At 46.2% G+C, this 72,089-nt stretch overlaps 1 long non-coding RNA gene across 3 annotated transcripts; it reads right to left on the bottom strand.

Moving 5' to 3' along the window:
- Positions 1 to 41,550: 41,550 nt before the first annotated feature.
- On the bottom strand, positions 41,551 to 49,694 carry LOC103225415 (uncharacterized). Of its 3 annotated transcripts, none has more exons than XR_494459.3 (3): positions 49,451 to 49,694; positions 48,837 to 49,068; positions 41,551 to 47,607 (listed from the first exon to the last, which is right to left on the bottom strand). It is a non-coding gene; the product is annotated as an uncharacterized lncRNA (long non-coding RNA). The 3 variants fall into 3 exon arrangements; XR_494460.3 differs by having other exon boundaries at positions 41,551 to 47,596; XR_494461.3 differs by having other exon boundaries at positions 41,551 to 47,472; positions 49,451 to 49,693.
- Positions 49,695 to 72,089: the final 22,395 nt, after the last annotated feature.

The following is a 72,089-nucleotide window of genomic DNA, read 5'->3' as shown; positions in this document are numbered from 1 at the left end:
TCCCATCTCTTCACTCCTTGGCCTGCCCTCTGGCCTGCAAAGAGCACCAATTTCACTCTACTTAATCCCTGTCCAGGTTTGTCACCCAGAGGCCAGTGTTTAAGTTCTGACACAGGCCACAGCCCCACTGCTGGACCTGATTCCTGTCTGTCTCTCCAGCTCAGCCTTTCCTCACCCCCTACCCCCACCAGGAGCCATTTCCCTAAGTGCCTGGCTGCTTCTTGCTGCCCCCTTAGTCTGGAATGCTCCTGCCTTACCTACTTGCTCTTCTTTCAATGATTGAAGCAAGCAGTTGTGTTTTCACAGAAGCAAAAAGCTGGGAACTTCTTAAATGTCCAGTAATAGGGATTTATTGAGCAAATGAGGGAAATTCATACATTGGAATAGTATGCAGCCATCAACAAAGATACTGTAGAAAAGTAAGCTCCTGAGATGTGCCGGTCATTGTGCTAGGTACCCTGTCTATATACATCACCATGTTCATTTAATCCTCAAGGTTGTTCTGATTATTGAAAGAAGAGTAAGTGCCCTCCAAGTAGGTGGGGGCAGCGGCATTCCAGGCTAAGGGAGAAGCTGCCCAGTACTTAGGAAAATGGCCCCTGGTTGGGGTGGAGTGAGGCAAGGCTGATCTGGAGAGCTGGTCCTGCAGGGGCGACTCTGGCCTGCACTTTTATCTCCTCATACAGATGCAGGAAGTGAGGCTCAGAGAAGATGGTAATTACCTGTTCCAAGTGGCGGGACCGATTTTGACCCAGGACTTCACTGCTCATGCTTGGAGCCGCCAAGCTATGCTTACGACATGGAAAATGTTCATGGCACATTGTATTGCATGAACATCAAAGCAAGTTGCCAAATAATACAGCTGCGTGATCCCAATTTGATTCACAAAAATGCACGCTCCCCCTGCCACACAGAAAATATATCACCATTTCAACTCTGTTTCTGAATGGCGGTGGGATTGGAGTTCAGTTTTACTCTTCTCCTTCTGTTCATCTGCTTTTCTTCATTTTGCACAGTGAGCAGGCATCACTAATAGGAGACAGTCCTTACCACCCACCACTACCTGCTCTAAACAGACTCCAGGCCCAAGTTCATGCAACTTTTCTGCCCTCACTGCCTGCCTAGGTAGCCCTGTCCCATGTGCCCCACCCACCTGTGCCTGCCGCAGGCCTGGGTTCTCATGTCCATCAGAGCCCCATGAAGTTTCAGGACACTCACTGCTGGTGGCCTCTTTCCATGGCATTGGACTGTGGCTTCTCTCAAAGAGGCCCCTTTCCCCATGCCTGCCTTGCCCGTCTGACGTGGTTTGGCTGTGTCCCCACCCAAATCTCATCTTGAACTGTCACATCATCCCCACATGTCATGGGAGGGATCCCCTGGGAGGTAACTGAATTATGGGGGCGGTGACCTCCATGCTGTTCTCGTGGCAGTGAGTAAGTTCTCACGAGATTTGATGGTTTTATAAGTGGCTTTCCCCAGCTTCGCTCTGCACAGCTCCTTGCTGCCACCATGTGAGGGATGTGTTTGCTTCCCTTTCCACCATGATTGTAAGTTTCCTGAGGCCTCCCCAGCCCTGAGGAACTGTGATTCAATGAAACCTTTCCTCTATAAATTACCCAGTCTCAGATATATCCTTATAGCAGCATAACAACAGACTAATACACCTGTCTCAGTCTCTCCAGCGCCCCAGCATGAAGGGTGGCCTGTGGTAGGCACCCCATGTGTGTTTTTGAAGTGACTCACGGAGTGATTGCCTGGCTGAAGTAAGAGAGAACGGGTGGTTCTAAGGCCAGCTCCAAGCGGGAGTCCCTGTTCGTTCATTGCTGAGGGTTGTCCAAGCAGCATTCCCAGAGCAGGAGACGCCTTGTCCACATGAAAATGTCTGATTTGGCTGACGCTGAAGGATGACCTGATACCCCATGTGTTCAAAGGAAGCATTTACTGGAACCCCAAGCAGTCAGGAGGCTCCCCATGCAGAGGGGAAAACCAAGGCCAGAGCTTGCCTTGGAGTCAACATCTCACCCTGCACAAGACTTTCACAAATACACATGTACACAGAGATGTATACACATCCTCACCAACAGAGGCACACACACAGCATGGGCATAAACACAGTGATGTGCATACATACAAATATACACATAAAGGCCATGTACACACTCAGGCATGTACATACACACTGGCATGTGTATACAATAGACATGCGTACACACAGAAAATGTGCACACATAAATGTATACATGCAGAAAATGTGTATGCACAGACATACACACAAACACATACATGTGCGCAAAGACATATATGTGTGCAGAGAACTGTGTGTAGGCAGATACGTGAGCACTCATGGAAATGGGCACCCACAGACAGGTGTACATGCACAGACATGTGACTACACACGCACAAACACATCCCTCCAGAGAGATGTGTGCACACTCCCGTCATCATCCATGTTGCAGAAAGGAAGCTGCAAGGCCTGGGAAACCAGACACCTGGGCTTTAAGCCTGATGCTGCTGCTCATTTGCAGCATGACTTCAAGCAAGATACTTTCCAGGATGGGCCTCAAGTTCCCAAATGTTTAAATACAAGTTAATTTCCAATTAACTTAGTGAGTAAACACCTGAAAATCAAGGGGCTGGATGAACCTTCACATTTTAGATCTGAAAGATTCCTCCGTGGTCTTATTCAAACCCCTCATTTTTTTTTTTTTTTTTTTGAGATGGAGTCTGTCTCTTGTCACCCAGGCTGGAGTGCAGTGGCACGATCCTGGCTCACTGCAGTCTCTACCTCCCAGGTTCAAGCAATTCTCCTGCCTCAGCCTCCCGAGTAGCTGGGATCACAGGTGCCTGCCACCACGCCCGACTAATTTTTGTATTTTTAGTAGAAACAAAGTTTCACCACGTTGGCCAGGCTAGTCTGGAACTCCTGACCTCAAATGATCCACCCACCTCAGCCTCCCAAAGTGCTGGGATTATAGGTGTGAGCCACTGCGCCGGGGCCAAACCCCTTATTTTGAAAAGTAGGCAACAGGTGAAGGTCCCTCAGAGTGTCCGTGGCAGATTAGAATTAGAATTCAAGTCTCCTGCCCCGGGCAGAACTTGATCTCATTCACTCAGCTGTTTAGGGAGTGATCGAGTGTTACTCACGCTGAGTTCTTTACGCCTATTAATACCACAACTCCCCTTAATGAATTCAATACTGTAGACAAAATATCCACATTCTGCTGGGGTTGTGGAGAAAAGGACCTCAGGAGAGTTGCTTGAGCCAAACACTGCTGGGATTGTACTTCTAACTCCGAATGCCAGGCTGCTGCGTCCACTGAAGCGGGCAGAGTTGAGAGGCTTGGGTCAAGCACATCTGAACGCACAGCTGCCCTCCTAACCTATCCCGGCAATAGGCACAAAGTGCTTAGTATTTTGCACACTTTTTGACAAAGCAATTCATCTCTAAGCAATTTTTTGGGAAATAACTGAGGATGTGAGAAAAGATTTATCTACGAGAATGTTCATCCCAGTGTAATTGACAACAGCTAAAATATAGATCCAATTTAAATATCCCAAACTGGGGAAAAATCTGTCTGTTGGAGATAAATGATCCCCACAGTCATGCAATTTTTTACAATTATTCCCCTCCACCAAAAGAATACTTAATTGCATGCAGAAATGGCTATGGCATCTCATCAAGTGAAAAGAACCTGTCAGGAAGCACTTCTAGAAGAGGTACTCTAGCATGGAGATGAGAGGCATTAGAATTAAATGGAACTGGAGTGAAAAAATTTATCAGCATTCTAGCTGATTATTTTTGGATGGGGGTGGGTTCAGAGGTCATTTTTAGTCTCTTCTGTTGATCTGCTCTTCTTCAATTTGTACAGTGTGCATACATTATTTATTTAAGACAATGCTCACCTGAGTACCTCTCTGCGTGCTTTAAAAATTGCTCCTCTTTGCAACTTTTCCTGCCTTCTCTGCCCAGCCAAGTAACTGTGCCCCACCTGCCCCCTGCCATCTGCGGGGACTTCTACCACTTAGCAGCTGTGTGACCCCAGGCAAGCTCTTAACCACTTTGAGCCATGATTTCCCCATCTAGAAAAAAGGCATGATCATAGTACATACATAATAAAGCTATCGGAAGGATTAAAGGATATTATGCATTTAATTTGCTTAGTGCAAAGCCCAGCATAGTGTTAAGAGCTGTAATGCACTGTTACATATATATGTGATATGTATACACACACATCTGTAAACTGATAGGAGATACAAAGTATTAGAAGTGCATCTCTAGAGGTTTTTGTTTTCTTATTTATTTGGAAATCAGGGGAAACAAAAATTATTTAGAAAGGAAGCTGCTGACCTCCAATACCACTGTGTGGGATACAGCAGGATGCTGGCAGCACAGGAGCCAGTCCCCATGTGCCTCGTCCAGGGCTCCTTCCTCTGGGCCATGTGTGCGATGGTGGATGCTAAGGGAACTGGCATCCAAGGATGATCACTGTGGATCATCAGAAGAGCCCAGAGGTTGGCTGGGCACAGTGGCTCATGCCTATAATCCCAGCACTGTGGGAGGACGAGGTGAGTGGATCGTTTCAGGTCAGGAGTTCAAGACTAGCCTGGCCAACATGGTGAAACCTCATCTCTACTAAAAATAAAAAAAAACAAAAACAAAAAATAGCTGGGCGTGGCACATGCCTCTAATCCCAGCTACTGGGGAGGCTGAGGCAGGAGAATCACTTGATCCTAGGAGATGGAGGTTGCAGTGAACCGAGATCGCACCACTACACTCCAGCCTGGGCAACAGAGTGAGACTCCATCTCAGACAAACAAACAAACAAACAAACACACACACAAACAAAAAACAACAACAAAAAAGAAGAGCCCAGAGGTGGGAGGATTGCATGAAGCCAGGAGTTTGAGACCAGCCTGTGCAACATACAAGAACTCATCTCTAAAAGAAAAAGAAAAGGAGCCCAGAATGGTAAGTGTAGAAGGAGTGAATGCATGAATGAACACACAAATGAACAGATGAATCAATGAGTCTGACTGACTGCAGGAAGAATAGGAGGGAGAAAGTGAGTCAGGTGTGATTGCTCCTTTTTATAGGAGACCGAGGCTCTGAGTGGTGAAGCAACTTGCCTGAGGTTCAGCAGCCACTGTCTGAATCAGGATTTGAACCAAGCCCTGTTGATTCCAAAGGGTATCCTCTTGACACCATTTCTCTTTAAATGGCGAGGTCTTTGCAGGTAAAGGGAAGGCACAAAGCCTCCCAGGTTGGTCCAGCCTGGTCCTCGGGAATTCAAAGGTCTGATGAATGAGACCATCCTTGACTTCCGGAGTCCTTCGGCCCCCGGGACTGTTGGCTTGATTGCAGATAAAAAAGACATGGAAACTTCTGTCCCAGTGTGACCTGGTTCCCTGTTGTCCTTCTAGTGCAGCAAAGCCAAGTTCTCACAGCCCCTGCGGCTCCCAACTGCTTCCAATGGATTCATTGTCTGCCTTGTTTTGTTTGTCCCAAGTTCAGGCCACCCTGTTTTTGCCTGGTGAGTGGCCTCTTTCAAAGGTGAGCTGGCCTTTCTCTGCCTTTGACAATTGGTCCATTCAAAGGCGGCATGCATCTCCACAAGCAGGCCAATGTTGTCACACAGGCAGATCTCCAACACAGCCACCAAGCGAGTGTGCAGGTAGGTGTCCATGTGCCTCAATGCCTGGTTGTGCACTCTGTGCAGGAGGCAGGGCAGGAGTGAGAAGGGAGAGCCTGAGAGCACAGGCGAGTGTAGAACATGCCTGGGGACAGTCAGGTTAATGGCAGCTCTACCAAGAAGTGCTCTGCCATCCAGTAAGTGTGAGGAATGATCAAAGCTGTCATAAATTATGTAGAATATTTATGTACAGTAATATATGTGTACAGTATAAATAAAATATATGTGTACAGTATAAATAAAATGTACAGTATATATGTGAGCATGATGAAGGCTCTGAGAAGTTTTGCTGTAAGAAAAATTGGGGGACTTTTGAGAATTTCCATTTCCTTCCTTCCTTTTTTCCTCTCTTCCTCCCTCCCTCCTTCCTCCCTCCCTCCCTCTCATCCTTCCTTCCTTTTTTCCTTCCTTCCTTCCCTTCCTTCCTTCCTTCCTGTCTCCCTCCCTCCCTCCTTCCCTTCCTTCCTCCTTCCTTTCCTTCTTTCCTTCCTTCCTTCTTCCTTCCCTCCTTTGTTCATTCCTTCCTTTCTTCCTCTCTCCCTCCCTCTTTTCCTCCCTCCCTCCTTCACTTCCTTCCTCCTTCCCTCCCTTCCTTTCTTCCTTCCTTCCCTCCTTCCTTCTTCTTTCCCTCCTTCCCTCCCTCACTCCTTCCCTTCCTTCCTCCTTCCCTCCCTTCCATCCTTCTTTCCTTACTTCTTGCCTCCCTTCCTTTCTTCTTCCCTCCCTTCCTTCCTTCCTCCCTCCCTCCCTCCCTTCTTTCTTCCTTTCCTTTCCTATCCTTTCCTTTCCTTTCTTCCTTACCCTCTCCCTTCTTTCCTCAACAAATGCTCCAGGAGTTCCTGATATCCACCAGGAACTGTCCCAGGTGTTAGGGATGCAGCCATGAACAGAGTAGGTCACGGCTTCCTGTCCCCATGGGGCTGACATTCCAGTGGAAAGAGACAGACAAACATAGAAAGTAAAGCATGCAGGGGTATCTGATCTTTTGACTTTCCTGGGCCACATTGGAAGGAGAAGAATTGTCTTGGTCGCACATAAAATACACTAATGATAGTTGATGAGCTTTAAAAATTGCAAAAAAACACATTTTAACATTTTAAGGAAGTTTATACATTTGTGTTGGGCTGCATTCAAAGCTGTCCTGGGCTGAATGTGGCCCATGTGCTGTGGCTTGGACAAGCTTGGCATAGAGTGTGTCAGATGACGGCAATGCTGTGGAGGAGAATGAAGCAGGTGAGGAGGATAGAGGACACTAGAGTGGGGGGTGCTTTGCAGTTGTATGGAGGTGACAGCATTGTAATTGAAAAGATGATGTTTGATCCGAGACCTACAGGAGGTTGGGAAGCCCAGTCTGCAGACACCCACTTGGGAGAAGAGCATTCCAGGCAGAGGAGACCACAAGTGCAAAGGCTCTGAGGTCCGAGCAAGCCTAATGGGATTTAGGAGCAGCAGGGAAGCCAGCATGGCCCCCAAACCCATTTCCCTCCCACAGGACAAGTTTTAAGCATCTACCAAAAGGGTCTGGGACTCTTTAGTCAAAAAGACCTAGGTTTATCCCAGCTTTGCCTCTTTTCCTTGCCTATGCAAATTGAGGCAAGTGATGACACCTCTCAGAGCCTCAGTTTCCTTATCTGTAAAACAGGGATAACAACATGCACCCACTTCATAGAGGCCTGGTGAGGTGCAAATGAAGTAATGCGCGCTGTGCCTCCACTCTGCCTGGCCCATGTAAGCTCCAGAAATGGCAGTTCCGGTTGTCATCATCAATATTATTACAAGCTGGGCATGGTGGCTCATGCCTGTAATCCCAGCACTTTGGGAGGCCAAAGCAGGAGGATCGCTTGAACCCAGGAGTTCAAGACCAGCCTGGGCAACATAGCGAGATCCTATCCCTACAACAAATAAAGAAATTGGCCGGGTGTGGTGGTGTGCAACTGTAGTCCTAGGTACTCAGGAGGCTGAGGCAGGAGGATTGTTTGAGCCCAGGCGTTTGAGGCTGCAGTGAGCTATGATCTTGCCACTGTACTCTAGCCTGGGTGACAGAAAAAGACCTTGTCTCAAAAAAACACAAAACACAAAAAACGAAAAACAAAAACAAAGAAAATAGAATTCTAGGCCAGCTGCAATGAGTCATGCCTGTACCAGCACTCTGGGAGGCTGAGGTGGGAGGATCGCTTGAGCTCAGGAATTCAAGGCTGCAGTAAGCTATGATTGCACCACTGCACTCCAGTCTTCGTGACAGAGCGAGACCTTGTCTCTGAAAAAAACAAAAATGATTACAGCCATATGAGGTTGTCTCAGCCCCAGCAGACCCACTACCTTCCCAGGAGACTCTAGACTGAAAACATGCTGGCTGTGGCAGCACCCTCTGCCGAATCCCCAGCCCTGAGGCAGCAAAGAACAGAGGGAGGTTCTGAAATGCGCAGGGCCCCAGAGGGAGGGGTACTCCTCATAGTGAACCTGCTGTCAGCTCTCCTGACAGCAAATAACCCCTTGATGACAAGGAGAAATGGATTAGAGAGAATCACAGGAGAAATCCAAGATGCAGGGCCAAACCAAGACGCCCACCAAGGTCAAAGCTAAATGAAATGTGAACTTGCAGAGCGTCTTCTGAAATCCTGCTGGGCTTCCCGGCACCTGCTCTGGGCACTGAGGGTAGGCCTTCTAAGACAGCAGGTCCACTAGGAGTTTAAGTATTCTTTCTCACAGCTCCTGCCCAGCATGCCAAAATTGCTCCTTCCCTGCCAGTTAATGTTCACTGAGGCTCAGGAACGGCCTCCTTACTGCTGAGATTTTAAGATGTATTAAATCTTAAAAAGTATTTATGAGCGCCAACTATGCACAGCCACTATTCTAGGCATTAGGGTACAGGATACACGATCTCTCTTCTGTGGAGCTTTCAAACCAGTAGTTCTCAAAGTGCGGTCCCTGGACCAGCAGCATCAGCATCACCTGGGACTCGTAGAAATGCAAATTCATGGTCCCACCCCAGACCCGCTGAATCAGAAACTCTAGGGTGGAGCCCAGCAGCCTGGGCTTTAACAAGTCTTCCAGGTGATCCTGATGCATGCAAAAGTATGAGAACCAGGCTGAACACCGTGGCTTATGTCTGTAAGCCCAGCACTTTGGGAGTGGATCACTTGAGGCCAGGAGTTCGAGACCAGCCTGGCCAACATGACAAAACCCCTGTCTCTACTAAAAATGCAAACATTATGGCATGGTGGCTCATGCCTGTAATCCCAGCACTTTAGGAGGCTGAGACAGGTTAATCTCATGAAGTCAGGAGTTTGAGACCAACCTGGCCAACATAGTGAAACCCCATCTCTACAAAAATTAGCCAGGTGTGATGGTGTGCACCTCTCATATCAGCTAGTCAGAAAGCAGAGGCACAAGAATTGCTTGAACCTGGGAGGTGGAGGTTGCAGTGAGCCGAGATCTTGCCACTGAAATCAGGCCTGCATGACAGAGCGAGACTCTGTCTCAAAAACAAAACAAAACGAAACAAAAAAACAAATAAACAAAAAAACAGTATTAGAACCAATGGTCTAAAATAGTGGTTCTCAACCAGGCCAAATTTTGCAGGGCATGAACATGCACATCCCAGGCTTGCACATGTGGCAATGTCCAGAGATACGTTTGGTTATCATGATATGGCAGAGGATGCTACTGACATCCAGTGAGTAGAGACAAGAGATGTTGCTAATCATTCTACAATCATAGAATGCACTTCACTCTCCCACAACAAAGAATTATCCAGTCCAGAATGTCAATAGTCTGAGGTTGAGAAACCTGGCCTAAGAGGGACACAGGGAGCTAGATAATGAATAATTACATAAATAAATGCATAAGATAATGCATTGTCAGGTGGTAGTAAGTGCTCTGAAGTAAATAACTCAGATCACAAGAGAATAGCTAGTGGTGGTGGTAAGACTGGGTGGCCAGAGAGGGCCTCTCTGAAGAGGTGACTTTTGAGCTGAGACCTGGTGATATGGTTGGGCTATGTCCCCACCCAAATCTCATCTTGAATTGTAGTTCCCTTAATCCCCACATGTCATGGGAGGGACCCAGTGGGAAGTAATTGAACCATGGGAGCAGTTACCTCCATGTTGTTCTTGTGATAAAGAGTGAGTTCTCGGCCGGGCGCGGTGGCTCAAGCCTGTAATCCCAGCACTTTGGGAGGCCGAGACGGGCAGATCACGAGGTCAGAAGATCGAGACCATCCTGGCTTACACGGTGAAACCCCGTCTCTACTAAAACTACAAAAAAACTAGCCGGGCGAGGTGGCGGGCGCCTGTAGTCCCAGCTACTCGGGAGGCTGAGGCAGGAGAATGGCATGAATCCGGGAGGCGGAGCTTGCAGTGAGCTGAGATCCGGCCACTGCACTCCAGCCTGGGCGACAGAGCGAGACTCCGTCTCAAAAAAAAAAAAAAAAAAAAGAGTGAGTTCTCATGAGATCTGGTGGTTTTATAAGGGGCTTTTCCCCACCTTTGCTCAATTTCTCCATGCTGCCGCCATGTGAAGAAGGACGTTTGCTTCCCTTCTATCATGATTGTAACTTTCCTGAGTCCTCCCCAGTCATGCTGAACCGTAAGTCAATTAAACCTCTTTCCTTTATAAACTACTCAGTCTCAGGTATGTCCTTATAGCAGCATGATAACAGACTAATACACCTGGATTACAAGAGGGACCTTGCCAAGGAAAACTTTGGAGGAAGATGACCCTAGGCAAAGGGAACAGCAAGACAAAGGCCTAAAGTGGGCAGGGGCTGGATGTGTTGCTGATTCAGGGAAAAGGCTGGATTATGACCCCAACTATTGTAGGAAAACTTTCCTTCCTTCCTTCCTTCCTTCCTTCCTTCCTTCCTTCCTTCCTTCCTTCCTTCCTTCCTTCCTTCCTTCATTTCTTCTTTTCTTCTTCCTTCCTTTTCTTCCTTCCTCCCTTCAGCAAATATTTATTACGTACTCACTATATGTCAGGCACTGTACTAGACTAGTGCCCTGAAAAACACCTGGATGAGCTGGACCAAATCACTGGTGAACAGAGAGTAAACTGAATAGAGTTCCTGAAACTAGGATGGAGGTGGGGTATGGTGGTTCATACCTGTAATACCAGCAACTCAGGAGGGTAAAGCAGGAGAATTGCTTAAGGCTAGCAGGTTGAGACCAGCCTGGGAAACACAGCGATACCCTATCTCTACAAGAATTGTTAAAATTGGCCCAGTGTGGTAATGCTCACCTGTGGTCCCAGCTAGTAGGGAGGCTGATGTGGGAGAATCGCTTGAGCTCAGGAATTTGAGGCTGTAGTGAGCTGTAATTATGCCACTGTGCTACAGCCTGGGTATGACCCTGTCGAATAAAGGAAGCAAGAGAAAGGAATGGAATGGAATGGAATGGAATGGAATGGAATGGAATGGAATGGAATGGAAGAAGGGAGGGATGGAAAGAAAGAAACTAGGATGGAGAAGTGAATAAAATGTCTGGGAGGATAATGCAGTAACTGGCCTCCAAATATGGACTATCCTTCCCAGTGTCCACACCTAGTATAGTCCTCTCCCCTTGAATCTGGATTGGCTTGTGACCTCTTTTTGACCAAAAAATGCTGTAGAGGTGATGCTGTATAAAACCTGAGACTAGGTCAGAAAAGGCCTTGCAGCTTTCACCTGAATCTTTTAGAATATTCACTCTTGGGGTGCCCTGTCTTGGAACCCAACTGCCATACTATGAGCAGCCCATGCCATATGGGCAGGGCACATATGGTTCCCGGCCTTCTGCCAGCATCAATCACTGGCCATGTGAACATGCCATCTTGGATATTCCAGCCCCGTTGAGTTCCCCACAGATGACTGCAGCCCCTAGAGGGTGCTATGTGGAACAGAAGAACCACCAGCTGAGCCCAGTCAATTGCAGACTCACAAGAGATCATATAACTGTTATTATTTTAACCAACTCAGTTTTGGGAGGATAATGCAGGATGAAGCAATAGAGAGGTGAGACAGATAGGATTCTGACACTTGTGGGTTCCACCCTGAGGAAATCCCATGCATGGAAATTCAAGCATACCTGGCCATCGTGTGAGCAAAGCTAGGGGTGAAGAGAGCAGCAGGAAAAGCAGGTGGGAGATCAGATACTTGGGATCTGGTCCTGATTCTCCCACCAAGTTGCTGTGTGGCCTTCAGCCTAAACCTTTCAGAACATCCTCTTGACACTTAGGGGCTTGGGTCCCATGGTCTCAGCACTGGCCCAGCTCTGACATCTTTAGCCAGCTGGATTCTTCACTGATCATCAATCAACCGGCAGATTCCTACCTCCAAGCATTTGCTCATGCTGAGCCACCTTCCTAGGGGGTCCCTATGCATCCTCCCTGCTGGTGCCAGCCAAATGCCCACTTCCTAGTAATATTTACAGAGCATAGGGTTTCTGGATCCAGACCATTTGGGTTCAAATTCCAGCTGTATTAACTCCTGTGTATGACGTTGATGAGTCTCTTAACCTCTGTGCCTTAGTTTTCCTTAGTAAAATAATAGTACCTCTCTCATGGGGGTAGTTGGGCAGACTTAATGTGATAATTCATGTAAAGCATTTAGCCCTGGACCTTACCCAAGTCAGCTACTGCCATGATTTCCTGCTCATTGCCTGTGTCACACATTTGCACTCCACTGAGTATATTTCATTTGAGTCTTGTCTCTTACCCCTACATATCATCTCTCTCCTGATAAGCTGCAGGCTTCTGGAAGGCCTGACTCAGGCTAAAACTCAGACCACAAGACTGAACACCAAACAGGAGAGCAGACACTGCAGGGGGAAGCAGGTGTCTACAGTCCTTTAACTAGCAGTGGGATCTGGGCACCATTCAGGGCTCTTCTGAGCTTCTGCTTCCTTATCTATAAAATGGAGGTGACTTCCCCGACCCTGCCTCCTCCTGGGGTTGAGATGAAAACTAACCGAGATCCTGGGCACAGAAGTGCTGTGTGAACTGCCCCATGCTGGAACACGCAAGCGGCCCAGTGGCCCAGGGTCAGGATCATAGTCCTAGAAGGCAAAGGATCTGGTTCTTGCTCTGGCTGTGGGCACATTGCGCCCCCTCTCTGGCCCTCAGTATCCCCAGTGGTAAAGCAAGGTGAGGTCACTAAACCTGCAGACATGTTAGTTGAGCCTACATAGTGTCCTTCTGTAATTCAAATTTGTTTTTATTTTTATTTATTTATTTATTTAGACAAGTTCTTGCTCTGTTGCCCAGGCTGCAGAGCAGTGGCAAAAATGTGGCTCTCTGCAGCCTCAACCTCCTGTGCTCAAGCAATCCTCCTGCCTCAGCCTCTGAAGTAGCTGGGACTACAGGTGCTGGCCACCAAGCCCAGCTAATTTTTGTACTTTTTGTAGAGATAGGGTCTCACCATGTTGCCCAAGCTGGTCTCAAATTCCTGGGCTCAAGTGATCCTCCCACCTTGGCCTCCCAAAGTGCTGGGATTATAGGTGTTAGCCACCACGCGTAGCCCAAATGTTTCTATTTTTTATTTTTTGAGATGGAGTTTTCACTCTTGTCACCCAGGCTAGAGTGCAATGGTGTGATCTTGGCTCACTGCAACCTCCACCTCTGGGTTCAAGTGATTCTCCTGCCTCAGCCTCCTGAGTAGCTGGGATTACAAGCGTGCGCCACCACACCTGGCTAATTTTTGCATTTTTAGTAGAGACAGGGTTTCAACACGTTGGCCAGGGTGGTCTCGAACTCCTGACCTCAGGTGATCTGCCCGCCTCAGCCTCCCAAAGTGCTGGGATTACAAGCATGAGCCACCGTGCTTGGCCCCCAAATCTGTTTTTAAAGACTGGAGGCATTCACCTGAAATTTCTAGGCTCTCTTGGAAAAATCAGGAGATATGGCAGTCCAGGTCCCATGGCTCCACATGGCAGATGCTGAGTGGTGGCCGTCCCCTTTCAAGAGGGGGCTGTGCTCTCCCATTCCCAGCGATGCTTCATTCATACCAGGCTTCATGCCCCTCCCGCTGTACTCATGAATGTCGCCTGCCTGGCCCGGAGGGCCATGAGTTTGAAAGACCCGAGCAAACTGGCCTCTGGGGTTGCTTGTTGCACTAACATCCTAAGAATCTCTGCCCGCAATGATTATGACAGTCATGATTCCTGGTATCCGACTTAGCCCAGCACAGTTCTGGGAACACAGTGGATGCTCTGCAAACATTTGGTTCCCACCCCTCCCCAGCTGCCTAGTGACCTCGGTTACCCTACAACCAGGAAGCTTGAGATGAGCCCTGGAGGGTGTGCCCTGCCAAAGCCTTGCTCCCTGCAGGCCTGTCCCCATGCAGCCTGCCCCCACACAAGCTGCATCCGTGGGGCTGGTGCAATGGAAATCAGGACCTTGTTCCGGGGGGTGAGTCTCAGGAAACCTCCAACACTGTGGAAGTTTCTTTCTGATCACTTCCAAATTGGCAGCCCTGCCCTCTCCCCACTCTCTTACTCCAAACAGAACCAAACTTCACTTGTGGGCAGGAATTTGCCTTCATCAGAGCAGAGATGGACAGCGTAGACTCTAGCATCGCATAGAACCAGGGTTGAAGCCGAGCTCCGTCACTTGGCAGCTGTGACAACAGCTGAAAGTCCTTCACTTCTCTGACTCACAGATTCCTCGAGTGTAAAATGGGAATAACTCTCCCACCCTGCCCACTTCGGGCCACTGGCAAGATTAAGGGGAACCTGTCTGTGGAGCATTTAGCTAGGCACTCAGTGAATGCCCAGGAAGCGGTAGCTGTCGGTATCTTTGTCCCAGCCACAGAGGGACGTCACGGCTTGCTTGGCATTTCCAAACCAGAAGAGGCCGTTTCCCCTAACTCCGTCATGAAACCGAGAGGAAATCGCAGAGATAGAGTAGATGTGTCTGGAGTCAAATTGGAACTGGGTGGGACCCCTGACTCCTGTGTAGAAGGCACCCCTAAATTCTGCCAGCATTTAGGGGCAAATGAAAGGGTAATGAAAGAGTTTTATCTTCTTAGTGCTAGCACGCTGATATGGTCTGAATGTTGCTCGCCTCCAAATCTCATGTTGAAATTCGATTCTCAGTGTTGGAGGTGGGGCCTGCTGGAAGGTGATTGGATCACGGGGGCGGATCCCTCATGAATGGTTTAGCGCCATCCCCTAGACGACAAGGGAGTTCTCATTCTGAGTTCACAAGAGATCTGGTTGTTTGAAAGTGCAGCATGTCCCCCGTCACTCTGTTGCTCATGCTCCAGCCATATGATACACCTGCTCAGCCTTCACCTTCCACCATGACTGGAAGCTTCCTGAGGCCCTTACCAAAGGCAGATGCTGGCACCATGCTTCCTGTACAGCCTGCAGTACCAGGAGCCAATTAGACCTCTTTTCTTTATAAATCACCCAGTCTCAGGTATTGTATAGCAATGCAAGAATGGCCTAATACACATGCCAAGTTTCCTTGAGGAACTAACCCTCCTCCATGCTCAGTATGTGTGATTCACTGGGGTTGACACCATCACCCCAGAACCAGGCCTGCCAATCAGATCCCTGATTCCTCTAACCACAGTGATTGGTTCACAGATGAGCATGTGACTCAGGCTAGGCCAATGAGAGGCCTCTCTGGGATTTTTGCTGGAGCTCCTGGGAAAGAGGCCTCTTCCTTGAGTAGAGGTGGCTAAGCTGATAGGACACCGGCCTGCAGCTGCTGGTGGGCAACTTTACAAGCAAAGGAAAAAGCAAAAAACTAGCCTGTGAGTGATGCCAACACAGAAGAAAGCAGAGCCAAAGGCTGTAGGGAGAGTTTCTTGACAATAACATCTGAGTGCCTAGATCCAGCCCTGACTGAAGCTGTCCTCTCCTTTGGACATGTCAGATAAAAGTATTCATAAATTTCTTTTTCTGCTTGAATCAATTTGAGTTGTGTTTCTGCCACTTGTAATAAAAGACTCTGATGAATACAGTCCAGAAATACAGACTGCTGCAAACAGACTGGGTGATTAAACAAATGAATTAATAAGTGGATAAGTACATGAGTTAATAAAGGAGAAAGAAAACAGCGAGTGAGTGAATGACTGATTTAGGGAGTGAGTGAGTGAAAGATGTATGCTAGGAAATGATCCACTCTTGTCCTCTAGGCCTCAGGTACCAAAGCCTTCTGTTCCAGAAAGACCTCCTCTATGGCTCCAGGTTTCAAGAGGACCCTGAGTAGCCTGTGGTATTGTGTTAGGGAGGATTTTGCAGTGTGTCTCAGAGGGCATACAGATATTTTGGGCAAGTCACTTAACCATTGGAGAGCCTAAGTTTCCTCGTCTATGAAGTGGGGATAAGAAGTCTTCTCTTCCAGGGCTATCATGATGGTTAAATGAAGTAATGCACATAAAGCACTTAGCACAGGGCCTGGTGCTTGAAAGCCATTTTGCAAGTGATAGCACGATTATCTTTCCTGTTATTAGGCTTTCAGGCCCAGTTCATTTCTGCCTCCTCCAGGGAGTTTTCCCTGACCATTTGCGTCCCCATCATCTGCCTTCTTTTGTAGCAGAATCGACAAGCTGGCCAAGAACTTGGACACTGTCTCCTCTAGGAGTCTTGCTCAAACTTTGGGACATTGGAAACCCCAAGGGGAATGTGTTACAAATGCAGACTCCTAGACCCACCTCCTGAGGACCTTTGCCAGAGGCCTGCTGTGAGGCCCAGGAACCTGCATTTTCACCAAGTCCCACACCCTGAGATGATTCTGAAGCAAGACCGTACCTGGAGAACACTCATATATGCATCATCGCATTTTACAGATGGGGAAACTGAGGTTCAGAGGGGAACACAGATTGGCCCAAAGTCACGTAGTGATTCACTGGCAGAGTTGGGCTTGCACCAGAATTTGTGCCTTGCGGACCTGGGCTGGTTCCGCCCTGCTGTGGAGGGTCTCCCTCTCTGCAGACTGAAGCTTTCCTACAGCCCCCTCAGCATGCTTTTCACCACTGGGTGCTCCAATCCTGGCCTGCCTCTTGCTTCCAGAACATACGTCCACCAGGGCCCTGAACCTAGTTGGTGCTCAACAAATATCTTCCAGGTGATGGCCATGACTCAGGCAGGCCCAACATATTTAGCAGATTTTTTAACAGACGGGTGGGAATGGCATGAATGACCTGGCCATGGGAATGATGGAATCTCCAAAATGGCACTAGGAAAAAACCATCATGCCTTGATGGATCCCAAAACGTGTATAGTTTTCCTTGGTTTTTCTTTTCTCTCTTGATGAGAGAGTTACGACGTTGACGGAGATACTGAATAAACCTGCTAGAATGTAAACTCCATCAAGCAGGAGTTGCCTGAACTTTACCCTTCCCCTGCCTGGCATACTGTAGGTGCTCAATAAGTGTTGCTGAGATGAAGGATATGAGCTGTGGACTCTGCTTCCCACTCTAAGTATTTTGTTCGCACTGTAGGTGGTCTGATAGTAACAAAAGTGTTATGTTCCCTGGAGGTGTCCCTGCTCCCCTCCCACAATCCCTCCCAACCCCTCTGGAGAAGGCAGAGATGGAGAATCACGAGATGGTCCCGGTTCGCATTCTTGGGCCATCTTCTGCAGCTCCATGTATCTATGGGATGGAGTGTGGGTGAGAAGAAGGTTTATGTGAAATCGCCTCTGCACCGCCAGGCCTGCCATCCCCTCTGGCTGCCCGGCCTTCCTCCATTAGCACTTTGGCGCTGCAGCCCTTGGCTAAGCCCAGACTGGATTTGATTGATTCTTTATGGGCTGCAGATTTGATACCCACGCAGAGCACATGTGGAGGATATGCCAGGGAGGAGGCGGGAGAGAGAGTCGAGGCCAGGGGGAACCTCGGGGGTCAGACCCTAACCTTTGCAAGACATGGGGCTTTCCCAGACCTGGCCCAGACCAGGACGCCCCTCCCTGCTGCACCCTCATGCGAATGACTCTGGTTTCTAGAATGACCCTGAAGTTCATTTTCCAGCAATGTCTGATCAAATAGGGATGTCCAAGGGCAGTCTCTTCAGATGGGACAAGCCCGGGCTAAACGTCCTCCCCAAAAAATGCAATGTGAGCATTGTTCATCTGTTATTGATTGGGAGACTGTGAGCTTTGCATCCAAAATCTCCAATAAAACTGGCTTGGAAGAGAATTTCCTGAATCCCTGGGTAAGTGGATAAAGATGTTCCGGGAGTCTGGGGTGGTGCCGGTGGGGAAGCTCACACACCACGCACAGTTGGTTTTTCCCTTTGTTACTTAATGAAGAACAGAAAACAATCAGCCTCATCTCTCTGCATCCAGAGCCGGCTCCCTTCTTCCTTTGAGTTAATTTCCGGTTGGAGGCTGGCGCCTGCTTAGCCGGAGGGCCCCTGGGAATCTGCTCCCCTTCTCTTTTGGGTTGGGGACTGGAGACGGCTCATTCTTCTGGGCATCCCGTGGTAGGGGTCTTGCATCTGTGTGTGGGTAGGGGGTTTTGAGGGAGCACAGTAGAGCATTTGGGAGCTGGTTCAGTTGCTGGAGCAGCCTAGATTACAGAGAGATGGAGCCATCTGTGAGGTCCTGTCTCAGCCGTGACCAGCCGTATGACCTTGGGCAAGGGACTTCACTTTCTGGAGCCTCAGTTTCCTCATCTGTGAAATGGGTGTCATTTCAGCCCCTGCCTCAAGGGGTTATGATAAGGAATCGAGGAGGCTATGTATGTAAGGCACTTGCATGGTGCTGGTGCAGAGCAAGCACTCAATACATGTGTGTTGTTAGTCCTATTCGCTCCTGACATCAGCAGCTGGGACTCCGCTGACTTCATGGTGAGCCCCAGAGACAAGAGAGATGGGATCACCCTTTCCTTGGACTGTTCCTCCCCTTCCTCCACCCCCACCACAGCCCCCTGGGTCATGGCCGGAAGGATGAGGACAGGCTATCTGAGTCAGAGTGTGTGTCATCTGGGAGTGGGGGGTGGGGTGGCCCTTCCATGGGAGAAGAGCCTGAGGCAGGCCAGGAGCTAGAGACCTCAGCCCAAGCCAGGGTGTGGCTGGAGAGGTCAACTTTTGGCCTCACGACTCCACTGTGTGGAGAAAAGAGGCTTGGGCAGCCTCCCGCCTCCATCATTGCTGATCTGGGCTTCCTTAGCCCTCAGAGCAGGTGAAGAAGGTGCCCCCTACAGGTGGTCTCTGCCCCTGAGCACCTCTGGGGCTTTGAGCTCCGAACGCCTCATCCCCCAGGTGAGGAGGCTGATTTTTGCCTTATGAACATCAAAGGTTGTTAGACAGCTCCAATCATGGCAGGGCACAGAGAACTAGACTGAGATCCGAGCCACCGTACAAGTCTCAGCCTATCCCAGAACTGTGTACATACTGAACAGGTCCAAATCAACATGGCTAAGCCTCAGAGGACTGGACTGGGAGTCCAACCACCACCCAAATAAGTCTGAATCTAGCAGGTTGTTTGGCTGCTCTAGGAAAAAGCTCAATGTTCTCTAGGAGACAATAATGATCCTCCCGACACAACGTAACAGTCATGATGGCTAAGTGCAGTGGCTCATGCCTATACGCCCAGCAGTTTGGGAGGCCGAGGTGGAAGAATTGCTTGAGGCCAGGAGTTCAAGACCAGCCTGGGCAACATGGGGAGATCCTGTCTGAAAATAAAAAAAGAAAAAACAAACAAGAACAGTCACAATGTCCAAGGAACAATTCAAAATTATTCAAGACACAAAGAACTGACCAGGTGTGTTGGCTCACGCCTGTAATCCCAGCACTTTGGGAGGCTGAGGTGGCTGGATCACCTGAGGTCAGGAGTTCGAGACCAGCCTGACCAACATGGTGACACCCCGTCTCCACTAAAAATACAAAAATTAGCTGGCCTTGGTGGCGGGCACCTGTAATCCCAACTACTTGGGAGGCTGAGGCAGGAGAATCGCTTGAACCCTGGAGGCAGAGGTTGCAGTGAGCCTAAATCACACCATTGCACTCCAGCCTGGGAGACAAGGGCAAGACGCCATCTTAAAAAGAAAGACACAAAGAACCATGAAAATATGAAGGCCTCCATCTGATAAAAGTTATCTATGAAAAATCTAGAACTAAGAGCATACTTAATGGTGATAGATTGAAGGCTTTCCCCTAGGAGCTGTATCCTGCACTAAACATAAAATGAACTCAAATAGATCATATACCTAAGTATAAAACATATACCTAAGTATAAAACATAAAAATATAAAAATAAAAAACATAAAAATATAAAAGTTCTAGAAGAAAGTATAGGAGGAAATCTTTGTGATCTTGGGTTAGGAAAAACTTTATTGGATTCAGCACCAAAAGCCCTATCCATAAAATAAAATTTAAAAAAATGGATATGATGGACTTTGTCAAAATTAAAAACTTTTACCCTTTGAAAGACTCTGTTAAGAAAATTAAAAGATAAGCCACAGTCTGAGAGAAACTATTAGCAAATCACATATCTGTTAAGAGATGTGTATCTGGGATATATAAAGAACCCTCAAAAATAAGAAAACAAATAACTTAACAAAAAATGGGCAAAAGATTTGAACAGATGTTTCCCCAGAGAAAATATTTGGATGGCAAGTAAGCATGTGAAAAATGTTCAAAATAATCATTAGAGAACAATTACAGTCATGCTTCACTTAATGAAGATATGTTCTGAGAAGTGTGTCATTAGGTAATTTTGTCGTTGTTTGAATATCAGAGTATTCTTACACAAACCTAGATGGTAGAGCCTGCCACACACCTAGTCTATGTGGCAGAGCCTATTGTTCCTAGGCTACAAACCTGTACAGCATGTTTCTGTACTGAATACTGTAGGCAACTGTAACACAGTGGTTAAGTATTTGTATATCTAACCATTGAAAGGTGCAGTATTATAATATATATGGTATGATAAAATACGGTATTATAATCGTATGAGACCACTCTCGTATATATGGTTCTTTGTTTAACAAAAATGTCATTATGCAGCCCATGACTGTGAAACTACAATGAGATACCATTCACACCTATTACACACCTATAAGAATGGTTACAATTTAAAAGACCAACCATACCAAATATTATTGAAATGGAACACTCACACTGTTGGTGCGAGTGTAAAATGGTATAACCACTTAGTAGTTTGTTTCTTAACTAGTTAATTATATACCTACCATGCGACCCAACTATTTCATTCCTAGGTACTTACCCTAAAGAAAAGGAAATATGTGTGTTCACACAAGCTCAAATGCAAATGTTCATAGCAACTTCATTTGTAATAGCAAAAAACAACAACCCAAATGTTCATCAACGGATGAATGAATTATTAATAACAAGTTGTGGTATATCCATACAAGGGACTACTATTCAGCAGTTAAAAAGAATAAACTATTGAGACACATGATATCGTAGACAAATCTTGAAATAATTTTGTTGAATGAAAGAACCCAGACAAAAATACATGCTCTGCGACTGTAGTCATATAGAATTCCTGTATTGTGACAGAACGCAGATCCATGGATTTGAGAGTGATGGAATTATTTGTTGTCCCAATTATAGTGATGGCCCCATAATTGGTATACACAGGTCAAAACTGATCGAATTGAACACTTTAAATATGTGCAGATTGTTGGCCTTCAAATATACCTCAATAAAGTCTGAGCGAAAAGGGAGAGTGTCCTTCCCATACTGATATTAAATGTCCATTCACACATCACTCTAAGTCATCCTCTGCATTTCCAAGCATTCGAAGCATTTCCTTAAGCACTGTAATGTGTCCAGCCTTCCTGCAGCCTGGTGAGCTAGAGGAGGCAGACATAAAGCAGTAACCATATGTTGCTGTGAACTTAATTTGACTATTCGAGACACAAAGCCCAAGAGTTACGGGAGTACTGGGAAAGAGTAATTCTGTCCTAACCCAGATTCCTTCTCTAAAACCAAGCCTGAGACAGAGGGCTCTTGTGCTATTACTTGAAGGGGAGGAGCTGTAGAAGGTTGTGTGATCAAGCCAGCTGCAGACAAGAGTCACGATGATCAGATCTGTGAACTGCGCCCTGGGACGTCCCTCGTGGGCCAATGGTGGAGGGAAAAGGAGACCATCTATGCACTGGCTCCCATCTCTCATTGGTCAGAGGTTTGCACACAGAGCGACGGCTCTCCTACACGACTAGGCTGTGCACACGTGGGCGTGGGCCACACAGGCATCCCGAGGCACAGTTAAGGGAAGTGCCAGGGTGAGCAGGAAGTTCCGCCTGTGAAAAGCCTGTTGGGCCCAAGAAAAGCTGGAACAGGACACTGCCTTAGGACTGACGACAGGGAGGACAAGAGGATCTGACTCGGTGAGTAGGAGACATCTGGTAGACTCTGGCAGGGGTTGCTGGGAAAGCACCAGAAGGAAGAGAGATGCTGCAGCCAGGCACTGAGGAATGAGTAGGATTCCACAAGTACGAGAGTCTGCGTGGAAGGGAGCGGAGGTGGCAGTCTCAGCTGAGGGAACAGCAAGAACAAAGATTTTGAGGCAAAATCACGGCGTATCTGTTCAGTCGCCCTGTGTGCGCCTCTGGCTTCTGTTACCATTTCTACTGAGTCTCCATGATTGGCTCCTGCGATTGGCTCAGGAGCTGGCACATGACCCATGCTGGGCCAATCAGAGCCAGGGAGCATCATCCCTGGACTTTGCAGGGACAACCTGGCTCTTTCCATGAGGACTGCTAAAGGGGTAGGAGAGGAGCCTGGAGCCGTTGGGGGCACCATTGTCACATCGAGGAGAGGATGCCTGAGAATGACTCTGACACCGAAAAGAAGAGCTGAGAGATGAAACAAGTTCTTGACGTCATTCGAGTGCCTGGATCTAAGCATACCCCTGATTAGGATCTATCTTTTTTCAGCTTACTCAAGCCAGTGAATCCCATTTTCTACTTTAGGGCGTTTGAATTGAGCTCCTGTCACTTGTGACCAAAAGTGACCAACAGGTCCTAAGTATCCTCAGGACCTCGCAAGCATCTGATACACAGTAAGTTTTAGGGACTGGCATTCCTTGGAACACCTAGAACATCCTTTCTACTTTGGACACTGGCTCCTGGGGGGAGCCCTTCCATTCTTGTGGCACATGGGACGCTGGTCAGCACATGCACTTTGAGACCAAACACCTGGGTTCAAATTCAAGCTACGCCAATTACTAGATGTGCAACCAGAGGAAAATTCCGTACTCTCTCTGTGCCTCAGTTTCTCCATCTATAAAATGGGATTCATACTACTTTTTACTTCGTAGAGTCACTGGGGCCTTTTAGTGAGTTAATATATGTGAAATGCTTACACTGGAGCCGAACACATAGTCAGCACTCAGTAGAGTCAAGCTGATATTAGCAGTGTACTGGTGACTTCTAAATCGAGATCTCTAATTCATACTGGCTGCTGAGCTCCAGGCCAATGGACAACTCTGTTGAATGGGCACAAGACTGGGCTTAGCCTCTACCACACCTCCTACAACTCATGCCCCATTGGCATCTGATTCCAAAGCTCGGTTACTCATGCCAGAAAACTGGAGCTTCTCCTGGAATACTGCCCCCATCCCACCCCCATATCCAGGCATCAGTAAGTCCTGTTGATTCCACCTCCTCAATATCGTCTGGAAATTCTTGCTATTCAAAATGTGGCCTGTGGACCAGTAGCATCGACATCAGACTCTTGGCCTCCCCCTGGGACCTAAGGACTGAAATCTGCATTTTTACAACATCCTCAGATGGTTTTTGTGAACATTAAACCCCTTCTGATTTTCTCAACCTTGGCCACACATTGACATCATCTGGGGCTGGGGGCAGATCTTTAAAAATGCTGATGCCCGGGTCCCACCTCCATAGACTGACTGCATCAGTGGAAGGTGTCAAATACAACAGTCCTCTGGCCTCCAGGGTAGCCCCTGCCACTCCACCCCCCACGCTTCAAGCCAAGGTGGCCTTCTACAGCAGGAAAAAATTGTTCCCACCCCAACAGAGAGGTTACAGAAACAAAAGTCATTTTCTCTAACTGACCCCAACTTCCTCATAAGGCTCCTCATGCTGCTGATGACAGGTAAAACAAACAAACGAAGAAACTTGATTTTACCAGTTAAAAAGGCCTCAGTGACCCTATGAAGTAAGTCGTAGTATGAGTCCCATTTTACAGATGGGGAAACAGAGGCCTGGAGAGAGTAAGGAATTTCCCTCCGATTGCACATTTAGTAATGGACTTAGCTTGAATTTGAACCCAGGTGTTTGGTCTCAAAGCACATGTGCCATGAGAATTGGTACCTTGGTCTTTCAAGGCCAAAGTGATGCCGTCCTGCAAGGGTTCTCCTCCTACCCACACCAGAGCTTTCCTTCCCCATCTAGGCTGTGCATTCAGGGGGCACATGCTTATTCTCACAGTGGCTGCTCGTCCATCTGTGTCCTCTGACCCCACTCCACCTCAGGGCCTTGGGTGTACTGAGTCACTTATCTCTGAGCTTTGGCCTCTCTGGTCACTGAATCTGCTGGTGCATTCTTCGTTCCTCCTGGCCTGCAGACGTGTGCCCACACTCCTGCTGCTGATGGTAGGCCCTGCCATCACCTCCCTGTGGCCTCCTTGTCCTCATCCTCTGGGCTCCTCTGAAGCTCCCCACTGCTCCCCAAGCCATTGAGAGGTACAGGGGGACTTATGGACCTTGTGAATGTCACTCATAGGCCTCTGGGAACCAGCAGGGCTCTCTCGGGCCTGCTGCTCTAGACACCTCCCTTGGTGTCTACATGAGTCAAGAAGGCTGGCAGGGGATGGCAAGGGCCGGATGCTCTCAAATTCCCCCTTCACTTCCCCAAAGTGCCCATGAGAGTTTCTGTCTCCTCTCCTCCCCAACAGACCCAGCCGAGCTTCAGCACTGGGCTGGGGCCTGTTCCACCTCCTGCTCCTTCCCTGCTCCCTGGAAGGATGTCTAGGTTCCATTTTCTCTAGGGCGGGAGCTTCTCTTGCATCCTATGTAGGTTCCCTCTCCCTAGGGCTCACAGTAAAGCTCTCTGGTCCAAGTTGGTCAGACCCAGCCTGTGAATTCAGAGGGAGCTTTGGATATTTTTAAAAACTTCTCTCTTCATACAGCTGGCTTCGGAGACACTTCTTTCACTGCAATCTTAAGAAAGCCAGCCTGGCCTCTTCATTCTAATGAATACCTGCTCTCCGCATCCCCAGGCAATAAACCTCCCGGACTTTTCTTGGAGGTGGAAAGGCTGCAAGACAATATGCTTTACTGTAGGAGGAGGGGAGGATTCAAAGCAGCCTCCTCACGTCCTGAATGGCCATCAGCTGGTGAAAGATACAACCATGTAATGGATTATTACTCAGCACTGAAAAAGGAACCAGCTCTGATACACGCACAGAGAAATCTCAGAAACACTGTAATAAGTGGAAGAAGCTAGTCACAGAAGGCAACACACTGTGTGAGTCAATTTATAAGAAAGTTTAGACAAGCCTAGTGTGTAGATTTTAGAGCAGATCCGTGGTTGCCTGGGACTGGGTGGAGTGGAGGGGAGGGACTGACTGCAAAAGGGCATGAGAGAACTTCAGGGAGTAATGGAAATGTTTATATCTTGATTGAAGTAGTAATTACATGATTGTATATCCTTGCCCAAAATGATTGAATTGTACATTTAAAATTGGTGACTTTTATTATATGTAAAGTAGACCTCAGTGTAGCTGATTAAAAAAAATAGTAAAAATCACCAGTTTTATATTTTAAAACATCAACCTCATTTCATATTGAAAACTTGACATCCCAATATCTGATTCTCCATTTCAAACCCCTCACTATCCTCAGTATCAAGTCTAAACATCTGCCCTGCTCTCTCCCTTCCTTCACCCTTCTAGCTCAGATCTGTTCTTGGAAACTCAGCTTAAATCTCACCTTCTAACATGGGCCATTCCTGAACCCCAGGACTAGGTTAGGTCTCCATGTTCTGTGATAACACGACAAGCCTCCACCTCCTTCATATCTCATGACTATTTGTTGACTTTCCGTTTTCTCCCCCACACTGCAAGCTTGGTGTGCCGAGGTCCCAGTGCAGTATCTAACATAATCCATGAATGTTTGCTGAGCAACTGTTGTAGGCTCTCAGTGAATGTTTGCTGAATGAATAAATGAAAGACCTGTAAGTAGTTAGGTGGGGCTAGGGTGTTGTTTGCAAGGAAAGGAAGGTATTGAACAAAAATTAGACCAAGATCTAGGGAAAAGCCATGTGAACAAGGCTGAACCCTGAAGGGCAGAGGGAACTTAGAAAAGAGAAAGGGCAATGAACAGATGTTCTGAGCTATAGGATCAGCCTAAACAAAGGCTTGGAGGTGACGCATCACAGTGATCAGGACGGTCAAGAAAAGAATGGCTGCTCTAAACCACACTCGGACATCATTAATACGTATTTACCAAGCGCTAATCACACGCCCAGAACCGTGGGGGAAGTTGTAAGAAGTACGAGCTGTTCCCAGTTCCCTCCTCCCCGCGTCTCACCACCCTGTGCATTAGTCTCTGCCTTGTAAAGATCAATTCTGTATTGACAGTTTCTGTCTACACCCAAACAGGCAGAAAAAAAGCCTGTTGCAGGAACTTGACAGCAACTAGATTTATGACTGCATCTCCTAGAACCCAGCCCAAATGCACCAGCGCTGCTGTGGCATCCAGCACTCTGAGCCACACAGCTCCTAGTTGGAAAATCAAAGATAGATCCAGGAGGGCAGGGTTAGTCCAGTAAACCAACATTTACTGATGTCTACACTGTGCCAGCCTCCGAGGATACGGAGAGTAGTAAAACACCATCCCTGCCACGTGTAAGCCCTTAGATCAGCCAACAAACATGACCGAATGCCTTCCATGTGTATTCAATCATGATTGTTGAGTTTTTGGTTATTTAACAAACACGTACATCGTGCTTTCTGTGTGCCAGGAAATGTTCTAAGTACTTTACAAAGATAAACACAGAGAATCCTCATAACAACCATTATTATTCCCATTTTACCAATGTGGAGACTGAGGCAGAGAAAAGTACAGAAACTTGCCTAAGGTCTCATGACTGGTAAATGACAAAGCTGGAAACCAAACCCAGGAAGTCGACTCCAGAGTTTGTGCTCACATCCCCGCTACTGTAGTGCCTTATTTTTGTAGATCTAGAGCTTCATTCATTCAACAAATATTTAGTGAGCTCTCACTGCGTGCTAGGCGTCTGCAAGATGCTATGTATGCGGAGAGTAGCGCGTTCCGATTACATGAGGGGAAGCTCTGCTATGTGCCTTGAGGGCAGAACCATGTCTGGCAGATTTTAACACCAGACATAGGGTTGTAACACAGAGTTGGGGCCTGATCATGTTTGTTGAGTGACTGAAAGTGTCCGGCATTGGAAAGAGTGCTGAGCCTGAAGCCTAAGAACTTGGATCCCTCTTTTGGGAAAGGAACGTGTTTTGACGTGCTCGTCCATACTCAGGTACGTTATACATCCCAAGGGGCTTATATTTAAAGAGTGGAACTGAGATAAGGCCATAATATCCTCCAAAAGAATGAAGTATTAATAGTGGAATTTCAGGCATCCACAAAGGAGATAATTCGGTGGGTGGGTGGCCCCCAATCACGCCCTGTCATTGATTGCCTCCTCTAAGGGCCGGGGAATGCAACAAGCATTGTCCGCCTAGGAGGTGCCAAGCACTCTGCTTGGGGCTGTGAGTCATTGGCTGGTCCCATTGGAATCTGACGGGGAGGCGGGGAAGCGTGTCCACCCTGCAGGCAGACAAGTCCCTGGGGACAAGGCAAGGTCTGTGGGAGCAGAGGGAGAGTCTGGCCATCCATGTCATGGAAGGAGGAGGCTGCCAACAGCCCCATTTTTGTGCCTGGGCTGGGGCTGGAGCCGCTTCTCTGGGCTGGCAGGAGCCTGGAAGGAGCTGGCCGAGAAGTCCTGAGGGCCCCAGACTGGGCTGCCCTGAATGAATCCAGCTCCCTGCCATTGACCTGGGGTGCACCAGGCTCACCAGTTGCCCTCTCTCATAGCCAGATGCAGCAGCACCAGGGTCTACCTCATAAGAGGGCAGAGGCAGCCACGCTGGCACAGACACCACCTGGCACAGAGTTTCTCAGGAGGCAGCTGAAACCTCAGAGACACATGTGAATAATGCAGATTCCTGGGCCTGCCCCAAACCAAATGGAGCCCTGGGAAGATTGGAGCTGGGATCTGCATTGTTAATAACTTCTCCAGAAGAGTCTTATGTGCTACCTAAGCCACTCGCAAAGTCCACTTTCATATCTTTGTCCCTGGGACCCAAGCACAGTGGGAGCTGGCAGAGGTGAGACCTCCCCACATGCGCTTGGCTCAGCCCGGAGGTGGGGCAGAGGCTGCAGTGTCTTCTACTGGATGGGCCTCCTGTCGTAACGAGCCACCCACCCGTGCCCAGGTACACCTGACACGTGGCCCAGCCTCTGACATAATCCTAGCTCCTGCTCTTTGAGGCGGAACTGTTACTTTCTCCTCTTTCTGATGAGGAAACAAGGTTCAGAGAAGTGAAGTCAGCAGCCCAGGATAGCTCAGCCGGAGCCAGTGCCAGGCTGCAAAACTGCTTCTTCTGAATCTGTAGCCTAAGCACAGAACTACAGTGCCCAGCTACCACCTGCAGGGGGTGGAGTCCTGCCTCCACCTTCTAGTCATCCATCCTTTGCCCTGGGTCTGGACCCTGGCATTGGTGGTGGCCATCGGCGTCGATCCATGGCTTGTCATTGTATCCAACATGGAAAACCTACTACCAGCCCTACTTGGATCAGAATCTTTAAGTGCAGCCCTTAACAGAAGTCAGTTAATCCCCACTCCTGCCCCAACTCACACACACACACGTGCACACACACAGGGTTGGCTCTGCTCTCCTTGGGGGTCTCTCCAGCCTCTGCCTCCCCATCCTCCAATCCCGTCCATGCTCTCCAGGAGTTCCCAGCAATCCAGTGGGGACACAGTGAAATATGCCCCAACCTCTCCAAGGTAGAAAAGGTGGTGCTTGGGTGTGAAATTCCCCCTTAGCAGTTATAGAATTTAAAGCTAAGCATTGCCTTTCTTGAAATAGCAAGCGTGTTGCTTTTCCCCATGCATCTGGTGATGATGTCAGAAACATCAGGGATAGCTTCTATTCGGCCACAGTTGAGCCAATCCTAGGCAGTGGTGACCAGGGAGGCCCTGAGAGGCCATTGCAGCCAACGCCTTCATTATCAGACAACGAGGGTAAGGTCCAGTGATGGTCAGGGATTTACCCCAAGTCATACGATGGCATCTAGCTAGGGTTGGAAGCCCACTCCCTGCAGTCCCAGTGGGGCACTCAAAAGCCATGAGCAGTCTTTGGGACCTCCAGCACAGAGCCCCCTCCTCAGAACCGCTCCCCCTGCCCGGCGGACAGCTCCAGACAGCTGCTCTTCCTGTCCCGTCCATGGCTGTTCACATTCATGGCTGCTGCCCCCACATCACTCTCTTCCCCGCCCTGTAACCAAACTAAACACTTCTCCATACTTCATTTCATCACCAAACAATAAAAGCAGGCTATTCCCCCTTAACGGAAGCGTTAATTTATTCTCTATCTTGCAGGCCAGCTCAGCCAACACGATCCGGCCAAGCTGAGCATGGGAGGCCAAGTGTGCAGCAGCTTTCCAGAGGGCCCAGGGACCAAGGTGTCTTAACTCTCGGCAGGAGTGCTGGGCTCCGTCCCAGCCAACGGCGCAGGAGAGAAGCAGCTCAAACTCCTTTCCTGGTTGGGCCAGGGCCAGCAGGCCCCTGTCCTGTCAGTCCTCTGGCTAGAAGGCATAGCTTCTCCACAAGGCTGGGACGGAAGACCCATCCCAAAGCACCAAATTAAGAGTAAAAATAAGCTCAAGGTCGGGGGGAAAGCCCTTCTAGCAGCCTGGTGCTGCTGGCTGAGCTGCTTCCAGCCCTAGTGGCCCAGATCCCAGGGCTGGCGCTCGCCTAATCAGTTGGACATTGCAAAGCTGGGCTCCCCCACCACCTGTGTTGAGATGAATCATCCATTGCGGGTATCTCCATCTTCTGCATCTCTCCTCACACACACAATGACCCCAGAATCTGGATTGTCATTACCTGTGGCCTTCTGCACCAGTGAGGAGCAGGATGACACACTGGTTAAGGGCTAGACTTGGAGTTGGCTCCATCCTTTCCTGACTGTGTGACCTGGGGCAAGTTACTTAACCTCTCTAAGCCTCCCTCTCCTCGGTCAGTAAGATGGGGTAAGAATAATGCCTTCCTCTTTCAAAGAGTGACTGTAAAGATGAATGAGCTAATAATTTAAAATGCTTAACCCGATGCTGGGCATAGAGTCCAGACAAACAGTGGTGATTAACAACCAATAATAGTTGTAGCAGATGCGTAAGAAAAGTTGTGGAGAGGTGAGCACGGTGGCTCAGCCTGTCTGTAATCCCAGCAACTCTGGAGGCTAAGGTGGGAGGATCGCTTGAATCCAGGAGTTGGAGGCTGCAGTGATCGTTCCTCTGCACTCCAGCCTGGGCAACAGGGCGAGACTCTGACTTTTTTTTTTTTTTTTTTTTTTTTGAGATGGAATCTTGCTCTTGTCACTTAGGCTGGAGTGTAGTTGCCCGATCTCAGCTCACTGCAACCTCTGCCTCTTGGGTTCAAGCGATTTTCCTGCCTCAACCTCCAGAGTAGCTGAAATTACAGGCACCCGCCATCATGCCTGGCTAATTTTTTTTTTTTTTTTTTTTTTTTTTTTTTTTTGTATTTTTAGTAGAGACAGGGTTTCACCATGTTGGCCAGGCTGGTCTTGAACTCCTGACCTCGTGATCTGCCCGCCTCGGCCTCCCAAAGTGGTGACTCCGACTTAAAAAAAAAAAAATGTGGAATGTGGAAGAAGGTGCAATGCCCAGGGCCCAGAGAAGCCAGGCAAGCATCCTTAGAGGCTGTGGGGACAGTCAAACAGGGGCCTGGGCCTGCACAGAGCTGTGGGATGTTCTGGGCCTGCAATGAACCCCAGGCAAGGAGGCAAGAGCTCGAGGGGCAAGGGCTCTGCAGCCAGAAGCAAGCTGATGGCTGGGAGCCAGGAAGGTGGGCTGAGCATCAGACCAAGGACCAGGCAAATAGGGTGGGGGTCAAGATCCAGCAGACCAAGGACACAGAACTCAGCAGAAAAATGGATTCTAATCCCCGAGCAGGGGCACTTGCCTTCCATTCTGTTTTAGTGCTTCCTTCTCCAGGAGGGGGTAGGCTAAGGACGTGGATAATTGCAGTGGTCACTGGGGTTACCTCCCCTCCCCCACTACGATGGCCCAGTCCCAGGAAGTGGGACTGACCCCACTCCTATCTCCAGGATGACCAATCAGGGTAATCGCGACTTCCCTACCATCCATAGCGATTGTCCCTCAGACACGGTCTTCTCAGAGCATAGCTCAGAATACCCGTTTCATGGGTATGGGAAGAGTGGTTTCTTTCTCCCAGAAGAGGAAAAAGGAATTGTATCACCCTGGTTTCTGCTAGCAGCATTCCTGTGACTATCAAATAAGCCATTTTAAGGAGTAGGCATGGAAAGCAGAGCATAGAGAAACAGAGAAACAAAGGTCAAGTCCTGATAAAACTATGCCTGAAGCCCACACACAGTACCTTCAGTCCTTTACTACACAAGGCAATAAATCTCAGAGCTATTAATAGTTTGAGTTGGTGCAGCAGACAGAATAATGCCACCCCCAAAGAGATGCACTGTCTCTAGAAACTGTGGATATTTGTCAAAAAATGTTTTTTTCAATAAAAGGTAACACATGTTTGTTATTTTAAAAAATCAAATAGCATATAGGGGGAATATGAAAATCATGCATTATGCAGCTCATAGAGAGCAGCCACTGCAGACACTCTGGTGAACGTCTTTGCAAGCCGGCCTCTCACTCACTCTCTCGCTATTCCTGTCTGTCCCTATCTCTCTTTATAAATATATAAAAGCATTTTACACAGTGGATTCAAGCCATTCATGCTGATTTGTAACCTGCTTTTTTCCTGCCCTTTGTAATTTTATGCTCATTGTAAACTTTCCACAGTGGGCATATATAACTTTTATAATCCGGAACATTAAAAAACAAAAAAGCAAAAGACCACAAAAAATAAAGTTAAAACCCACAAATACAGGATGAGGGTTCCCTGGCTGAGCAGTAAGGCTGTGAAGAAAGGCTTTGGGGTTTAACTGACCACAAACTCAGCATGAGTTGACGGCATGGTGTGGTTTCTAATTTCGATCCAGTTCATGTTATCGGACAATTCCCCAGCTCCCGGTATGGGAAAAGTAAAGGCAATATAAAGAAGCTTCTCTGGGCTCAGCTTGAGACAACTCATTGTTTGCTCAATCCCCTGCCTTACAGCTTTTGAAACACCTACTATGTGTAAAATCAGGATAAGAACAGCTAATGTTTCATGAGCACTTACTCTGGCCAGGCAATATTCTAAGAGCTTTACATACATTAACTTGTTTAATCCTCCCAACAACTACCATTATTCTTCTCATTTTATAGATGAAGAAACCGAAGCCCAGAGAGGTTAAGTAACTTGCCTAAGGTCACACAGCTTACTAAAGCATCACGAGAAATACCAAGAAGAGCAAGCTATGGGTCTGCCCTCAAGGAACTGACAGTCAAAAGGACACATGTAAAAGACTCACATTAATTCATTCAACAAACATTTAACTGTGCAATGTTCCTATAAATACATTCTCTCAACCCAGCCTCAGTGGATGTTCATTTATTCAGTCACCCAACACAGTTTTATTATGCACCAACTATGTGCCAGGCTTGGTGCTAGGCACTGGGGAAACGGTGCCGAACAAGACAAGTCCCCACAGCTCAGCTTATAATCAGGTGGGAGACAGAAGAATTAGTGAAGCAAATAAGCACATGATCTAATTAAATGTGGACCTCAGTCCTGTGAAGACAAATACAGCAGGCAAGGACTGGAACTGACCCATGTAGAGGTCCAAGCAGGAGACCCAATGTAGGTCATTTAGAGGCCATTGAGGAGGCATTTCAGCTTTGGGCCAAGGAAGATCAAGGAGGTGAATATGTCTTGATTGCAGTGAGACAGAACCATAGAAAATGCAGGTGGAGAGGCAGGTTGCAGTCAGTCACACACAAGAGGGTTTGCTGCCAGGCAAGACTCTATTACGTGTATGCTGGGAAGCATTCGAGAGTGTTAAGCAGAAGAGTAACAAGATCTAATGTCCACTTTTGAAAGATCACTGGACCAGAGGGCAGCAGGTAAGAGGGGAAGCAAGGAGACAGTATAAGGCCAGTTTCATAACAGGGGCACAAGCTGATAGGGCGAGATTAGGGTGGCAAGAGGGTGCCTGGGGAGTCAGGATTGATGATTAAATGAGCACTGACCAGACTTGTGGATGCACTGGATGCAGGACGTGAGGGAAAGAGGAGGCAGGACAACTTCAGGGGCTTGGACCAGAGCAACCTGGGTGCCATGTACCGAGAAGCAGAGGACTGAAAGCAAAGCAGTTTTCAATAATCCACCTGGTGTGAGATGCAGTGGGCCTTCTCCAAGCAGGGGGCTGGATGCACCAGTCTGGAGCTTAAGGGAAAGATCTAGCCTGTAGATCGGCATTTGGGAGATGTCAGTGTCTAGGGGGACCCTATCTACAACTTCAGCCTGGATGAGCCCACCCAGGGAGTAGGTGTAGACAGGGCCCCAGGGATGAGTGCAGACAGAGACCCGGGAGTAGGTGTAGACAGAGACCCAGAGAGAGTGTAGACAGGGCCCCGGGGATGAGTGTAGACAGAGACCCAAGAGTGGTGTAGACAGCCCTGGGAGTGGGTGTAGACAGCCCTGGGGTGCTCTACCACTTATCAGTTTGGAAGAGGAGACAGATTCCAGAAAGGAGCCTGAGAAGCAATGGCCAGGGAAGAAGGAAGAAACCGAGAGAGTGTTGTCTTGGAAGCCAAGTGCTTAAGGCAGCGGGGAGAAATCAGATCTGTCAAAAGCTGCTGATAGGGTGAGGAAGATGAGGCCTGGGGATCACCCACTTTGGCAGCAAGAGGCCACTGCACAGGAGGCATCCCCGAGGCCTGGAGCTTCCAGCTCCCAGCTCCATCCAGACTCACCAGCAGCCCACAGACCTCTCCTCTGCTCATGTGGGCCCCAGGAAACATTAGCCAGCATCTTGGCACAACCCTCCCCAGGCTGGCCTGGGCAAAGGTGGTCTTGCCTTGGTCGAGCTGACACGGGCACGCTGCAGCTTCCCGGAGGCCCTGCAATGTCTCCACTCTCCATACCCACGCTGCCCCAATGCCTGCGGTGGCTGCATTGAATGGAAGTAATAACACCCTCCTTCAGAGATCCCCGCGAGGGCTAAGGAACTCGAAAGGAAGCCTCTTATCAACTGAGCGCACTGAGTGATGTAAGTTAATGATCATCATCTGAAATGAACTCCTCCCGCTCACTGCCTTCCCACTCCTCCCAGCCTCTCTCGGCTCCCCCTGCCCCGCCTAACTTGTCCCATCTCTTATTTTCAGGGGTCTCTTCTGGCTTGTCATCACAGTTCCTCCCGCTCTGCTTAGCCTTCTTTCTTCTGGTCTTACCATGCTGTCTTCTACCCTTTGTGGAGGAGAATGCTGGGAAAGAATAACAGAAATTACTTTCTGAGAGATGATGATGATGATGATGATGATAATGACAATGGTGATGAAGAGTGTGAATACCCCTTACTGAGCATTTCTGCAGGCTGACCTAGTGCAACTTCTCATCTATTCTTGCCCGCAGCCTCGGAGGTAGGTGTTCAAAATGGTAGTGGCTGCCCCTGACATCAGCAGAATAATAATCATGCTTGCTATTTATTAAGCACTTACTCTGTGCCCAGTTTGGGATAAATACCTTCTGCTCACTCTCTCCTTTCAGCCTAACGTCAATGGTCGAGAACAAAATATTCTTTTTTTTTTTTTTTTTTTTTTTTTTGAGACAGGGTCTCCTTCTGTTGCCCAGGCTGGAGTGCAGTGGCATGATCGTGGCTCACTGCAACCTTGACCTCCCGGGTTCAGGTGATCCTCCTGCTTCAGCCCCTCAAGTATCTGGGACAATGGTGCGTGCCACCACGCCTGGATAATTTTTGTAGAGATGGGGCTTCCCATGTTGCCCAGGCTGGTCTTGAACTCCTGGGCTCAAGCAATCCACCTGCCTCGGCCTTCCAAACTGTTGCGATTACAGGCATGAGTCACTGTGCCCAGCCAAATATTCTTATTACATCCATTTTGCAGGTGAGAAAAGGTTAAGTTGCTGAGTAAAAGAATAAATGGTGTTCAAATGATTGAGTTCAAAACTGGGGTGGGGGATACAGAGGCAGAGAGACTCCAGAAATGACCTACTGTGCCACCTTGAGTGCCCAGAGAAGTGCAGGTGGCAGTGGTTGTCAATATGTGTATTGGGTGGGGCAGGGAAACACACAGCCCCATTCTCCTGCAAGTCCTGGCCCTGGAGAGGGATCAGTGGGTCCACGGCTTGTGGCACTTGGAGTGTGTGCTGCCAGGACAGTGGTGAGTGGGGCGAGCATGTGGGGTGCGGGTGACTGCGAGTACGTCCCAGCAGGACTCGTGGCAGCCTTTACATTTTTGTGGCATGAGGTGGAAATTGGAAATAATAAAGAAAGGAGGTGGGGGAGAGACAGAAATAAGAAAGAAAGAAAAAGCAAGGAAATCATAAAATGTTACCATCCTGCAGGCGCCAGCCTGGGCGATGAAACCACTAATGAGCCTGAGGTTCTGCAGAGCCCAGCATCTAATTCAAACCAGGCAGATAACAGCCGCGCGGTGCCCCTGCGCAAGTGTTAGCATGCACCCTCGAGGCCACGGCACGGGCAGGGAGTCCCAGAGCCCCGGAAAGTGGAACTCAGCTGCCATCCGCCCAGCCCCAGCACCCTGGCTTGGGAGAGGTCGCGCTGCCTCATCTGCAGAGCACTGCAGAAGGCCAGCTTGCCCATGCCTCCAGCAGGTCCACATTCAATCAGAATCACATCTGCAGTGTTTCGTGATTGGGGGTGTAGATCCTCCATTTAATTGAAACTTTTTACCCTTTGACCAGCATCTCCCCAATCTCCAACCCCTGGTAACCACCATTCCACTCTCTGCTTCTATGAGTTCTACTTTTTTAGATTCTACATGTAAGTGAGATCATACAATATTCATCTTTCTATGCCCGGCAAGTTTCACTTAGCAAAATGTCCTCTGGGTTCATCCATGTTGCCACAAATGACATTATTCCCTTCTTTTTTTAACCCTGGATAGTATTCCATTATGTGTATTTAGCATGTGCTCTTAATCCATTCATCTGTTTTTTTGGTTTGTTTTTTGTTTCTGTTTTTGTTTTTTGCTTTTTTGAGAAGGAGTCTCACTGTGTCATGCGATTTCAGCTCACTGCAACCTCCACCTCCCGGCTTCAAGCGATTCTCCTGCCTCAATTTCCTGAGTAGCTGGGACTACAGGCGCCCACCACCACGCCCGGCTAATTTTTGCATTTTTGATAGATATGGGGTTCCACCGTATTGACCAAGCTGGTCTTGAACTCCTCACCTCAAGTGATCTGCCCACCTCAGCGCCCCCAAACTGCTGAAATTACAGGCATGAGCCACCACACCCAGCCCCATTCATCTGCTGATGAACCCTCAGGTTCATTCTGTGTCTTAGCTATTGTGAATACTGTTGCACTTAACATGGGACTGTGGATATCTCTCTGGCATACTGATTTCATTTGATTTCCTTTGGATATATACTGATTTCCTTTGGATATATACCCAGAAGTGGAATTGCTGGATCATATGGTAGGTCTATTTTTACTTTTTTGAAGAACCTCCATACTGTCTCCCATAATGGCTGTACTAATTTACATCCCCATCAACAGTGTACAAGGGTTCCTTTTTCTCCACATCCTGGCCAATATTTGTTATCTTTTGTCCGCATTCAATTGCATCTCAATTATACACAATCCTATTTGAATGAGTAATTTATCAGTTGTCACATGTTTGTTTGTTTTCAAGACGGTGGAATAAATACAATTCAAGTTAAACTGCTTTTAAAAATTGGGTGAGAATCACACAGCCTTGAAGTTATTTCAGAGTTAGTAGGTAAACAGAGACCTCTGTTAAATGCTGTGTCCTTGGCATTCAACGTAAATGGCCCGTGTTATTAGCAGGTAGCACCCGTCCCGCACCGCACATTTAATGCAGGGCTTTCTTATCCACCACCCTTGGAGGTGGGGCCAGCACACCCACTTCGCAATAAGAAGATGGAGACTGTCTGGCCGGGTGCAGTGGCTCATGTCTGTAATCCCAGCACTTTGGGAGGCCGAGGTGGGTGGATCTGAGGTCAGGAGTTCAAGACCAGTCTGGCCAACATAGTGAAACCCTATCTTTACTAAAAAAAAAAAACACACACACAAAAATTAACCGGGCGTGGTGGCGGGCACCTGTAAACCCAGCTACTGGGGAAACTGAGGCAGGAGAATCACTTGAACCTGGGAGGAGGAGGTTACAGAGAGCCAAAATCATGCCATTGCACTCCAGCCTGGGTGACAAGAGCAAAATTCCATCTCAAAAAGAAAAGAAGAAAAAGATAGAGACTCTCCTTAAGGCATGATCAAATGGCAGCCAGCACTCAACCCCAAAGTCTATCCCCTGAGCAGACTGTGTTCCCTCACTGAGCCACGTTTCTGAGCCGAGTGCCAAAGCCTCGGGTAGGAGTTGGCAGGGTCTTATCCTCCCTTATCAGCCTCCCCCACCCCATGGATCTTCTCTTCATTAGGAAGTTCCTAGGCTTGGATGAGCAGAAGCTTCTCCGCATCCTCCACAGAGCTGCCCTTGGTGGGGTGGGTTGGGTATTGATTCTCCTTGTGTTTCTGCAGTGATTGCAGATGTTGGAGTAGGTGGGAAACATCACCTACTCCCTAGCTTCAGAAACCCCTGTGCATCACCAGAATCAACCAGAAGCACTCCTCCCAGGCTTTGAGGTGGATGCCACCATCCACCATGTCATGAAGGGAGCAAAGAAAAGCCCTAGACTTGGAATCGGCTCCTTGCCTGCTGGAGAGGTCATTGTCCCACCCTGAGAGCATTTTCCCATCCAGGAAATGGGGACATGCCTGTCTCACAGGAAAGCTGGGAGAATTCAATGAGATTATGTGTCTTATTATAAACCTCAAGGAATAATGCGTTGAAAGTCACCGAGCTGACGCTAGAGTGACGCTTAACATAACTTTGTGGGGATGAAATCACAAGAATTTCTTCAGCACTGGAAGCAACATTCCTCACATTTCCTAAGCTGCCATGGATCTGATGCCCCATTTCCACAGCATTCTTTTGGTTGCAAATGATAGACACAGAGAATTGAAAGAAAGACAGACAGAGACAGACAGAGAGAAAAGAAAAAATGCTGCAGAGAAAATGACCAGGTTGGGGGAGGAAGATAAAGGAACAGAGAATGGCCAACAGAATACCAGAGGCATTGAAAAAAATAATGCATAAAAGAGCTAAAGATCCCAGGAGAGAAAAGGAGGAGTGGGAGAGACAAGAGGGGCTGAGGGTGAAGGAGAAGAGGCAGAAGGCTTGGGAAGCCAGGGATAGAGGTGGGAGGATTACCAGCAGCAGAGGGGCAGGGGTCAGAATCTGACCAGGACAGGGGCCCAGGCACTTAAGCTGAGGCCTAGACAATGTGGCTCTGAGGCATCGTCCTCTGTGACAGGGAAAGAGTCAGAGAGGAGAGTGGCCATGGCGCCTGGGCTGCACGACCCCTTTGGCCATATGGCTCTGGGTTGGGCTTGAGGAGAGAGCTTGTGTTTTCTAGCCCCCACCCCTGATCCAGAGAAGAGAGAAGACCATCTGTTCCATTTCTGATGCCAGCACCTCCTCTTTACCACCAAGGTCCAGGACAGAAAACCCAGCATCTGTTTAGCAGTCAGATATTGACTTTTGTCCATAGGTCAGTGATTTCTAGAAGGTCACAAGAAACTCAAAGTCCAGTTGTTCCAACCCTCCCTCTCTCACTGTCCGTTATGAAGATGAGGGTTCAAGGCTCAGAGGGAGGGAGACTACCTCAGTTACCAAGTGAGATCGTGGCTGTCTGGAGCACAGCCCAAGCCTCCTGCCCCCGGAGGAGAGGGCTGAGAGTAGAGTGGGTGGAGGGTGAGGGGAGGTCTCAAAGCTGGGAGACGGAGAGGAGCAGGGCTCTCCTCTCTATACAAGGCATTGTTCATCTTCACAGAAGCATCCTCGGTACCTAGAAGAGGGCCTGGCATGCATGGGGTCGTTAGCAAATATTTGCTGAATTCGTTAAAGGAAGTTTTCCAGACTGAGCACAGGAAAGCCAGCTGGTGACCCCTCTGCCCCTGACCAGAGCATGTCACTGACTACCCTTGGGGCTCCGGGGAAAGCTCAGGCTGAGGTGACAGCAGAGCTGAGAGCAGGATTCAGGGCCTGGGTTAGGTTTGAGTTTTAGGACTGGGCTGTAGCTGCAGTGGGTTTGAGGTTAGGCCTGGGGTTGGCAGAGGTTGAGTTTAGCTTGGGATGGAGCTGATGTCTGGTCTGGACTGTGGATGGAGCTGGTGCAGCTGTGGGATGGTGTTCAGAGCTGGAGCTGCTGCCCAGGTCCAGCCGGGATAAGGGCTGAAAGGAGCGTTTGAGGTGGGTACTGATATGTATCCAGCCTGACTGGAAGCTGGTTTAGGAATGGCCTTGGGATTTGCTCTAGGGTTGGTTTGGAGACTGTTGGAGGAATCGGGGCTGGGGTTCTGTTCCTTCCACTCCCCCAGCCCCATTCCCTTTTGGACAGAAATCTTCCACCGAGCTTGCCCAGTGGGTCCTTCTCAGAGTCTTGACAGTGGCTCACAGGAGGGCAAGCAAAATGCCATCCTCTGACCTGGTGCTGCAGCCTGAGACACACAGACATGGTGGTTCTCAAGGGGCACTAGGCTGGCCCCCAGCCCCAGCTGGGATGGGGCATCTTTACAGCTCTGGCAGACTCATGAAAAGTAATGGGGCCTTGCCATTTACTGCCTTTTCACAAAGAAAATATATCAAGTGAGACATATTTTTCTTAGAGGCAACATAAATATTTATCAGTGTTGTGGCTTCCTGGGCCCCTGATTTATAGAGGACCTGGGCTATGGGGCAGGATTCCTCCCAGTGGCTGCTGAATCCCTGAACCCAAGTGTTAATGGGTAGAGTCAGCTTTCTACCTCTCAGGACTTGGCAGGAGGTGCTGATGTAGCCAAGAGCAGAAATGGGAACTTCTACCAACTGGGAAGAGGGGAAACCCACCATCAGGTCTTGGTTCCTACCTCTATATAAAAGTGTGGGGATTTGGAGCCAGGTGAACCTCAGTTTTAATCTCAGCTCTGGTACCTATAAATCAGTTACATCGTCTCCTTGATCCTCAGTTTCCACACCTCTAAAAGTGGGACAATTCCTCCTTAATAGAGCTGTTGAGAGGATTTGCTTATAGGTCTGGCTTAGAGGATTTATAGATTTGCTTAGAGGATTTGCGCAAGGTCTGGCTTATAGGAAACACACAGGAAAGGTTTGCTGGCTCTTCTTTCTCAGTAGAGGTTGAGAGATCGGGCTCTGGAAGTCAAACAGACCTGGGTTTACATCTTTGCTTTGTCACTCACAATCTGGGGGGCCCTGAGCCTCAATTTTCTCATCTGTAAAATGGGCCAAATAAGAGTATCTCGTATCTCATAGGGATGCATCGGTCAGAGTGAATGGTTGCAAGCAACAGAACCTGACTCTGTCTCTGACGAGTGCAAAAGGGAATTTAATGGAAGGATATCAGAAGCTCACAGAATCTATAGGAAACTGGAAGACCGGCCCTAGAAAGTAGATAGAATGCAAGGAGTGATGGAGGAATAGGTCAAATAATGATTCATCAATCAAGGCAGTAGACTCTAGAGCAAGCAGGAGCAGCCCAGGGTGCCGGCTGCCACAGCCACAGTCATGGGCAGGACTGCAGAGGCCGCTGAGCCTCTGCATGCTCAATGTTCAAGGCCCAGTCGAGGTTCTGTGCTTATCTCCTGCCCATTTCTTTGGTCTCTAGGGTTGGGATACCATGACCTCCCACCAGTCTATGTTCACTGAGGACGCCCCAGGAAAGACCAGCGTGCTCATGTAGAAGGGGTTTGGCACTCTTAACAAGGTCCATGACAGAGGTCTTTGAGAATGAAATAAGACCACCCTCACTGATGCCCCTGTGCCTGGCACCAAGCGTCACTCCTCAAGTGGCAGCCATTAGCTGTCATGACAGCCTCCTCTGGTGCGAGCTATGCCTGCAGTGGCCCCTGGACTAAAAGTGGCAGATACAGACAGAGTTGGAGATTGGCTCAGGAAGTGCCATCTGCTCATCAGGCAGTCTGACATGAGGGAAAGAGCACCAGACCAAGAGTCTGGCCCTACTTCTTGTCCCATCTCCGCCACTAATTAGCAATGCCAGCCTGACAGGCCCTCCCTCCTCTCTGAGATTCCAGTTTCTCTGCTGGGAAACAGCATCAGTGCTACCTTCCCTCACTGTATCACCAGAAGGCTGGGAAGTGCATATTTAATAACACATAGGCCAGGTGCAGTGGCCCACACCTATAATCCCAGCGCTTTGGGAGGCCGAGGCGGGGGGATCACTTGAGCCAGGAGTTTGAGACCAACCTGGGCAACATGGCGAAGCCTCATCTTCAAAAAATACAGAAAACTAGCTAGCTGGGTGTGGTGGTGCAGTCCTATAGTCCCAGCTACTCAGGAGGCTGAGGCGGGAGGATCACCTGAGCATAGCAGGTCAAGGCTGCAATGAGCCATGATTGTGCCACTGCACCCTAGCCTTGGTGACAGAGTGATGCCCAGTCTCAAATAATAATAATAATAACAACACATAGAAATATTATTTTTTCTATTTTTAATGTTTTTAATAACTTTAAAATCTTTCCAAAATAATTTATATTCCATAAAGTTCACCCTTTTAAAGTACACAATCCAGTGATTTTTTACTCACAACATTGTGCAACCATCACTACTAATTCCAGAACGTTTCATCATCTCCAGAAGAATCCTGTATCCTTTAGCAATCATCCCTCATTCTTTCCTCCCCTCAGCCCCTGGCAACCACTCATCTCCTTTCTGTCTCTATGGATTTGCCTGTTCTGACAAATGGAATCATGCAATGCGTGGTCTTTTGTGTCTGGTTTTTTTCATTTAGCACAGTGTTTGCAAGGTTCAGCCATATTGAGGCATGTGTCAGTGCCTCATTCCTTTTCACAGCTGTGTACTATTTTGTTGCATGGATAAGCCACAGTTGGTTTACCCATTCATGTAGGATTCTTTTTAGTTGACACAGGGCCAGGGCCGGGGCTTCAGGTATTCTTACAGAGGGAGAGGCTAGAGCAGAACCAAGAGGAAGGGCTGCATCTGAACAGGGGATGTGTGTGCAGCCTGAATGGATCTGTCTCTGGCTCTGCTTACTCTCAAAGTGCCTGAGGGCATTTCAGAGAGTTCCTGGATTCTGAGAATCGGAAATTATTGCTACTTAGACTCTGAGCTTTCCATCACCTCTGCCTCAAACCCAAGGTGACTATGGGCATGGGGCCTTCCTGGGGGTTGGAGTCAGTGGACAGATTTGAGCTAGGCACATAGAAGTGATTGATAAATACATGGATGGATAAATGGATGGATTGAATAGATGGATGATTGCATGCAGGGATGCAAGGGTTCATGTGGAAAAATGGATGGATGGACGGACGGACGGACGGACGGACGGATGGATGGATGGATGGATGGATAGATGGATGAATGAATGGATGGGTGGATGAATGGATGGGCAGGTGGGTGGGTGGATGGATAGACAGAATGTATAAATGGAAGACTGGATGAATAAACTGGCATGTGGAGCTGGCACTACATTCTTGCCAAGGCCTACTTAGTTTGTTCTGAGACAGTGTCTTGCTCTGTCACCTAGGCTAGAGTGCAGTGGTGCAAACACGGCTCACTGCAGCCTCTAAGTCCTGGGTTCAAGCAATCCTCCTGCCTCAGCCTACCATGTAGCTGAGACCACAGACATGCACACCATGCAACACCATGCCTGGTTAATTTTTTTTTTTTTTGTAGAGATGGGGTCTCTCCATGTTGACTAGGCTGGTCTCAAACTCCTGGACTCAAGTGATCCTCCCATCTCGGCATCCCAAAGAGCTGGGATTATAGGCATTAGCCATCGCCCCTGGCCTGCCAAAGCCCACTTTATGCATGGGAGAAAGATATATTTTTTACCTAGAGAGAAATTCTAGCACAAGGCATCCTTGAGTCAAAAGACCTACCATTTAGGTACTAACTCTTAAACAGGTGTAGGAAGGATCAAATCTTAAATCTTTAGAGTTGCAAATCAAATGATCTAGCTGTGTGTGGCACACTGAAGGTGCTTACTACATAGTTGGAAGCGAACGGATGGACGAATGAATGGCTTGAACAAATGAACAAACCTACTTCCCACCCAGTTGGTAAATTAGGAAAGTGACACCCATTTTAGAAATGAGGAGAGTGGCACCTAAAGTCACCCACCGATCAGGGTCAGGCTGTGGCGTGGAATCCAGACCAACTGGAAGTCCAGCATTCTTTTCCCCATACCAGGCAGTTTCCCGGTTCCTGATCTCAGTGGGGACATCTCATGTCAACCAGACAAGTCACTTCCAGGCCTTGGATTTTGTGTCCTCCTACCTAGGACAAGGAGGTCACTGAACTGACCACATGTCTATTTGATGATTGTTTGAGACTGGGGTGTGTGTATGTGCCTTGGAATGAGAGAGAAAAAGAGAGAGAGAGAGAATAAAAAGAGACAGAGAGAGAGAGAGAGGAGAGAGAGAGAGAGAGAGGGAGAGAGAGAGAGAGAGAGAGACGGAGAGAGAGAATGCATACATTCTCACGAATGGAAAGGCAAATACATCTTGTCAGCAGCTTTCACCTTCCCGTAGTGCAGCTGTAACATGTCAGGTGTATTGGGGCACCCGAGATAAGCTGGTTTTGACACGCTGCAGATGCCTTCCTACCTCCCAGGGAGGCTGTGACCACCCCATGTGACAGAGACAATGACATTCAACATCTGGGTAGCAGCTTATGTGAGGTCATGACTCAGTGCCTGGCACATGGCAAGTACCCAGTGAATGGTGGCTGCTTTCATTCATGAATAGCAATCTCCCCGGCCCAGACCTTCTTACCAGGCTCATACTTTCCAGCACACTGAACTGGGATCAGGAGGTCTAATTCTACTCCCAGTTCTGACATGCACTTTCTGGGGGACCCTGGATGTCTAACCTCCCTGGGCCCCCATCTCCTCATCTGTAGAATGGAGAAAAGCATACCTTCCTCACAGGGCTGCTGGGAAAATAACCAGAGAGACAGGCTATGGGGGCACTTTGCATGCTATAGACAAGGGGCAGTAAACTACCAGGGGCCAAATCCAGGGCGCCACTTTGCAAATAAAGTTTTAATGGAACGCACCCACCCTCATCCATGTACGTATTGTCTGTGGTTGCTTTCAAACGACAGTAACAGAGTCAAATAGTTGCAACAGAGGCTAAAGGTCTGCAGAGTCTAAAATATTTACTATCTAGTCCTTTAAAGAAGAATTTAGCTGCTCCTGCTATTGAGCGATTATTCCCAGGTGTTAGCAGCCTTCCTCCTTCCTCTTCCCTGGGAGATGCTCACTCTCAGGCCCTCCCCAAAGGCTGGTGTAAAGCCTGGGTATCTCCTCTTTGACAAGGTTTCCTGGTGACTCTGATGAAGAAAGGCCCCTGGTCCAGACTGCAAAACACACCAGGGTAGTGAAATCAGACAGACCTGAGATCAAATCCCTGTTCTACTGCTTCCCACCTGTGTGACTGTGGACAAGTTGCTTAACCTCTCTGAGCCTCAATGCACTTATCTACAAAATGGGGACAACAATGCCTATCCCTTAGAGTTCCTGGGAAAATTAAATGAGACAATGTCTATAAAGGGCTCAGTCAGGCCTGACGCAGGATGGGTGCCTGGTAATTGATGGTTTTTTTTTTCCTGCATCCCTAAACTAATTCAGTCCCTGGGTATGCTGCATCTTCCCAGTTCTTCCAGAACCCTCCTAGCTTCTCCCTTTCTGCCCCACTGTGGCCTCTCAGGTGGACTCTGCCCCCCATCTTTGTTGAGGGTCCTTCTTCCCCAGCAGAGAGAGGTGCATTTGCTGAGAGGCAGCGCTGGGGAGCTGGTCTGATACAGCCTGGAGTTCTCGGCCCATTTCTGACACTGAAACACCGGCTCCGTGTTTACACAAGGACTCTCATAATATTTGCTTTCCGTGGCCATTATTTGTCCAGGGGCTGACGTCAGATGAAGACAAGCAACTCCCCACTAGCGCTTTCAAAGCACAAGGTCAGCACCTCCCTGTCCCCACTTCACTGTCCCATCCCCTGGCTCCTTGTCTGAGTTTTCTAAACTAACCACACTCCAGGCTTTGGGTGACTTAGCAAATGAGTTGGCTTGGGACCAGCAGAGAGGCAGATTCTGACCCCAGCCTGTCGCTAACTAGCTGGGCGACCTTGGAGGGTCTGGTCCTCTCCCTGGGCCTCAGTTGCCTCCTCTGTGCCCTGGGAGGGTCGTTTCCAGCGCCACAATTCCATGACTCTGGAACTTCAAGAACCCCCCAGGCTGGGAGACTCCAGCACCTGCTGTCACTCTCCTTCCCACCCCTCCACCCTTCTCAAGCTGCCTAAGAGTGGGAGGAAAGCGAACAGAAATTGTGAAAACAAAGCCACACTTCGACTTAGCTATAACCCTGCCGACAGCACAATCTTTCATCAAGAGAGAAAATAAGTGAAAAAAGCTACAAGCCTTCAACTGGGCATTTTAACATAGAGGTACGTCCTCCACCACAGCCAATACCCTGCACCCTGACCAGCGTGGGGAGCCTGTGAATGGACATAAGTCCAGCTTCTTCCACCCATCTGCCACTCATATGAGAAGGTTGCCGGGCGCCACGGCTCACGCCTGTAATCCTAGCACTTTAGGGGGCCAAGGGGGCCAGATCACCTCAGAGAGGTCAGGAGTTCGAGACCAGCCTGGCCAACATGATGAAACCCCATCTCTATTGAAAATACAAAAATTAGCTGTGTGTGGTGGTGTGCGCCTGCAATCCCAGCTACTGGGAAGGCTGAGGCAGGAGAATCACTTGAACTTGGGAGGTAGAGGTTGCAGCGAGCCGAGCCGCTGCACTCCAGCCTGGGCGACAGAATGAGACTCCATCTCAAAAAAAAAAAAAAAAAAAAAAAAGAAAAACAGAAAGAGGTCAAGTTGCAGGTAAAGCCACCTATGTCACAGGGTCAGCTCTGCTTCCCAGGGAGGAAGAATCATACATAAGTCCAAGGGGAGAAAAAAAAAAATGACAAAACCAATCCGGGGAGTTACTGACTCCATTGAAATGTGTATCCATACCAAAGACATATGGGTCCACACCTCCCGAGGACTAAATAAAGGACACCCATCTGAAACCTCAGCCCGAGGGACTTCAGTAGGTCACATCAAACTCTTTCCTGATTTGGCATGGGCCAGTGTGGGGCAGTCCAGTGGTTTAAGCAAGTCTCTGGAGCCGAACAGACCTGGGTCTGAATTCCGGTAAGGCCACCCAGTGGCTGGGTGACCCGGGGGAGCCATGGTGCCTCTCTGAGCCCGGGTTTTCCCAACTGTGAAATGGAGATGATAATAATTCATACCTTGTGGTGCTGTTGTGAGAAGGTAAGAAACAGTTCAGTGTCTATGCCAGTTGGAAGCTCATATGGGGCCCTTGCCAAATGATCTTCTCCTTGGGTTACTGGATGATTCTTCAAGGGTGATAATCATCGAGACCTTCTCTGGCGGGTCAGGCACAGTGGCTCATGCCTGTCATCCCAGCACGTTGGGAAGCTGAGGCGGGCAGATCATTTGGGGTCAGGAGTTCGAGACCAGCCTGGTCAACATGGTGAAACCCTGTCTGTACTAAAAATATAAACATTAGCCGGGCGAGGTGACTCACGCCTGTAATTCCAGCATTTTTTTGAGGCCTAGGCAAGTGGATCATTTGAGTTGAGGAGTTTGAGACCAGCCTGGCCCAACATGGTGAAACTCCATCACTACTAAAAATACAAAAATTAGCTGGGCGTGGTGGTGTGCACCTGTAATCCCAGCTACTTGGCAAGGCTGAGGCAGGAGAATTGCCTGATCCCAGGAGGCGGAGGTTGCAGTGAGCTAAGATTGCACCACTGCACACTCCAGCCTGGGCAGCAAAGCAAGACTCTGTCAAAATCAATCAATCAATCAATCAATCAATCAATCAATCCATCCATCCATCCATCCATCCCACTCTGGCATGGAGAACATCTGAGTTCTTTGAAGCACTCACAAGTGCATTCTCATTTGTAGCACTTCTCACAACAGTGACATGAGGTGGATATCACTCTCCACAGTCTATAGATGCAAAAACTGAGGATTGAAGAGACAAAGCCATTTGTCCAGAGCTCACCACAAGCCCTCACCCTGAAGCCCAGGCCTTCGACTCCCAGTCATTGCTCTGGCACCTCTTTCCACAGGCTCAGATCCTACCGGCGCCATGTGGCCTCGGTGGGTCCAGCTGTGTCCAGAGGCCTCCCAGACACTGGCTCCAGGCCTCTCAATTTCTCTCCAGCCTCAAGAGGACGTTCAGACATCGGCGTTGAGCTCAGCCAAAAGTGTGAGGAGACAGCGCCCTCCGGTGGTCTCTGCGCAGCAGCGAGGGAAGCCGAAGGAGGGGGTGGGGCATTTCGATGTCACAAGGCCTGCAGCCCCGAGGAGAGGGACAGAGATCAGGGGCACATTCGACTCCTGTCCTCACCGGTCCAGCCCCTTGATACCTCCAATACTCCTTCTGAGCCAGGGCTCTTAGAATCACATCATTCCAATCTGGAAAGAAACTGAAACGCCATCTAAATGAACGTTCTCTGCACACAGATTATTGAATCCAGGGTGGAGACAGATCATCCAAGGTCACGTGAGGACTCAGGGTGGAATGCAGTCAGAGCTCAGGTCCCCTACCTGCCCCTTCAGGCCCAGCAGGAAGTTCGGGGAGGTTGGATTCACCAGATCTGCACCTCCCCGCTCCCCATTTTTCTCCTCTGCCTTCAGGGCTGCCAGGCACACTAGGTAGAGTGGGAGGGGCTGAGGCAGAAGAGTGATGGTAATGGGCTCGCCAACTCTTGATGGCTGTGTGACCTTGTGCAGGTTACTTAACCTCTCTGTGCCCCAGTTTCCCCCTCTGTGAAATGATATTGAATCCTCAATGCCACAGGACTAAATAACGCATAAATTAAAAAAGGCCTGGTACATACTAAGCAGCCCCCAAACATGGTAGCCCCTGCTACTGCTTTTATACTATTCGTTTGGTGCCTCTAATTAATTGGTTCGCTTCTGAGGGGCCACAGGCTCTCCCATGCACCTTTCTCTCCTCCCCTTCTCTCACTTCATTTCTCCTCACCAAACCCCAAAGTGGCAAATTGATCCCCAGTACCTGTATCTCTTGTCTGTCACATTCGAGGCTCTGCAAGATGGTGTGGCCTGGCGGGGGACTGGGGAGTCAGTGCCACACACACGGCCCCTCTGTGGGTCAGCCTGCCACTCTGGCCCAGGGTAGGCTTAGCTAAGGTTGAGTCTCAGAGAAGGGCTGAAACCCCAGAGGGTTTTTCTGGGGCCAAGAGCAGACCAGGTTGAAGGGCGTGGTCAGTACCTTCCTGGGATGATTCCAAGGGCCCAGCTCTAACAGCTGGACATCACCAGGCTCGAGTTTCAGGATGGGAACCTTGAAAACCCCGCCATGATTTTCCTTTTCACACCAGTCTTGGGGCCAGGCAGATGTGGGTTCAAACCCTTGCTCTGCCACTCGTGAGTTCTGTGATCTTGGGAAGAGACTGAGTGTCTCTGAACCTCAGTTTCCTCGTCTGTAAAGTGGGAGTGGTTAAAGGAGTGTACGGAACTGCTGGGTTTGGATTAAGGTGCCCAGCCCACTGCCTGGAATGCAGCACTCTGACTAGCTTATTGAACATCAAAATTAATTTACCACCTTTTCCCCCAGAATCCTGTTCTTCTGGAATTCCCTGTCCTGGTAGGTGTCTATAATACTTACATCTAGGGTGTCTATAATACTTACACATCCAAGGAGGGGTGGCCCATGCTCTCATACTTTCCATCAACTCTGTCATAGCTGTCGCACGGAGGTGAATCCATCACAGCTGCCTTGCATGGCCATTCCTCTCCACCTACTTTGGCCATGGCTCTCCTTCTAGGACAAGGTTATGGCAAATCCTTCATCACTGGTTTCCTCCTTCCAGCCTCCTTACTCCTGCTGGGGTGGTTACATCAGCCCCTCTCCACACCTCACTCTGAAACACATGTTCAGAGCACAAAGTCCAAACTGCTCAACGAAGCCAGGACACTGAGGTCCCCCATGATCTGGGCCCCTCACTCCTACCTCCCCAGCATCATCTGCTCCCATCCTGCCTCCCACACAAACCAACCCTCCCTCCCAAAACTCTCAGTGTTTCCTGAAGATGAGGCTCCCTGCTGCTCTGTGTCTCTAAGCCTCTGCCCTCTGCCCCAACCACCCAGAACGCCCCTTTCTGACACCTCCTCTGCAAGCCCTCTGTGACTGCCCCCACCTCCCCAGTTCTTCTCACGTGGAGCCAAGCACTCTCTCCTTCAGGCCCCATCGGCCTCTCTCAGACCCCCATGACGGCCCTTCCCACCTGTCTGCGGCAGGTTTACCTGACTAGGCAATCCAGGAGGGAGGCGAGAGCACTGGTTGAGAGCGATGCCTGTGGGGTCCTGTCTCCTGGGATTTACTGAGGGAATGTGTGGAGTCCTAGCACTGCGTCTGCTGCATATAGATGCTCAGTAAATGAAAGTGATTCTTTTTATTGCTATCTCCCCATGAGGCTGCAAATTCCTAGAGCAAGACTCATGTCTTAATTATCTCTGCATCCCCAGCAACTAGCCCTGTGATCTGGCCCACAGTAGAAGTTTAACAGATGTTTTCACATGGATGAATGGATGGATGGATACATGGATGGATGGATGGATAAATAGATGGATGGTGTGGCTGAAAGAGGAGGAAGAAATACGTAAGAGCTGCATTCAGCTGGTAACTAGGCAGTGACAGAAACGTGCATGGCACTTTACAAAGCAATGTCAGCCAAGCCCAACCACGGAGACTGATTCTATTTTTATCCCTGTTTCATGGAGGGGAGGAACTGGCTCAGAGAGGTGAAGACACCTGCCAGAGTTCCATAGTGATGACATTGGTGACAGCCGATATTCAAAGTCACTTCTGTCTGGTTACAAACCCCATGCAATTTCCATTTATCCACACTGCTTCCTAAAAGGGAGCAGTTGGAATAGCAGCCGCATCTGAAGGAAATATGAACTAGAATTTATGTCGAGATTGCTAAAGTTCCAGCCTGGCCAACACGATGAAATCCTGTCTCTATTAAAAATACAAAAATTAGCTGGGAATGATGGCGCTGCCTGTAATCTCAGGTACTCGAGAGGTTGAGGCAGGAAAATCGCTTGCACCAGGGAAGCAGAGGTTGCAGTGAGCTGAGATCTCACTATTGCACTCCAGCCTGAGGGACAGAGCGAGACTCTGTCTCAAAAAAAAAAAAAAAAAAAAAAAAAAAGTTGCTAAAGTAACCAGCAGGTGCTTCACACTAAAGAGATGAGGAAACTGAGGCCCAAGGAATTTGGGGAAGGGCAGGTAGATCCAGAGCCCTTTACTGCTGCCTGAGCCATTCTGGTTCCCAAATGCTGGAAGTATCTACAGCACAGAAGGGCTGGCCTGGAGATAGGGTTCTGGGTCTAAAAGTTAGAGGCAAACAGTGGAGGGAGGAAGGTATTGGTGTCTCTGGGTCATTAGTCAGAGCTGGGGTCTTAGGTGCCCAGGAAGAATCACTGTTATGATTGTTATGAATGATAAACTGCATTATTAGAGATGCTATGTAACCATAAACTATAACATTACTTATGTTGTTAGGGCACTTCAGGGTGTCCAGAGCACTTTTGCATGTACCACCAATTTTCCCCCACAATTCCTTCAAAACGTGCAAAAAGCCAGGGATTATCACAATCTTACAAAGCAAGTGACTGCAGAGGAGTCACATGGATTCCCCCAAGGGCATAAACTTAGCAAATAGTTTCCCTAGTCTCAACATAAACGTTTCTGATTCCTGGTTCGGTGCTGTTTCTCACATACCTGCAGCCTTTCCGAGCCCCTGGTGTGTTACGGTTGCTGTTTAGTGAGCCGATGTGAGCATCGATGGAAAGCAAGAGAAAACAGGAAGAGGGAAAGAGGAAGCTGAACAATGGCTGGGAAATGGGGAAGGAAGCTCTGGGGAGCCCAGCAAGGGGACTGGCAATCCAGGCTTCTTTGGGCCCCTCCTCAGGTCCCAGTCTTTGCTGGAGCCACACATACAGCTGGCAACCTGATGCTGGCACGAGATGGCGCCCTTGCATGGAGAAAGGACCGGAGTGAGCCTGGCCAGGCTGGTGATTAGCTGTGAGCACTGCTGACTGGGCTATCTGCAGTTTCCACACTGCCCCTGGACAGTGGGCACATCAGCTTCTGCTTCAGAAAGGCCCTTTCAAGACTCCTCTACTGAAATCCTAGGCCTATTCACTCAAATGCACAGTTGCAGGATGAATCAGGGGTGTTCACAGTTATCCCCAGCCAGGTGAGTCCAAATAGGTGGATGCAGAATTTTTTTTTTAGACGGTGTCTTGCTCTGTCACCAGGCTGGAGTGCAGTGGCGCGATCTTGGCTCATTGCAACCTCCACCTCCCAGGTTCAAGCACCTGCCTCAGCCTCCCAAGTAGCTGGGACTACAAGCGTGCGCCACCACACCCAGCTAATTTTTGTATTTTTAGACAGAGTTTCACCATGTTGGCCAGAACGGTCTCGATCTCTCGACCTTGGGATCTACCCGCCTCAGCCTCCCAAAGTGCTGGGATTACAGGTGTGAGCCACTGTGCCCGGATTGAATGCAGATTTTACCCACGGTCCAGGCCTCCGAAATGAGTGCCATGAAATCAAAGTGTTGGGTTTCAACAGAGAACTTTCTAAAGTGTATTGATCCCTTCCAATGGGACAGGCATCACACTAAGTGCTTTCTCTGCCTGTAAGGCTGTCAGATAAAATACAGGATGCCCAGTTACATTGGAACTACAGATCAACACGGAATAATTTACTAGCATGAGTGTGTCTCAAATATTGCATAGGACATACTTACACTACAAAGTTATTCCTTGATCTGGAATTCAAGGTTAACTGAACACCCTGTATTTCTATTTGCTAAATCTGGCAACTCTATCTGTATTATTTCATCTTCACAGTCACAGAGGGAGAAGATCCCATCTCCACTTTACAGGCATTGTAACTGAAGTTCCAAGAGGTAAAGGAATTGGCTTGTGTTTCACGTGTGGGTGAGTGGTGGGGCTGCGATACCAATCCAGGCCTGCCCATTTCCCAAGTCTGTACCCTCACTGATTTCCTCTCTAACCAACACAAGGGGCAGAGGAAAAAAAAAATGCTGAATACCTCTGGCCTTTCAGGGAGATGGTCAGCTAAAAATGGGCTCTGAGGGCATCAGATGTAAATATCTTCAATGTGAGAATAATAAAGGTTCTATTGTAAAACAGGAATGAGTCTTATACATCATCCAACCAAGAGACTTTGGGGTTAACAGGGGGGCTCTGGAAACAGATTGTTGAGTAAAAGCCCCAACTCCATCCATTACTAGCTGTGTGACTTTGGGCAAGTTAATCGACCTTTCTGTGCCTCAGTTTCCCTATTAAGAATATGGGGATAATAACAACACCCGTGTCATAAGGTTGTTGTAAGGATTAAATGAAGTATACATGGAAAATATTTAGAACGGTGCCTGGCACTTGTAAGCACCCCAAATTACGTATTCTAGCTCATGTCTGTAGACCAACTGCTTCGCTCCCTGAAGGAGAATGCCGATGCCCAGAAGCCTCACTCAGGGCCACACAGCAATCGGGTGGCTGAGCAGAGTCTCAATGCCAGGTCTCCAGGCTGATGTCTGTGATGCCATCTTAAAAGAAGAGAGAGAAATCGGCATCAGATGGCAGCAGGCGCCCGGTTCCTGGTGTTCCTATGCTGATTTGTCTCACGCCTTTCAGTACAAAGGAATCCTACCACTTCTAAGGTCACTAGCAGAATTTAAATCCTCCAGTTCTTTTGCATCAGTACAACGTTGTACATTTATTTCACTCCCTCCACAAACCATTATGGGGGCTAACCACATGCCAAGCACTGTGTTAGGCATACAGGATATAAAGAAGCTTGGCACACGGCCCCTGTCTCCGCCCTGTTGAGAGAGGGAGAAAAGCAAGTAGATACCAAAACATAGGCTGGGTGAGGTGGCTCACACCTGTAATCCCAGCACTTTGGGAGGCCCAGGTAGGAGAATCACTTGAGGTCAGGAGTTCAAGACCAACCTGGCCAACATGATGAAACCCCATCTAGACTAAAAATACAAAAAGAAAAAAAAAATTAACTGGGAGTGATGGCACATGCCTGTAATCCCAGCTACTTGGGAGGTTGAGGCTAGAGAACCGCTTGAACCTAGGAGGAGGAGCTTGCAGTGAGCTGAGATTGCACCACTGCACTCCAGCCTGGGCGACTGAGCAAGACTCTGTCTCAAAAAAAAAAAAAAAAAAAAAAAAGATGGCTGGGCAGAGTGACTCACACCTGTAATCCCAGCACTTTGGGAGACGGAGGCAGGTGGATCACTTGAGGTCAGGAATTCAAAACCAGCCTGACCAACATGGTGAAACCCCATCTCTACTAAACACACACACACACACACACACACACACAAAATTAGCTGGGCATAGTGGTGCACACCTGTAATCCCAGCTACTCGTGAAGCTGAGACAGAAGAATTACTTGAACCTAGGAGACGGAGGTTGCAGTGAGCCAAGATTGCATCATTGCACTCCAGCCTGAGCAACAAGAGGGAAACTCCATCTCAAAAAAATTTAAAAAGATACCAAAAGATAGCATGATTAGCACCAGGAGTAGGGAGCCCAGGGCCTGTGGGAGCCAGAAGACGGAGAGCTGGCAGAAGTAGGAATGATGGAGAGATACTGCTAGGGGAAGTGATCTCATTGATCTGAGTCCATCAGGACAAAGAGGGTCGGCCAGGGAAGAAAGGGGCAGGAAAGGCCTTCCAGGCTGAAAGAACAGCATGTGCTGAAGCCTAGAGGCCAGACAAGAAAGGACAGAGCATCCTCTGCTGGGCCCATGACAAAGAGACCAGGGTTCTATCCTAGTGAACCAAATGCTCCCTAAGAAGCCCTTGACCTGTGCAGGGAAGCAAGCCCCCTTCAGTGTGATGGCTGCCTCCATGGTTAAGACGCAGTTGAGAGAAAGAAGCTCTTTTGTCATAAAGAAACCACTGCTCACCAAAACTGCCAAGCAGGACTCAAATCAATGGCACAAAAAGAAAGATTCTGTCTTAGAGACTGGCTTGGGTTTGGGCTCTATGCTGTTGTGGATATGAATTCATTCACCGTTGGAGAACTGAACCTGGAATGGGACATGGAAGCATCACGCTGCACCCTGAAAGTCACTAGAATACAAGCTGGTGTGCTGGCTGAAGGTAGCTCTTTGGCAAATCTCCACCTGTTTCATCTTGGTATTCTTGATGCGAAGAATTCTAATGGCTACCAGGCCAGAGAGGAAGGCAGCTGTGCCCTTTGAAATCTGTGGGGCTATGGCTCCTGGGTTGGAGAGTTTTGTCCAAACAGCTTTGTGCTTGCTTGGATTTTCCTCTGAAGGTTATTACCACCAAGGTCACTGGCAGTACTGCATCTCTGGGAGGCCAGGGGTATTTGCTGGTTATTGGATGATATTTCTTTCAGGGTCCTAAGGGAGCCTCAATTGTGCAAATGCCAGAAAGTCTGAAATGCCTGCTTGCTGAAACCATTGATATAATCTATGCCCAGTAGCCCCTCCCACCCCTGCCTCAGCAGGTGCTTCCCCTTTCTTCCATGGGGAGCCATTTCCCCCACCCTTTGCTTTCTAGGAAAAGATGGAGGTGAATTGAAAGGGGGCATGGGCCCTTAGTCCATGTCTTCTGGAGTCACCAGGTATATAGTCTGTTCTCATGCTGCCAATAAAGACATACCCAAGACTGGGTAATTTATAAAGGAAAGAGATTTAAGGCACTCACAGTTCCACATGACTGGGGAGGCCTCACAATCACGGAGGAAGGCAAAGGAGAAGCCAAGTTACATCTTACACGGCAGCAGGCAAGAGTGCATGTGCAGAGGAACTGCCCTTTATAAAACCATCAGATCTTGTGAGACTTACTCACCATCACTAGAACAGTATGGGGGAAACTGCCCCCATGATTCATTTATCTCCACCTTGCCCCGCCCTTGACACGATGGGATTATCGCAATTCAGAGTGAGATTTGGGTGGGACACAGAACCGAATCACATCACCAGGCAATCCCAACATCATTCTCATGGGCTTCAGTTTTCGTCTCTGGCTACAAGCAGATCACAGCCACAGACTGTCAACGGGACCCCAAGTGCCCAGCTGTCCAAGTCAAAACTATGGAGACCATCTTGGACTCCTGCCCCACCCCCGGTCACCAAGTCCTGGATCTATTGTCCTCCCAAGCTTCTGTTAGCCACTTATTGACCATGAGTAAGTTTCTTAACCTCTCCAACCTTCCATTTCCTTGTCTCTAAAATGAGTAAAATGAGCAAAAAGTATTAAAAGTGTCTCCAGAATCCTTTCTCATGAAGGAGTCACTCTGACTATGTCATGGAAAAGGTGACAGTATATAAACCCATTTGGTATCACACACAAATATGTTTTAAATCCCTCACGGGAGGGCACGGTGGCTCATACCTGTAATCCCAGCACTTTAGGAGGCCAAGGTGGGTGGATCACCTGAGATCAGGAGTTTGAGACCAGCCTGGCCAACATGGTGAAACCCTGTCTCTTCTAAAAATTACAAAAATTAGCCAGCCATGGCAGCAGGCACCTGTAATCCCAGCTACTCAGGAGGCTGAAGCACAAGAATCACTTGAACCCGAGAGGTGGTGGTTGCAGTGAGCTGAGACCGCAACACTATACTCCAGCTTGGGCAATGGAGTGAGACTCCGTCTCAAAAAAAAAAAAAAAAAAAAAAAGAAAGAAAGAAATAAAAGCCCTCAAGACTGTGCACACCTGCATTTCTTCTGGATAAAAGCCTTGAGTGAGAAAATCGTCACTAAACAAATCTGTGAAGTTGAAGGCAAAGGTGTGTTTGAGGTGCAGAGCATCAGATGCGCCTGGGGAGCAGGTGGAGTGGGGTGAAGGGTCTCTGCAGGGGGCCTGCACCTGTTCACATGGCAGTGCCCTATATTCCTCTCTAGAAGCCTCTATCCAGTTTTGACAAGTCACGGGCTGAATTCTAAGAGATAATCCTGTTGTTTTATTTATTGCCAATAAACTGCATGCTTATAGGAAAGCATTTTGAGACACTCTAATAGCAACTTTATAGGATTGCTGTGAGGTTTGAAAAAGATAATGAATGGAATGAGATTGCCTCTGTGCTTGTTTGGCACAGAGAAAACTTATTAATAAATATGTGCTGATTTTAGAAATGTGAGGTCACCGTCGTCGTTGATAGCAAAAGCTAAAATTATGAAGCACGGCTTGTCTCATTTGTCCCAGAATCCCCCAGCACCTAGTACAATGTTGGCACATACCAGAAATTCAATAAATATTAGATGACTAAATGGGTATATTAACACTGAAAGGGGGAAATGTCTTTTGGGTTAATTCTTAGAATGATGCTAACCTGAATAGGTGTATAATAAAGTGGTTTTCACAAAACTCTTCAAACAATGCATGATTTGTGCAGTCAATCGATATTTAGTGGGCTGGGTGCAGTGGCTCATGCCTGTAATCCCAGCACTTTGGGAGGCCAAGGTGGGAGGATCATCTGAGGTCAGGAGTTCCGGACCAGCCTGGCCAATATGATGAAACCCCGTCTCTACTAAAAATACAAAAATTAGCTGGGCCTGGTGGTGCATGCCTGTAATCCCAGCTACTCGGGAGGCTGAGGCAGGAGAATTACCTGACCTCAGGAGGCGGAGGTTGCAGTGAACCGAGATAGCGCCACTTCACTCCAGCCTGGGCAACAGAGCAAGACTTTGTTTCAAACAAACAAACGAAAAGATATTTAGTGAGCACGTTCTCAGTTCCAGGCACTGTTCCTGACATGGGGATAGAACGGTCAACAAAGTAGACAAGGTCTGGTCTCATGCAGCTCGCCCAGCGGTGTAGGGAGACAGATAAGAAACGAATAAACATATAATATCATATAAGAAGTGCCATGAAGAAAGATAAAGCAAGGTAAAGGGGCAAAGGAGGCATGGATATGCTATTATAAATAGTGAAAAGCCTCTCTAAAAGATGACATTTGAGCGGAGACATGAAGGAAGCCATGTGGATATCTGAGGGAAGAGATTTCCACACTTGGAAACAGTTGAAAAGAGAACCAATGCATTTCATCCGGTACGAGGCCTGAAACAAAATATTCTTTGTAGCATAGCACCTGAAAGTTGAACAGAAATATACTCAACATGAAAGGCAAACCTTTAGTTAATCTGTTTTCGTTGTTATTGAAATCTTAAGTACCTCCTTTATCGCAGATGGCTCAAAACCTGCAGGGAAGGAGATGCTTTAGAAACATAATTCCAAATGAAGAAAAACGGCAACCACCATCACCCAGCGATGATAATGGCCTCACAAGAAATAACTTAAAATTGTATGTGCGATGCTTGATGAGATTAAGCCATTGGAGGCAAATGATGGAAGCCCCAAAGAGGAAAATATTCTTATAAATCATTACACAACTCCTGTGCTGTAGCACATAAGACTCAGCGATACTCAGTTTGGGGAGTAGTCATTCATTCACTCTTGAAATATTATCAAGCACCCCATTATTTGTAAAGCTGGGTGCTTTGTGACCTGAATGAGATGAATTCAGTCTGAGGTGAATTAAACTCAGATATACCCTTAAGGAGCTTCAATCTGGCCACAGGTTTATTACTTACTTTTTTCATTTCATTTCATTTTTTGACATGGACTCTCGTTCTGTCACTCAAGCTGGAATGCAGTGGCATGATCTTGGCTCACTGCAACCTCTGCTTCCCAGGTTCAAGTAATTCTTCTGCCTCAGTCTCCCAAGTAGCTGGGACTACAGGCGTGTGCCACCATGCCTGGCTAATTTCTGTATTTTTAGTAGAGATGGGTTTCATCATACTGGCCAGGAGGCTCTCGAACTCCTGAGCTCGTGATCGCCCAGCCTAGGCCTCCCAAAGTGCTGGGATTACAGGTGTGAGCCACTGCGCCTGGCCTATTTTATTTTTTAATTTAATCTTTTTCTTCTTATCTTCTATACCAGTCCCATTCTCCTTGCCTCATAGACACTGTCCCAAGGTTCTCTGTCCATTTTATTTACATTTATAAATGTATTTGCATTTTAAATGCATACATGTGCATTTATATAAACAACATATGGCATTGTTACGTGTATGTTTAATGTATATAGTGATACATGGCTAATAGCTCATTCTGCTTCTTTGACATCTATTGATCTTGATTAATATAGATTTAGAATTTTTTTTACTGTTGTATTATATTCCATCATTTATACATATTATATTTAATAATTATTTATTGAAGAACATCTAAATTACTTCCAATTGTGTCATTATAAACCATGCTGCAGTAAACATCCCTGAATATATCTCTTCGTGTACTTAAGCAAGAATTTCTCTGGGGTTTATACACAGGACAGGATTTACATTATAAAGTGATATGCACTTTGTCCATATCACTAAATACCTCCAAATTGCTCTCCAAAGTGGCTGCATCAATTTTTACTCCCAAGAAGGGAGGGAGGGAGGGTCACAAAGGTTGAAAAACGACCTATAGGATACTGTGTTCACAATCTGGGTGATGGGTTCACTAGAAGCCCAAACCCCAGCATTACCCAATATACGCATATAGCTAACCTGCACATGTACCCACTGAATCTATAGTTTTTAAAAAGTGAAAAAAAAAAAGTTTTTGCTCACCTCCGCAGTGCATAAGGGTTGCCTTTTCCCCAGAACCCCACATCTGCGGCTGTTTGATATTATCCTACATTTTATCATTGGATGTAAAGTAGCATCCATTTCTCACTTTATTTTGCATTTCTCTGATTATTAATAAGATGAAACATCTCTTCTGTTTATTAACCATTTTGGTCTCCTTGTCTATGAATTGCTTGCTCATATCCTTTCCACATTTTTACGTAGAGTTATCTCCCTCATTTTTTGGTTGTTTCTGATTTGCTGTTCATTTCAGATATTAATGTCAGTCATGTGTATTGAAAATATAGGCTCTCAGTCGAATTAGCATGGACTCCGTCTATGGTATTTCTTTGTTGTGTAGCTACTAGCTAGTTCCAACAACTTCCCTCCCTTTATTTCCTAGTTAAAACAAATACAAACTCTGATTTGTAACTGGATTTGAGGCTTCCTGGCATAAAGACTACATTTCCCAGCACACCTTGCAGATGTTGCCATGTGACTAAGTTCTGGCCAATAGGATATAAGAGAAGATACGTGGGAAATTTGTAGGCAATATTCTTGAAAAGAAAGAGCTCCCTTCTTTCTTCTTTCCAGTTTCCTCCTTCTTGTAGGTTGGAATATTGGATTGAGAGGTCAGAGCCATGTGCTGAGGTTGGGGAAACATCCCGGATGCCAGCCCTGGACTGCTGGTAAGCCTAAATCTAACTTATACAGGCAAAAGTCTTTCATTTTGAAGTAGTCAAATCCAGCTATTTTCTTCTTTAAGGAATTCTTACTGATCGCAAAGTCACAAAGACATTTGCCTACATTTGTTTCTTCTAATAGTTTTATAACTTTGCTTTTTCACATTAGGTCCTTAATCCAGCTGGAAGTATGTTGACTTTCTTCCCACCTTATCATCCAATTCTCCCATCAGCATTATTAAGTATTTCATTTTTTCTCCCTGAATGGTGATGCCACTTTTTATTATATCCCGGGTTCCCAGTACCACATTAAACAGTAGTGATATTGGAAAGTATACTGGGCTGGTTTCCATATTCATGGGAAATCTACATTTTTTTCCCATTAAATATGATGTTTGCTGGCCAGACGCGGTGGCTCACGCCTATAATCCCAGCACTTTGGGAGGCCCAGGTAGGTGGATCTCCTGAGGTTGGGAGTTCGAGACCAGTCTGACCAACATGGTGAAACCCCATCCCTATTAAAAATGCAAAAAATTAGCCGGGTGTGATGGTTCATGCCTGTAATCCCAGCTACTCGGAAAGCTGAGGCAGCAGAATCGCTTGAACCCTGGGAGGTGGGGGTTGCCGTGAGCTGAGATTGCGCCATTGCACTCCAGCCTGGGCAACAAGAGTGAAACTCCATCTCAAAAAAAAAAAGTATGATGTCTGCTGTAAGTTTTTGATAAAGTACTTTTATCTAAGTATCTTTTGTTTAAGAAAGCTACTATAATCACTAATAAGTGTTTTCTTGTATCTATTAAAATATTGTAATTTTTTTTAACCTGAAACACCTCAATAGATTTATCTGACACTAAATCATCTGTACATTCCTAAAATAAATGCTACTTTGGTTTTTTGAGTTGGGAATTTTGCATCTGTAATTATAAGTAAAACTGGCCTATAATAATTTTGTCTCATACTGTCCATATCCGGTTACAATGTCAAGGTTTAGGCCAGGTGTGGTGGCTCACACCTGTAATACCAGCACTTTGGGAGGCTGAGGGGGCAGGTCACTTGAGTTCAGGAGTTGGAGACCAGCTAAGGCAAGATAGCAAGACCCTGTCTTTACAAAAAATTTTTAAAACTTAGCTGGGTGTGGTGGCACACGCCTGTAGTTCCAGCTACACAAGAGGCTGAGGTGGGAGGATTGCTTGAGCCTGGGAGGCCAAGGCTGCAGCAATCACAGCTCATTGCAGCCTCAACCTCCCTGGCTTAGTCAATCCTCGCACCTCGGCCTCCCATGTGGCTGGAGCTACAGGTGCATGCCACCACACCCGACTAATTTTTTTTGTATTTTTTGTAGAAACGGTGTCTCACTATGTTGCCCAGGCTGGTCTCAAACTCTTAGGCTGAAGCAATTCTCCCATCCCAGCCTCCGTGGGTGGTGCACCGGGGCTATGAGCTACCATGCCTAGCCAGTTTTTCTTATTATATATTGTCCTTACTCCATGGGTTATTTAGAGATATAGTTTTTAGTTTTCGGACATATGAGCTTTTTTGTTATTAGTTCCCACTTTTATTGCATTTGATTTAGATAACTAGCCAATATGTTGCCAATTCTTAATAATTTATTAATAATTCTTTTGTAGCTTAGCATAGAATTCATTTGTATATGTTATATATGATTTTGAGAATAATTTGTATTCCGGGTTTGTGGATGAAGTTATATGTATATTAGATTAAGCTCATTAATTGTTCAAATGTTCTATATCCTTGCTTTTGTTCTCTCTTCTTTATCAGTTTCTGAGAGGGTTATGTTTATATCTCCAACTGCCATTGTAAATTCACCTGCTTTGCCTTGTAAAGACTTACAGTAAAGTCTTTCAGTAGATTGTAAAGTCTATCTGTAGATTAACATATGTATTTCTAAGTTATTAGAAGCATTTACATATAGTATACATATAGAATATATACTATATATTGACTATATACAATATATAGTATATATAGTATATATATTACATATATTGTATATATAGTGTGTGTATATATAATAATTGTTATATGTCCTCAGTGTAAAGATCTTTTACCGGGTGCGGTGGCCCATATCTGTAATCCCCGCACTTTGGGAGGCCAAGGCGGGTGGATCACCTAAGGTCAGGAGTTCGAAACCAGCCTCACCAATATGGTGAAACCCCTCTACTAAAAATACAAACACTAGCTGGGCATGGTGGCAGGCACCTGTAATCCCAGCTACTCGGGAGGCCGAGTAAGGAGAATCCCTTCAACCCGGGAGGCAGAGGTTGCAGTGAGCCGAGATCGTGCCATTACATTCCAGCCTGGGCGACAAGAGCAAAACTCCATCTCAAAAAAAAAAAAAAAAAGATATTTTACTGATAAATGTGGCCCTTTTTCTTTGTATGGATGCTTTGTTGTTTTAGGTCTTTTACAATTTATATTTGATGGTATATATTTTTATCTTTTTTTTTTTTTTGATTTTTGGGTAAGTAATATATTTACATGATTCAAACTCAAAATAATATGAAATGGTATACAATAAAAAGTTTTGCTCCCACCTGGTTTCCATCTGCCCTGTGCCAGTTTTCAATTTCTTGCTTTTCAGATCAAAAAAAAAAAAAAAATACTAACAGACATTTATTATTGCATAGTTCTGGAGTAAATTCACTCTTCTTTGTGCTGCTTTGTGACTCTGGGGCTAGACTCTAAACACTTCTCCCATTTTGCAGATGGCAAAATGCTAGACTTTATGTAGAGGGTACTGAGGGAAACTGCAAGAGGAAGGGCTTCTCTTCAAGGTTCTGGGTGCTTTTCTTCTGGCTTGTATAGTGCAGCTACCAATGGATGGCTTCTCTGCAAAACGTGTGTAGGAAATATAGTGATATACACCCTCCAGCATCCTGTGGGCTATAGCCACACACTCCCCAATGAGGTCTGCATCTCAACCTTGGGGTGGGTTGGGGAAGGGACTCTCCTAACCTTGTCCCTTCCTCGGGTACACTCAGCCTTAGAGACAGCAGCTACTCCCAACATCTGCTCTGTCTGCGTTCTTTAGAGCTGCTCTATCTAACCTGGCGACCAATTGCCAAATGTGTCACTTCTATTTAAATATAAGTTAACGTTCAGTAAAATTAAAAATTCAGTTTCTTAGTTGCACTAGCTCCATTTCAAGTGTTTCATAGCCATATAGGTACATTGGATATTAAAGTTGTAGAACATGTCCTTCATTGCAGAAAGTCCTGTTGGAAAGTGTTGCTTTTGAGGTCTCTCAGATTCCCTTGTTCAGATTTCCCTGGTTTCTGTCTCCTGACTGATACATACTCCATTTTTCTTACATATGGTTCCAATGTTTTTAAACAAATACAAAGGTATATTCTCACATCTGCCCGCCCTCCATCACCACCATTAGCACAAAAATAGCAACTGTAATTTAAGTGCAGCAGTTTGACAAACTACTTCCAGCAAGACAAATCCAGAGCCAATTCTGGCCACATTCATTTCTTGAATGTATTGTCTAAGTGCTTTCATGCTACAATGGAAAAGCAAGTCACGTAGTTGCAACAGAGATTATATAGCAGGCAAAGTTGAAAATAGGTACTATCTAGCCCTTTACAGAAAAGGTTTGTGGATCCCTGTTCTATATCTTTGTAAAGTTAACCATGCAGTCAGCCTTCTGTATCCTTGGGTTCCACATCTATGGATTCAACCAACCTCAGATCGAAAATATTTGGGGAAAAAATACAAAAGAACAATACAGTCGTAGAAAATAAGACAGCTAAAAATACAGTATAACAGCCATTCACCCAGCATTGTATGAGGTAGTATAAGTAATCTAGACATGACTTAAAATATACAGGAGGATGTGTGTAGGTTATATGCAAATATTAAGCCATTATAGATATCAGGGACTTGAGCATCCATGGATTTTGATATGCGGGGGTGAGGTGGGTAGTCCTAGAACCAACCCTCCACAGATATGGAGTGATTCTATGTATTGAAGTTATTTCCTATAAAGATGTTTAGAGCTTCTTCACTTATTTAAAACTACATAATACAGCCTGGGTGACAGAGTGAGACTCTGTCTCAAAAAAAAATAAATTAATTAATTAAACTGCATAATATGCCATTATATGGATGCATCACAACGTATTTAAGCTAGTTTTTTTTTGTTCAAATTTTACTTTTCTCCTATTTCAGGAATCATTTCAGTGAATAACTTTGTATATACATTATTTTGTACACACACAGGCATGTATAAAATCCCAGAATGCAATTATTGGGTCACTGGGAAAATGCATTTTAAAATGTTGGTATTATTCATCTGCATAGGGATTGTAGATTGGAGTTCCATTTCAACCAGCAATGGATGGGAATGCCTGTTTACCATCACATTGCCAAACTTCCAGAATTTTTCCCAATGCATAGGTGAAGAAAAGATATTTCAGGATAGTTTTCATTTGCATTAATAATACTATGAATTAATCGAGCAACTTTTTGAGTATTTATAAGTCATTTTTGTGCCTTTCTTGTGTATGAACTGCTTCTTCGTGTCTCTGCTCATTTTTCTAAGATTTTGAAGATTTTTGATCTTGTTCTTGTGAATTTCTAGAAGCTCTTCATATATTAGGAAAATGAATCCTTTGTCTGCAAAATGAGTTTCAAATGTGTTTTCCCAGGTTGTTATTTGCGTTTAGACTTTATTTATGGATTTTATAAAATGTGATTGAATTTATCAGTCTTTTCTTTTATGGTTTTGGGAATTTGAGTCAATTAGGTCTTTGCCACCTCAGGGTTATAAAGAAATTGCCCATTTTTTCATAGTACTTTAATGTCTACACTTTCTTAAGTCTTTGATCTTTTTATAGTTTATCCTAGCATAAGATGTGAGCTATAGATAAAACTTCTTTTTCAAATTATTACCCAGTTTACCCAGTTATCCCCAACATTTAATTATAAAGTTTATCTTTACTTCACATCTTTAGCATGAACTAAATTTCTGTATATATTTTGGTGTATTTCTGGGCTTTCTTTTTGTTCTATCGGTTTGTCTGTTTATGTGCTAATTATTCACTATTTTAACTGTTGAAGCTTTAAGATATAGTTTAATATCTGGCAGAGCTGGCTCTCCATATTCTTTGTTGCTTATTTTTCCATTTGAACTTGATAATCAGCTTCTCCAGTTTCAGAAAAAAAAAAAAAAGTGTTGGTATGTTTGCTGGGAGTTAACATTTTTATGATGTTTACCTTTCTTGCTTCAAGAAATGGTATGTTTTTCCATTTGCTCGAGTTTTTTGTTTTATCCTTCATTAATTTTTTTTTTTTTTTTTTTTTTTTTAGACAGTGTCTTACTCTGTCACCCAGGCTGGAGTACAGTGGTGTGATCTCCACTCACTGTGACCTCTACCTCCCTGATCCTCCCACCTCGGCCTCCTGAATAACTGGGACTACAGGCACCCACCACCATGCCCAGCTCATTTTTGTATTTTTTATAGAGATTGAGTCTCACTATGTTGTCCAGGCTGGTTTTGAACTCCTGAGCTCAAGTGATCCTCCCGCCTTGGCCTCCCAAAGTACTGGGATTACAGGCATGAGCCACTGTGCCCAGCTTATTCTTCACTAATATTTTGAAGTGTATACGTTGGTATTTTATCTTTCCTTGCTATTGTAAATGCAGTCTTTTATTCCATTTTTCTCTTCTAACTGGTTTCTGTATATTTGTTTAATATTCCATCTCCACCTTATCTTAGCACTTTTTACTCCTTTTTCCTTCCCACACATCTCTCTCTCTCTCTCTCTCTCTCATTCTATTGGGTTCTTCAGCCGATTCTTTAGGCCTTTCTAGTTATATAATCCTGTTATCTCTCATTTTTCTTGGAGTGTACAGAATAATACCTTCAATTTGATGTTAAAGAACAGTAGTGAGAGTGGGCATCCATGTGTTTCTCGTAATTTTAGGAGAAATGCACCAGGGTTTCCCAATGAAGCAGAAATACTGTGACAATAATTTTCTTCCTAAAAGAAAAAAATTGATAAGTTAAATTTCATCACAGTTAAAAACTTCTGCTTTTGAATGATACCTTACAAAGACGAAAATATTCATAATACAGACCGAAATATTCATAATACATACATATGACAAAGGACTTGAATCCAAAATATATTTTGGATATCACCTGAGGTCAGGAGTTAGAGATCAGCCTGGTCAGTATAGTGAAACCCCATCTTTACTAAAAAAAAAAAAAAATACAAAATTAGCTGGGCGTGGTGGTGGGTGCCTGTAATCCCAGCTACTTGGGAGGCTGAGACAGGAGAATCATAACTGACAACACCAACTGTTGATGAGGATGTAGAGTAACTAGAACTCTTGCATGTTGATGATGGAAGTATAAATGATACAACCACTTTGGAGAACTGTTTGGTAATTTCTTATAAAAGTGCATAAACACCTCTGCCTCCCGGGTTCATATGACCTAGGCTTCACATTCCTAAGTGTTTCCACAAGAGAAATGAAAACATATGTTCACACAAAGACTTACACATAAATAAATACTCCTAAACTTTATTCATAATACCTGAAGCTGGAAACACTCAAATTCATACATTCACACAGGTGAATGAATACACAAATTGTGGTATATCCATATCAGTGGACCCAAGAATTAAAAGAAACAAAACTGATCAGTGTAACGATATGAATACATCTCAACTACATTATGCTGAGTGAAAGAAGCCAGGCACAAAACACTACATATTATATAATTTTGCTGATATGAAATTCAATAATTTTGCTGATATGAAATTCTAGGATATGTTAGAACTCCATATATATTACATATATAATACGTAGTATTATATAACATGTAACATATGTTAACGTATTCTAAAATTTCATATCTAGAAATTCTGAATATGGAAATTCTAGCAAGTCATCTCTAGGGACAGAAAGCAAATCAGTGGTTGTTGGGAGATGAGGATTGGAGAGATGGGAAGATGGGCAAGTCCAGAGAGGGAGGGAGTGTGTTGAACTGGGAAAGAGTACAAGGGAACTTTTGCAGGTGATGAAAATGTTCTAGGGTGTCTAGTTTCCAAGCTGTCATGTAAGAAACTTGAAAGTTGCCACTCCATCCTAACAATAAGTGAAAGCCAAACAAACTAAACGTCAAGAACTCCTAGATTTGTAGAGAAGTGAGGTCATAGGGCAAATTACTGCCCCAGAATTGGAGAAACAGACAGGTGGATACAAAAATCGTAATTTACCAGAGTGTAATAAACCTCCATGGAAACTAATGCTGGATAAGGAAGCCTGAACTGTGATTGATGAATTTCTAGAGGCTCAATGTACACAAGTTTGAGAGAGAAAAACTCTAGGGACCCAGTCATGTTGGAGGAGTGCACATATATATATTTTTTTCAATTTTTTTATTGTGGCAAAATAAAATACCAAAAACTTACCATCTTTTTTTTTTTTTTTTTGAGATGGAATCTCACTCTGTTGCCCAGGCTGGAGGCTGGAGTGCAGTGGCAAAATCTTAGCTCACTGCAACCTCTGCCTTCCAGGTTCAAGCAATTCTCTAGTCTCAGCCTCCCAAGTAGCTGAACTACAGGCACGTGCCACCACACTTGGCTGATTTTTGTATTTTTAGTAGAAACGGGGTTTCACCCTATTGGTCAGGCTGGTCTCGAACTTCTGACCTCAGGTGATTTGCCCACCTTAGCCTCCCAAAGTGCTGGGATTACAGGTGTGAGCCACTGTGCGTGGCCAAAATTTACCATCTTAACTACTTTCAAGTGCACAGTTAGTGTTATGAAATAGAATCAAAATGTTGTGCAACCATCACCACCATCCATCTCCATAACTCTTTTTGTCTTGTAAAACCAAAACTCTGGCTGGGTGTGGTGGCTCATGCCTGTAATCCCAGCTACTTGGGAGGCTGAGGCAGGAGAATCGCTTGAACCCAGGAGGCAGAGGTTGCGGTGAGCCGAGATCACAAAGTCTCAAAAAAAAAAACAAAACAAAACTCTATACCCATTAAACAATAACTCCCATATCCCTCTCCCTCCAGCCACTGGCAACCACTATTCTACCTTCTGTCTCTGTAAGTTTGACTATTCTAGGTATTATATATTAGTAGAATCATATTTGTTTCTTTGTGATTGGCTTATTTCACTTAGCTTAATGTCTTCAAAGTTCATCCCCATTGTAGCATATTGCAGAATTTATTTCCTTTTTAATATTGAATAATATAGTCCATTGTATCTATATATGACATTTTGCTCTCTATTCACCAGTCAATGGACACTTAGAGTTGCTTTAATGCTTTATGTATTGTGAATAATGTTGTTATGAACATGGGTGTACAAATACCTCTTTGAGACCCTGCTTTCAATTTTGGAGTATGCATCCAGAAGTGGAATTGCTGGATTGTATGGTAATCCTATTTTTAACTTTTTGAGGAACCACCATACTGATTTCCACAGCAAGTGTACTGTTTTACACTACCAACAACAGTGCACAAGGATTCCAGTTTCTCCACATCCTTGCCAACACTTACTAGTTTCTGGTTTTTTGTTTTATAGCAGCTGTCCTAATGAGTGTTGACAGGATATCTCATTGAAGTTTTGATTCGCATTTTCCTAATGATTATTAATGTTGAGCATCTTTTCATGTGCTTATTGGCCATTTGTGTATCTTCTTTAGAGAAATATTCAAGTCTTTTGCCCATTTTTTAAAATTTTATTTTATTTTTATTTTTTGAGATGGAGTCTTGCTCTGTCACCCAAGCTGGAGTGCAGTGGCATGATCTCGGCTCACTGCAACCTCCACCTCCCAGGTTCAAGTGCTTCACCTGTCTCAGCCTCCCTAGTAGCTGGGACCACAGGTGTTCACCACCATGTCTGGCTAATTTTTATGTTTTTAGTAGAGACAGACAGGGTTTCACCATATTGGCCAGGCTGGTCTCAAACTCCTGATCTTTTGATCCACCCACCTTGGCCTCCCAAAGTGCTGGGATTACAGGCATGAGCCACCACACCTGGCCTGCATCTTTTGCCCATTTTTAAATTGGGACTTCTTTTTGTTGTTGAGTTTTAAGAGTTCTCTGTATATTCTAGATATTAATCCTTTATCTGATATATGACTTATAAATGTGTTCTTTCATTCCATGGGTTTCCCTATTACTATTTTTTTCATGCACAACATTTTTAATTTTTTGTGAAGTCCAATTTGTCTATTTTTTCTTTTATTGTCTGTGCCTTTGCCATCATATTCAAGAAACCAAATCAATGTTGCAAAGCTTTTGCTTCATGTTTTCTTCTAAGAGTTTTATAGTTTAGGTCTTACATTTATGTCTTCAATGCGTTTTGAATTAATTTTTGTATATGGTGTTAAACCAGGGTCCAACTTTATTCTTTCGTATGTAGTTTTCCCAGCACCACTTGCTGAAAAGAAACTATTATTTCTTCATTGAATGGCCTTGGTGCCTTGTCAAAAATTATTGGACCATATATGGGGAACATTTATTTCTAAGCTCTTTATTCTACTCCATTAGTCTTTGTGTCTTTCTTTATACCAGTACCACACTGTTTTGATTACTATAGCTCTGTAGTAAGTTTTGAAATGAGGAAGCATGAATCCTCCAGCACTGTTCTTTTTTAAGATTGTTTTGGCTCTTTGGAGATCATTAATATTCCATATAAATTTTAGAATGTGTTTTTTTTTCTATTTTTGCAAAAAATGTCATTGGTATTTTGATAGGGATTGTATTGAATCCATAGATAGCTTTTGGTAACATTAACATCTTAGCAATACTGTCTTCCAATCCATGAACATGGGATGTGTTTTCATTTATTTACGTCGTCTTTAATTTCTTTCAGTAATGTTTTATAGTATCCATTGTAAAGTCTTTCATCTCCTTGGTTAATTCCAAATGATTTTCTTCTTTTTGACACTATCATAAATGGAACTGTTTTTGTAATTTCCTTTTCAGATGTTCATTGTTAACATATAGAAATACAACTGATTTTTGTGTGTTGACTTTGGATCATTCCACTTTGTTAAATTCATTTATTAGCTCTAACAAGTTTTTTTGGTGGAATCTTTACAGTTTTCTACATGTAAGATCATACCACCTGCAAATAGAGATAATTTTACTTCTTCCTTTCCAATTTGAATGCCTTTTATTTTTTCTTCTTGCCTAATTGCTCTGGCTAAAACTTCTAATACTAAGCTGGATGAGGTGGCATGCCTGTAGTCCCAGCTACGTGGGAGGCTGAGGCAAGAGAATTGCTTGAGCCCAGAAGTTTGAGTCCAGCCTGGGAAAAATAGCAAGATCCCAGTCTCCAAAGCAAAAACAAAACAAGTACAACTTCTAATACTATGTTGAACAGAAGTGGTAAAAGTGGAGATCCTTATCTTGTTCCTGATCCTAAGGAAAAGCTTTCAGTCTTTCACTGCTGAGTATGAGGTTTGCTGTGCATTTTTTATATATGACTTTTATTGTGTTGAGGTAGTTCCTTTCTATTCCTAGCTTATTGAGTGTTTTTTTAAATCATGAAAGGGTGTTGTGTTTGTCAAATGCTTTTTTAGATGATCAACTGAGATGATCATGTGGTTTTCTTTCCTTTATTCTGCTAATGTGGTATATTACATGGATCTAGCTTTGTATGTTGAACCATCCTTGCATTCCCGGAGTAAATCTCACTTGGTCATTGTGTATAATCCTTTTACTATGCTGCTGAATTTGGTTTGCTAGTATTTTAAGAAATATTTTTATATTAATGTTCATAATAGATATTGGTCTATAGTTTTCTTTTTCTTGTAGTGCCCTTGTCTGGCTTTGGTATCAGGGTCATGCTGGTTTCAATGAATGAGTCGGGAAGTGTTTCCTACTCCTCAATTTTCTGGAAAATTTTGAAAAGAATTGGTGTTAGTTGTTCTTTTAATGTTTGGTAAATTCACCTGTAAAACCATTTGGTCCAGGGCTTTTCTTTGTCAGGATATTTTTGATTACTGATTCAATCTCCTTACTGATTATAGGTATGTTCAGATTTTCAATTTCTTTGTGATTTCATCTTGGTAGGCTTGGTGTTTCTGGGAATTTACACATTTCATCTAGATTATCCAATCTGTTGGTATACAATTGTTTGTAGTACTCTCTTATACTCCATTTTATTTCTCTAGAATTAGTAGTAATGTCCCTATCTTCATTTCTGATTTTAGTAATTTGAGTCTCCTCTTTTATTCTTAGTCTGTCGAGCTAAAGATTTGTCACTTTTGTTCTTCTCAAAGAACTAAGTTTTGGTTTATTTTTTCCTATTGTTTTTCTGTTCTCTCTTGTTTATCTCGGCTTTAGTCTTTATTATTTGCTTTCTTTTTTCTTTTTCTTTCTTTCTTTTTTTTTTTTTTTTTTTTTTGAGACAGAGTCACACTCTTGTTACCCAGACTGGAGTGCAGTGGTGTGATCTCAGCTCAGTGCAACCTCTGCCTCCTGGGTTCAAGTGATTCTCCTGCCTCAGCCTCCCAAGTTGCTAGGATTACAGGCCTAAACCACCACACCCAGCTGATTTTTGTATTTTTGGTAGAGACAGGGTTTCACCATGTTAGCCAGGCTGGTCTCCAACTCCTGACCTCAGATGATCTGCCCACCTCAGCCTCCCAGAATGCTGGGATTACAGACATGAGCCACTGTGCCTGGCCATTATTATTTGCTTTCTTTGCTAGCTTTGAGTTTAGTTTGTTCTTCTTTTTCTAGTTCCTTAAGTTGTGAAGGTAAGTTGTTGATTTTAGATCTTTCTTGTTTTTTAATGTAAGCATTTATACCCATAAATTTACCTCTTACAACTGCTTTTGCTATATTACACAAGTTTGGGTATATTGTGTTTTCATTTTTATTCTTCTCTAAGTGTTTTCTAATTTCTCTTCTGATTTTTTCTTTGATTCATTGGTTGTTTAAGAATGTGTTGTTTAATCTCCACAAATTTGTGCATTTTCCACTTTTACTTCTGTTAGTGACTTCTGACTTCATTCCATTATGGTAGGAGAAGATACTTTGTATGATCTCTATCTTTTTAAGTCTATTGAGACTTACTTTTTGGCCTAACATATAATCTATCCTGGAAAATGTCTCATGTGCACATGAGAAGAATGTGTGTGCAGTTGTTGTGTAGACTATTCTATATATTTCTGTTAGATCTGTAAGGTTAGCCAAGAGAAAGGACGAGAGAAAGAGAGAGACCCAAAGTCAGGCAAGAAAGTTTATTAACGTGCTGGGCTGCTCCACCACAGTCAGAGGAGGCAGCCCTGAGCTTACAAAATGAGGGGTTCCTATGGGAGAGAGAGACCCTGGGGTTGTTTGTTGGTTAACTTTACCACATAACATCTCGTGACCTGCTTACAATATAGGAATTTACAAGAGGGTGTAACTTAGGTTTATCCATGTTTCTTGTGACCTCCCCCATGCCACCTGGAGGGCTGTAAGCAAGTCTGGTGACTTTGTTGTAGCACCTAGATAAAGGTCCAGGAATGCAGCTGCAGAGTATTCAGAGTATTCAGGTAAGGGTCAGC

The sequence above is a fragment of the Chlorocebus sabaeus genome, chromosome 20 (genome assembly GCF_047675955.1).
Source record: "Chlorocebus sabaeus isolate Y175 chromosome 20, mChlSab1.0.hap1, whole genome shotgun sequence".
In the NCBI taxonomy this organism is placed as follows: domain Eukaryota; kingdom Metazoa; phylum Chordata; class Mammalia; order Primates; family Cercopithecidae; genus Chlorocebus; species Chlorocebus sabaeus.
Note: the sequence above shows the minus strand (reverse complement) of the source record. Positions and strands in the feature narration are given on the sequence as shown.